The sequence below is a fragment of the Crassostrea angulata genome, chromosome 10, assembly GCF_025612915.1.
Source record: "Crassostrea angulata isolate pt1a10 chromosome 10, ASM2561291v2, whole genome shotgun sequence".
NCBI lineage: Eukaryota > Metazoa > Mollusca > Bivalvia > Ostreida > Ostreidae > Magallana > Magallana angulata.
Window position 1 is genome coordinate 48,539,956 of NC_069120.1, and position 56,483 is coordinate 48,596,438.

The window sequence follows — 56,483 nt, forward strand, 5'->3', positions numbered from 1 at the left end:
CGGAATCGTTATTCTTAAACATTTTTAATACATGTAACGTTTACAATTTAACGTGCAAAAAATCATATATTATCTGTTGATCTGATTAAAATATCAATAAAGTGAAAAAGCTGCAAAAGAATTTGTATGTCTTTAGCCAGACAATGATTTAATGTAACTGATAAAAAATGTAAATAGATAACCTGGAAATTTACAGCTGATTCAAGTAACACGTTCGTCTTTAGATAGTATTTCAGAAATGTTTATTGCATTTAACCTCCGAAAGTGAAAACAAAAGAATATCATGTTTCCCTTTCATCATTGAAAGTAAAATACGCATTTTTATCATTCATTAATTAACATAGCATGCGCATTGTAACTAAAACTAATGGACCATCTTTTTTTACCAAAGCAATGTAGTTATGAGATTTTATTTATGGATAATCTTTTTCGACACATTTACATTAAGATGTCATCTACAGCTTATATCATTTTCATGACCATTTTCTTACCCTGCAAGGGAGTTATTTTGATAGGAAAGGTCCCCCTTTTCAGGTGCTATGAATTCAATTTTGCTCTTAAAATCAATGAATATCATCAGCCAAAACAGTTTATCAAATAAAATAATTATTGCAGCAAATTGAAATTGTCAACAAAAATCATTTTTGAAGAACAGGGGGGTAATTATTATTCAGATATCTCTCTTGCAAGGTAATAAAGTACGCACGAAAATAATATATGTTGTAAATGACATCCTAATGTTGGTGTCTTAAAAAAAGAAAAAATATTTAATGAAAGATACGCCATGTTCCCCCTGAAGTAATTGATAGTAATTGTAATGTGAATTTAGAATAGATAATCCAAACTTTGTACTCTGCGATTGCGATTGATTGTATATAAGAGGAGGTTGTAGCAGGTAATATGTGCAATTGGTATGATATTAAACCTTTGTATAAAGTAAAACGAAGGTAATTGATAAGATTGCGGTCCCTTTTTGATTACAGACATAACTCTTTTTGATTACAGACATCACTTTTTTTTCAATCAACACCATGTGCCTGTATCTCCTACTTTGTATTTTAAAAGCACATTATTCAAATGCTTATAGTTTTGAACATAATTTTGATTAGTAGTCGTATGTTATATGGGGTTGTAATTGATTATTCTGTGGTTTCATTAATATTCAAGGGTATAAATTTTCGTGGATAAAGTGAAAATCACAGTTTCAAGGATACGTAAATCCACGAAAATTGGTATTCAACGAATATTGATGAAACCACAGTATATAGATAGTATACTTTTTAAATACAAGCATAGCTGTATATACATTTTCATTGACAGTGTTAACAACCGAGACTGTAGAACAAATACCCCGATAACAGAAAGAGTGATGACCTTTACATTATCATCATAGCTCTTTTAACACAATTAAAAAAAAAGCACCCGTTTTTTGCAATTTACTAAACGAAATTAGCCTCTAAATTCTACGACGATAAAATCAAATCTGTGTAAACATAACTTAACAGCGGTCTACAAAATTAGCAGATAGACAAAGAGACATTTATTTGATTTTCAGAAATTAGGTTTCTCTACAAAATATTATATCGTATAATCAATGATATAGAATATATTGTTACTGCTTGCTAATATATACATTAAAGTAGTTTTGAGAGATTGGTCGTTCAGTTTCCGCGTTTGAGAGGTCTTCTTGCTTCTGCTTTAATTCTCAGAACAACGTGTAGCATACTATAATATAGTTTTGTTATCCCATTTTACGATTTCTTTCTGTTTATCTTTTTAACATTAAGAAAAGCATCATGCATATGATTCTTTTAGAAAAATTAAAAAAAAAAAACTTTAACTTAAATTTTCAATTAATTTGAATGAGACTTGTTTTTAAATAATCCTGTATGTAGAGCAGGTATTTTTGATAAAATAAAAAAGAATTACGTATTTGGTTTTCTTACTACTAAAGATTGTAAAGTGTTAATAAATCAAATATAAGTGTATCATACTCGCCAAAAGACAAAGAAAAGTTAACAGATACCCATGCTTGTGAAAATATGATACGATATATTAAATTTGCGAGTGTTTATTTATCGAGTTTTGTTAGATCAAGGTAAAAGTAAACAGTGATCGGAATATCAAAATGTCAGAAAAAACGTCTGCTCTTCGTTTAAAATTTATTTTTAATTGATAAAAAGAAATAATAAATACCATGAGAGAAATCAACTTAAGGGTGAGCGTGCTGAAAACAACAACCGCCAGTTTGACCTTTACTGGGAAAACAAAACGGCCTTCCAAAGTTACAGCCAGTTCCAATACAGAAGCATTAATGCGCGTTATCATTATTTGATTTATTGAAACTGACAACCATCGACTTGTTGCAAAACATTCTACAATGATTTTTTCAAATATGTAACATTTAGTTGTATTGCAACGCGAATTATACCAGTGGAAGTCTTCAATAAGTCGAACTCTTGTCTTGGTGATTCTTTTTCTTAATTATGCCCAACTACTTCTTTTTAGTTCTACTTTTTCACACCTCCGACTATTGCCTGCAAAACAAACAAGACACATATCAGGAGACTTATGGCTGTTTTTCGGCTGAATACAATACATGTACTCAATTATTTAATCATAATATAATAATGAAAGTTATCATGATTTTACTCCCTTGCCCCCCTTAAATAATAGTTTATCCGTCATCGTGTCTAACATCACTTGCTCACATCACATTTTTAACCTATTCTAGATCATTCTTAACACACAGATATTTTGTGATGTGTGGTGATCTTGTAGCTTTTTTTTTAGATCAAAGGATGTTAGATCGGATCTAGGTGTAAAATTTTTGTTTGGACTCCATATTTCTTAACATGCCAGGCAAAATGAAATAATGCCACCGAATTAATCAAACAAAGTCTTTGTCTAAATTTATAGGGTGCGCGGTAGTCTTCATCAAAGCTTCTAGGTAATGGCAAAAGTGTTATTAGAACTCTAAAAATAATATGCCAGACCATATATTATCTCCCCTTGCCTTTGTCTTGATTGTAGAGATTTCACCAGAAGACGTTTTGTAAAAAAAAAAATACTAACGTATGCGTACAGTAAAACCAAGCTCGAAGTTCAAAGATTTTCTCACCTCTTTCTCATTGTTCAATACTTTCCAAACTTTACCTAAAGACTCCATGTTTGCAAGATATTGCAATTGCTTTAATAAAGGTCAAGTTCTTCCTCTTACGATGTCAATAAAAGCTTGTTATTAAGATTACTATTAAGAAATGTTCACAAACCATACATATGATATGTGACGTGTTCGTTTTTGAATTTTAATCAAATTCAGTTTTTTATATTTATTCTGTACCTTAAATGCATTATGAAATAGTTGTGTTTTCTCTTGGTCCTATTTCTTATTATCGATTTGTTCACTAGAAAATTAAGCCATACTTAACTTGCTGTGATTTTTTGAATACCCTCTATCCAACCCGTTCTATCCTAATGGTACTATATATAGAGACAAAATTAAAGATCTTTTTGACCTCAAACATAACTCTTTCAAATATGGTATAATGCACACTTTTGTACTTTACTTACAGCTAGGAAAACCACTCCAATGCCTAGATTATTTAACACCGTCAACAAACCATAAAAGTGAATAATTAAGTTCTTTATCCAGGACCACCATGTGACGGTCTTGTCTTCGACCTCTGATTAATAGAATTAAAAATGATGTTAAACTTAAGAAACAAATTTATTCAAATATATCAATATATTATCTAAGAAATAAAATTTCAAAAAGTTTCACAATTGTATATGCAATTGTCATTCATCCTTAATAAATACAAAATGAATGATGTTGGGTTTTTTTTCATTATATTTGCGCCATTACTCACCAGTTGATGAAGCAAAGTACAAGTCAAGAAAGGTTGACTTTATGCAGTTCTTTATATCTGTGCAGCTTTGTATAATATTCTTTCACTTTGTGTTTTCATTAATATGGCATTGTGTTATGTGTAATGTTTTGGAAAAAATTATGATCTTGAGACATTATTGATTTTAATCCAAAATAGTGCTGATTTCCTCATTGTTTTTTAGCATTGTAAGCAATTCAAATATATATATATATATATATATATATATATATATATATATATATATATATATATATATATATATATATATATATATATATATATATATAACTCCTTTTACTGATTTAAAGACGGCTGTCAACAATGATATTGACAGAGCAGACACCTATAAAAAGTTTTTATGTTTTTATCTTTGAAAAATAAATTATTTAGACCAATTTATATCACAGATGGTTTGTTACCAAACATACCATTAAGGGTGTTATTTATGAGTGAAGTTGTGAAGTTCTATGTAATGAGGTCAAGCTCAAGAAGATAAATGTTTTTCCGAACTCAACTAGGCATACATAAGCATTCAAGATAAATCAATTCAAGTCATTTAACAATTTAGTGATCATGTGACAACTCAAAACTCCTAACAGAGCCAAATGCGATATGTAAAGGAATGCAAATTTAAAAGAGATGATGAATTTAAAGACTTAGCTTCGATACAATCCCTCAGCTTTGCCAAAAGGTCGACTGTTTGGTTTTAATTTTACCACCTAACGACTTTTTACAATAGTTTCCTTGTGTTTGTTGGAAAAACTGCTAACGGCAGAAATGTAAGAGAAATATAACATCGCTTAAAATTGATGCGCGTTTCCAACAAATTCCTATAGAATCTAAAAGTGAATTTAAATAACTTTTGAGATAACACTTCCCGATCTAGGGAAAGAAAAGGGAAGACCATGCAAGACATCGATCTAAAAATCTAGAGTAGATATAATTAGACTCAACCTCTTTAAAATAAATAATTAGATCAGTGTAATATGATAAAGATAATTTTGACTCATTTGTTTGCATACTTACTAGCTTCTCTTTCCTTGTCTAAACAGTGACATTGTTCGGTATTTTTACTGGGTTTATTGAACTCCATGTCGACCTTTTTTTCTTCATCTTTTACGCCACACCGAGAAACGTGTGTCTCTAAAAATGTAATAATTTCCAGAAGAAGATTTAATTATAAGCTTCAATTTAATTTAATTATTTATTCTCTCCAAATAAATGATTAAGTCGGTATATTATTACATACATATTTCCTTACTTTGCTCATCATTTCCTCCCTCCTGGTCTAAGTTGTAACTTTGTTTTTTATTGGTTTTGTAGTCATCGATTTTAATTTCCGTGCGTTTATCGTGATCTTGATCTTTTACGCCAGGTAGAGTAGAAGGTCTTTCTAAAATTGGTCATATTCTCTTATTTTGTTTGAATCATGAACTCCATTTTTTTCAACTATCAATTTCTTTTTAATTTCATTTATTCACTCTAGATCGATCTTTGATCGGTAAAAAATAATATATTGTTATGAGATGTCAAACCAACTGCGTAAATAAATGTGTGCTTTTATGTTCAATAAAAATTATAAATATTTTAAATTATAATTCGTGCCATTTGAAATAAGGTTTAAATTATTTATCGCTATAAGATATCATTCAATATATTTACAACATTTTCTGCTGGTCAGCTTATGCCTACCTTGCTGTTCGTTTCCTCCAACTTTGTTCATTTGGTGAAATAATTGATTATATTTGATGTCAGTCTTTTCAATTTTTTCTTGTACCTCAGAAAGCAAAGAACGTATTTCTAAAAAAAAAAATGTATATCACAATACTTGTATTCATTAGGATGTTGTTAAAAAAGCAAGCTAGCCTAACACGCGGTATTCGATTTGTCTGCATATCATGTTGTGCAAAAGGAGCGACTATATCCGAACTTTAGCATTTGATGCTCCTATTAATATTAGTTTTATAATCTTTTGCATAAAATAACTATGCATACTGATTTAACGAGGCAGGGTCAAATTTACCATACTGTTTGTTTAAGGGGTCTTATATAAGTTTTCACTTTCAATGTCCTTTTGAGATATTTTCGTACAAAAATGTTAAGCCTTTTGAAGTTTTTGTCTGTCTTCGGTTCATATTAACAGCAAGATGTATTGCACAATAACACGACCTTCTTTTAAAACGGCATATTTACAAACAGTCGTATTTTCAAAAGTTCTCTGATTATTTAAAGCATAATGGTATTTGTCAATAGGAAGATATAACCTTTTAGTCTAATAATGATGTTATACTTACAGTTTAACTAGTTATATATTGAATGACGAAACCAATAGAAAATGATGATGTTTGTCCTTCAAAATATCAAGTAAAAAGTATATATCAATACTTGCACGGTACAAAATTGTCAGAAACTGATAAGCGTATATCCACATACCACTAATCTGGTTCGCCGACTGTGAATTCAACAAATAAAGACACAACAGAACGGGCACTACCATTACCATGCAAACACAAAAATAAAGCGACTCTGGCATGTTAACATAAGGATATCACTTTAGGTGAACAGTAGTGGATCGTCAAACTGTCATACTAACTAAACGTTTACTCAGAAACATTCCCTACTTTCTGTTTACATTTAAAATACTTGGTTGACAAGGCCTACACATCAATTTTTTAAATATCTACTAAATATTTTTACTATCAATCGCTTTTCATATAATAATTGATATCATGCGATAAAATTTGACTTTGGGAGAAAAAAATATAGACGTTCTATATAATTATCATTATTTTTTTTTATTTTTATTATTTTTCATTAACACGTTGATATCATTGTTTAGTCTATTTTCAATCGTTTGTATGAAGGGGATATCTGACTTTTCAGACAGAGGTGTCACGGGACAGGTTTTTTTTAAATTTTATTGTAGCCAGGGGATGTGTGTCTTCGGAACTCTGTAACAAGAACTTCCTCAGTTCCTATTCAGCATAAATACCTTCAATTCACTCTTTATAAGGTCAATCACTAATTACTGAAGAAAATTACTAGTCAAAACCTCTAAAAACTTCTTGATGCTGGTTTTTATGAGATGTTCACCCTTTCATATTTAATTTTTCATGATTTTTCTGCTTTTTAGACCTCCCCCATCCAGTTTCCTGCAAAGATTTGACCTTCCGTACCGTGTGCATGTTGCACCATCACATGTCAGAAACTTACCGTTTACAATTGCCCATTCACCTACTTATTAATGTTATTTACCCTCCCGTCGGTAACTTGCCATTTCAGTTTGTAAAGTCAACACAACAGTCCTAGCCGCAGGTTTCGCATTTTACTTCTAATTCCCATGTACCTAACATATGGGGCCTACATAGAGACATCCCTCTAACTAATGATAATTATTAAAAATCATTTCATGTTTTTTAGTAACACTCATAAGTCTTTAAGTACAGAAATTCTCAGTTTTACAAAAATATTGAGGGTACTTTATCCGAAACGGTCACTTGCTACCAGAGTCAGAGTTGTGGTAGAGTTTGCACGTCCTACTGATGGCTGATATAGTTAAAGAACATTACATCAAGTTGCTGTATCAAACGTTTTGTATGGTTGTGTTAAGAACACAGACATGTTGTTTAACTTTTCTTCCTTTATAAAAAAAAGTTTAATAATGTGTAACAAATCAGTCTATTAACTACTATTACTCCGATACAAAATTTCTAAAAATAACTATTTTTGATAGAAGCAACATTACTTTATAGGAATAAATTCATGAATAACTAGAACAAAGCTCGTTGCACAACAAGGAGTAGTTCTTCCGTTAATGTCAAAAGAAAAGCTAGAAGTTCCTGTAAGAAGCAGAGTTCTTAAACCAAAAAACATAACTAACTAAGAAAAAAAATCGGTTTATTCTCGGTCCGAGTTAACAAACTCAAAATGATTCTAAGTACGAATTAACAAAAACCTTATCGATTTCAAGAACGACTTAGCGAATACAAATCCGAATGTATTCAAGTATTATTTAACAATTTTCGAATTATTTTAGGTAAGAGTAAAATTTCACTATTTTCTTAACCAAGAATGGGGAATCAAAATATCCGGAAAAGTACATTTTTTTACCCCTATATATCTGTTATGCATTGTCCGATTTTAAAACCGATTTCAGTTTTAAATTAAGCATAATAAGCTCTTAGTTTTGCTGCTATGATTTATAACAAATTATCGCTCAAGAAAATTATTATTAAAAAGATTTGTAGCCCCACTGGCCCCTAATTTGAGGGGTCAGCCCCTTTTTCTTAATATCAAATCAAAGGTCATGCAAATATATACATATTGTGTTCAACAAGTGTTCACGAATTGTTAGCCGTTCTAGAGATGTCCGAACAACTATGTTTTGGAGGCCGACTTCAACTCCTTACCGGGGCCACCAACAAAAAATTTTAAGGTATCATATTGTTAAAAACATTATTCTGTACAACTTTTGTTCTACAATGCTTTTCAAAATATTTCTCCTTTCCTAGATATTAATGATTAAAGTTTTGGATTTCTGGCCCCTTGAAACCACTTATTACGTAACATATGACTTAGATATGGTACTGTATAGATTAACAGCTGTACAATGAATATTTTTGCTTCTAAAATTATCAACAACTTATTTTTCGATAAAGAGTTATTATAAAAGGACTTTCAGGTTCAGGCGAGCTCCGAAGCCTTGCGCAATTTTCATAATTGAAGGCAATGAAGTTACATCTACGGACATTCATCTACAATCCCTGTAAATTTCAAGCTTCTATTGTGATTAGTTTCGGAGGAGATGCGTAGACAAAATGACCCATAAAAATTAACAAAATCGTCAATATCAAAGACTGGAAGTGACGTCAAGCTCAAAGTTTAATAACCTCGAGTATTTACAATACTTAACAAGTTCTGAAAATTTCGTGGAAATTGGTTGGATAGTTTATGAGATATAAGCCACCAAAACAGTCAGAGGAAGAATGAAAACTAGACACGATCTCGTTGCAAGCAACGAGGAGGTCTTCCGTCCATTTTAGAAGTTGAAATACATGTATGTTGTATGTATATTTGGTACATGTTGATATTGTATACATCTTTGTTTAATAGGGGGAGGTCATTTGCTCACCTTTTATAACTTAAAATGTCTGGTAATTGATATTATGACTGTTTGAAGACCCCCCTTATTGCCTAATGTTTCTTATTAGCAAAAATAAATGGCAGTATATACACACAACCATGTTTTATGTTTTTCTATCAATCCTAGCGAGCAGAGATCAACAATATTACATAAAGATAATTTTGATTCATTTGTTTGCTTACTTTCATTATCAGTTTCTTCTTTCTTGTCTAGACAGTTACATTGTTGGGTATTTGTATTGCATTTGTTAAACTCCATGCCCACCTTTTCTTCTTCATCTTTTACGCCATCTCGAGAAACGTTCGACTCTGAAAATATAAATATTTTCAGATGAGGATTTCATAATGAGCTTCATTTTAATTTAACTACATGTACTCATTCTCTCCAAATAAAGGATAAAATCGGTATAATATAACAAATATATTTCCTTACTTAGCTCATCATTTCCTCCTTCCTTGTCTAAGTTGTAACTGTTTTTATTTGTTTTGTTGTCATCAAATTTTATTTCCGTGCGTTCATCATGATCTTTATCTTTTACGCCAGATAAAGTAGAGGATCTTTCTAAAAATGGTCATATTCTCTTATTATGTTTGATCATGAGCTCCATTTGTTACACTATAAATTGTTTTAGTTCATTTATTCACTCTAGATCGATCTTTGATTGGTAAAAATAATATATTATTATGAGTTGTCAAATCAACTGCGTGAATTGATCTGTGGTGTTATTTTCACAAAAAATTATAAATATTTTGAATAAAAATCCGCGAAACTTGAAATGAGGTTTTATTTATCGATCGCAATTTAAAATATTATTCAATCTACAACATTTTCTGTTGGTCCGCTTATGCCTACCTTGCTGTTCGTTTTCTTCACCTTTGATCATTTGGTGAAATAATTCATTGTATTTGATGTTAGTCTTTTTAACTTTATCTTGTAACTCAGAAAGTAAAGCAAGTATTTCTAAAAGATATACACATATATATCATAATACTTGTATTCATTAGAATGTTGTTGAATAAGCAAGCTAGCCTAACACGCAGTATTCGATTTGCATATCTTGTTGTGCAAAAGGACCGACTATATCCGAACTTTAGCATTTGATGCTCATATTAATATTAGTTTTATAATCTTTTGCATAAAATAACTATGCATACTGATTTTAACGAGGCCGGGTCAAATTTACCATACTGTTTGTTGAAGGGGTCTTTATATAAGTTGTCATTTTCAATTTATATTCAGAACATTGTTAAAAATGTTAAGCCTTTTGAAGTTTTTGTCTGTCTTTGGTTTATATTAACAGAAAGATGTATTGCACAATAACACGACCTTCTTTTAAAACAGCATATTTACAAACAGTCGTATTTTCAAAAGTTCTCTGATTATTTAAAGCATAATTAACATAAGGATATCACTTTAGGTGAACCGTAGTGGATCGTCAAACTGTCATCAACATACTAACTAAACGTTTACTCGGAAACATTCCCTACTTTCTGTTTACATTTAAAATACTTGGTCGACAAGGCCTACACATCAATTTAAATATCTACTTAATATTTTACTATCAATCGCTTTACATATAATAATTGATATCATGCGATAAAATTTGACTTTGGGAGAAAAAAATATCGACGTTCTATATAATTATCATTATTTTTTTTTTTATTGTTGATTAACACGTTGATATCATTGTTTAGTCTATTTTCAATCGTTTGTATGAAGGGGATATCTGACACACTTTTCAGACAGAGGTGTCACGGGACAGGTTTTTTTTAGACATGTTATTGTAGCCAGGGGATGCATGTCTTCCGAACTCTGTAACTAGAATTTCCTCAGTTCCTATTCAGCATAAATACCTTCAATTCACTCTTTATAAGGTCAATCACTAATTTCTGAAGAAAATTACTGGTCAAAACCTCTAAAAGTTTCTCCATGCTGGTTTTTATGAGATTTTCACCCTTTCATATTTTGCTAATTTTTCATGATTTTTCTGCTTTTTAGACCTCCCCCATCCAATTTCCTGCAAAGATTTGACCTTCCGTACCGTGTGCATGTTGCACCATCACATGTCAGAAACTTACCGTTTACATCTGCCCATTCACCTACTTATTTATGTTATTTACCCTCCCGTCGGTAACTTGCAATTTCAGTGTGTAAAGTCAACGCAACAGTCCTAGCCGTAGGTTTCGCATTATACTTCTGATTCCCATGTACCTAGCGTATGGGGCCTACATATTGCATATTAATTTCAACAAGAGACATCCCTCTAACTAATGATAATCAATTAAAATCATTTCATGTTTTTTAGCAACACTCATAGGCCTTCAAGGAATGAAATTCTCAGTTTTACAAAAATATTGAGGGGTACTCTATCCGAACCGGTCACTTGCTACAAGAGCCAGAGTTGTGGTAGAGTTTGCACGTCCTACTGATGGCTGATATAGTTAAGGAACATTACATCAAGTTGCTGTATGAAACGTTTTGTATGGTTGTGTTAAGAACACAGACATGTTGTTTAACTTTTCTTCCTTTATAAAAAAAGTTTAATAATGTGTAACAAATCAGTCTATTAACTACTATTACTCCGATACAAAATTTCTAAAAATAACTCTTTATTTTTGATAGAAGCAACATTACTTTGTAGGAATAAATTCATGAATAACTAGAGCAAAGCTTGTTGCACAGCAAGGAGTAGATCTTCCGTTAATGTCAAAAGAAAAGCTAGAAGTTCCTGTAAGAAGCAGAGTTCTTAAACCAAAAAACATAACTAACTAAAACAAAAAGAAAAAATCGGTATATTCTCGGTCCGAGTTAACAAACTCAAAATGATTCTAAGTACGAATTAACAAAAACCTTATCGATTTCAAGAACGACTTAGCGAATACAAATCCGAATGTATTCAAGTATTATTTAACAATTTTCGAATTATTTTAGGTACGAGTAAAATTTCACTATTTTCTTAACCAAGAATGGGGAATCAAAATTTCCGGAAAATCAAATTTTTAACCCCTATATATCTGTTATGCATCGTCCGATTTTAAAACCGATTTCAGTTTTAAATCAAGCTTAATAAGCTCTTAGTTTTGCTGCTATGATTTATAACAAATTATCGCTCAAAACAATTATTATTGAAAAGACCTTGTAGCCCCACTGGCCCCTAATTTGAGGGGTCAGCCCCTTTTTCTTAATATCAAATCAAAGGTCATGCAAATATATACATATTTTGTTCAACAAGTGTTCACGAATTGTTAGCCGTTCTAGAGATGTCCGAACAACTATGTTTTGGAGGCCGACCCTTCAACTCCTTACCGGGGCCACCAACAAAAAAAATTAAGGTATCATATTGTTAAAAACATTATTCTGAGCAACTTTTGTTCTACATTGCTTTTCGAAATATTTCTCCTTTCCTAGATATTAATGATTAAAATTTTGGATTTCTGGCCCCTTGAAACCCCTTATTACGTAACATATGACTTAGATATGGTACTGTATAGATAAACAGCTGTACAATGAATATTTTTGCTTCTTAAATTATCAACAACTTATTTTTCGATAAAGAGTTATTATAAAAGGACTTTCAGGTTCAGGCGAGCTCCGAAGCCTTGCGCAATTTTCATAATTGAAGGCAATGAAGTTACATCTACGGACATTCATCTACAATCCCTGTAAATTTCAAGCTTCTATTGTGATTAGTTTCGGAGGAGATGCGTAGACAAAATGACCCATAAAAATTAACAAAATCGTCAATATCAAAGACCGGAAGTGACGTCATAATGTCAAAGTTTAATAACCTCGAGTATTTACGATACTTAACAAGTTCTGAAAAATTTCGTGGAAATTGGTTGGATAGTTTATGAGATATAAGCCACCAAAACAGTCAGAGGAAGAATAATAACTAGACACGATCTCGTTACGAGCAACGAGGAGGTCTTCCGTCCAATTTTAGAAGTTGAAATACATGTATGTTGTATGTATATTTGGTACATGTTGATATTGTATACATCTGTTTAATATGGGGGAGGTTATTTGCTCACCTGTTATAACTTACATTCAATGTCTGGTAATTGATATTATGACTGTTTGAAGACCTCCCCTTATTGCCTAATTTTTCTTATTAGCAAAAATAAATGGCAGTATATACACACAACCATGTTTTATGTTTTTCTATTAATCCTAGCCAGATCAACAATATTACATAAAGATAATTTTGATTCATTTGTTTGCTTACTTTCATTATCAGTTTCTTCTTTCTTGTCTAGACAGTTACATTGTTGGGTATTTGTATTGCATTTATTAAACTCCATGTCCACCTTTTCTTCTTCATCTTTTACGCCATCTTGAGAAACGTTCGTCTCTGAAAATATAAATATTTTCAGATGAGGATTTCATAAAGAGTTTCATTTTAATTTAACTACATGTACTCATTCTCTCCAAATAAATGATAGAATCGGAATAATATAACATATATATTTCCTTACTTTGCTCATCATTTCCTCCTTCCTTGTCTGAGTTGTAACTGTTTTTATTTGTTTTGTTGTCATCAAATTTTATTTCCGTGCGTTCATCATGATCTTTATCTTTTACGCCAGATAAAGTAGAGGGTCTTTCTAAAAGTGGTCATATTCTCTTATGTTTGATCATGAGCTCCATTTTTTCAACTATAAATTTGTTTAGTTCATTTATTCACTCTAGATCGATCTTTGATTGGTAAAAATAATATATTATTATGAGTTGTCAAATCAACTGCATGAATTGATCTGTGGTGTTATTTTCACAAAAAATTATAAATATTTTGAATAAAAATCCGCGAAACTTGAAATGAGGTTTTATTTATTGATCGCAATTTATGATATCATTCAATCTACAATGTTTTCTGTTGGTCCCTTTATGCCTACCTTGCAGTTGGTTTTCTCTAACTTTGTTCATGTGGTGAAATAATTCATTGTATTTGATGTCAGTCTTTTCAATTTTATCTTGTAACTCAGAAAGTAAAGCACGTATTTCTAAAAAATATACATATATATATCATAAAACTTGTATTCATTAGAATGTTGTTGAATAAGCAAGCTAGCCTAACACGCAGTATTCGATTTGCATATCATGTTGTGCAAAAGGACCGACTATATCCAAACTTTCGCATTTGATGCTCATATTAATATAAGTTTTATAATCTTTTGCATAAAATAACTATGCGTACTGATTTTAACGAGGCCGGGTCAAATTTACCATACTGTTTGTTTAAGGGGTCTTTATATAAGTTTTCACTTTCAATTTATATTCAGAACATTAATTCAATGTCCTTTTGAGATATTTTCGTAAAAAAATGTTAAGCCTTTTGACGTTTTTGTCTGTCTTCGGTTCATATTAACAGCAAGATGTATTGCACAATAACACGACCTTCTTTTAAAACGGCATATTTACAAACAGTCGACGTATTTTCAAAAGTTTTCCTCCTTCCTTGTCTAAGTTGTAACTGTTTTTATTTGTTTTGTTCTCATCAAATTTTATTTCCGTGCGTTCATCATGATCTTTATCTTTTACGCCAGATAAAGTAGAGGGTCTTTCTAAAAGTGGTCATATTCTCTTATGTTTGATCATGAGCTCCATTTTTTCAACTATAAATTTGTTTAGTTCATTTATTCACTCTAGATCGATCTTTGATTGGTAAAAATAATATATTATTATGAGTTGTCAAATCAACTGCATGAATTGATCTGTGGTGTTATTTTCACAAAAAATGATAAATATTTTGAATATTTTGAATCCGCGAAACTTCAAATGAGGTTTTATTTATCGATCGCAATTTATATCATTCAATGTACAATATTTTCTGTTGGTCCCTTTATCCTTACCTTGCTGTTGGTTATTTCCAACTTTGGTCATGTGGTGAAATAATTCATTGTATTTGATGTCAGTCTTTTCAATTTTATCTTGTAATTCAGAAAGTAAAGCACGTATTTCTAAAAAATATACATATATATCATAATACTTGTATTCATTAGAATGTTGTTGAATAAGCAAGCTAGCCTAACACGCAGTATTCGATTTGCATATCATGTTGTGCAAAAGGACCGACTATATCCAAACTTTCGGATTTGATGCTCATATTAATATTAGTTTTATTATCTTTTGCATAAAATAACTATGCATACTGATTTTAACGAGGCCGGGTCAAATTTACCATACTGTTTGTTTAAGGGGTCTTTATATAAGTTTTCACTTTCAATTTATATTCAGAACATTAATTCAATGTCCTTTTGAGATATTTTCGTAAAAAAATGTTAAGCCTTTTGACGTTTTTGTCTGTCTTCGGTTCATATTAACAGCCAGATGTATTGCAGAATAACACGACCTTCTTTTAAACAGGCGTATTTACAAACAGTCATATTTTCAAAAGTTCTCTGATTATTTAAAGCATAATGGTATTTGTCAATAGGAAGATATAGCCTTTTAGTCTAATAATGATGTTATACTTACAGTTTAACTAGTTATATATTGAATGACGAAACCAATAAAAAATGATCATGTTTGTCCTTCAAAATATCAAGTAAAAAGTATATATCAATAATTGCACGGTACAAAAGTGTCAGAAAATGATAAGCGTATATCCACATACCACTAATCTGGTTCGCCGGCTGTGAATTCAACCAATAAAAACACAACAGAACGGGCACTACCATTACCACGCAAACACAAAAATTAAGCGATTCTGGCATATTAACATAAGGATATCACAGTAGTGGATCGTCAAACTGTCATTAACACACACTAACTAAACGTTTACTTTAAAACATTCCCTACTTTCTGTTTACATTTAAAATACTTGGTCGACAAGGCCTACACATCAATTTTTAAAATATCTACTAAATATTTTTACTATCAATCGCTTTACATATAATAATTGATATCATGCGATAAAATTTGACTTTGGGAGAAAAAAATATCGACGTTCTATACAATTATCATTATTTTTTTTTATTTTTATTATTTTTCATTAACACGTTGATATCATTGTTTAGTCTTTTTTCAATCGTTTGTATGAAGGGGATATCTGACACACTTTTCAGACAGAGGTGTCACGGGACAGGTTTTTTAAAGAATTTTATTGTAGCCAGGGGATGTGTGTCTTCGGAACTCTTTAACTAGAATTTCCTCAGTTCCTATTCAGCATAAAATCCTTCAATTCACTCTTTATAAGATCAATCACTAATTTCTGAAGAAAATTACTAGTCACCCTTTCATATTTTGCTAATTTTTCATGATTTTTCTGCTTTTTAGACCTCCCCCATCCAATTTCCTGTAAATATTTGACCTTCCGTACCGTGTGCATGTTGCACCATTACATGTCAGAAACTTACCGTTTACAACTGCCCATTCACCTACTTATTTATGTTATTTACCCTCCCGTCGGTAACTTGCAATTTCAGTGTGTAAAGTCAACACAACAGTCCTAGCCGTAGGTTTCGCATTTTACTTCTGATTCCCATGTACCTAGCATATGGGGCCTACATATTGCATATTGATTTCAACAAGAGATATCCCTCTAACTAATGATAATGATGAAAAATAATTTCATGCTTTTTAGCAACACTCATAAGCCTTCAAGTACAGAAATTCTCAGTTTTACAAAAATATTGAGGGGTAGTATGGTTGTGTTAAGAACACAGACATGTTGTTTAACTTTTCTTCCTTTATAAAAAAAAAGTTTAATAATGTGTAACAAATCAGTCTATTAACTACTATTACTCCAATACAAAATTTCTAAAAATAACTCTTTATTTTTGATAAAAGCAACATAACTTTGTAGGAATAAATTCATAAATAACTAGACCAAAGCTCGTTGCACAGCAAGGAGTAGATATTCCGTTAATGTCAAAAGAAAAGCTAGTAGTTCCTGTATGAAGCAGAGTTCTTAAACCAAAAAACATAAGTAAATAAAACAAAAAGAAAAAAATCGGTTTATTCTCGGTCCGAGTTAACAAACTCAAAATGATTCTAAGTACGAAATAACAAAAACCTTATCGATTTCAAGAACGACTTAGCGAATACAAATCCGAATGTATTCAAGTATTATTTAACAATTTTCGAATTATTTTAGGTACGAGTAAAATTTGTCTTTGAACATAACCCTATTTTCTTCACCAAGAATGCGGAATCAAAATTTCCGGAAATTTTTTTTAACCCCTATATATCTGTTTATAAGGGCAATTAAACGAAACTTTGATGGTTAAACATTATTACTAATGTTATTTTGCGTATTCTCTCTTCTATAATGCTTTTCAAAATATTTCTCCTCTTAAGATATTAATGATCCAAAAATTGGACTTCAAGCCCCTAAAACCCCTTATTATGTAACATATCAGGTAACTTTAAACATTAACAGATAAATGACTGAAAGATAAACATTTTTGCTTCTATAATGCATTTCAAAATATTTCTTATTACAGAGATATAGATAAAAGACCTCAGACCCCTCTTGGCCCCTAATATGAGGGATCAGTCCCTTTTGTTTGGTGTCAGTTGAAAGCTCTTGTATAGATAAGCTTTTGATACTCTACATGTGTTAACAAAATATTCATGAGAATAAAGATATTCTTGATCAAATCTCAAATTTCCCAAAAATTGTCAAAAAAAATTAACTTCAACATTTTCAGGTCCAGGCGAGCTTCACGGATAATGACTTCTGGTCAAATCTTAAACAAGCTAGCAAATCTACTAAAACCACTCTATCTTGCATATAAATTTCAAGTCTCTAACTATAATATTTTATGAGGAGAAGCGTGGACAATATCATGTTCCAAAATACATGAAAAAGGGAGAAAATTCAGAAGCGGAAGTGAATTTTCAGACAGGAACTGGGATGCAAAGAGAAATTTACCAATTACATCATCCCTGTAAAAATCATAAAAATCGATTGAGAAATTAAGGGTGTCTACCAAGAAGAAAAGTAACTAGAGACGATCTCGTTGCGAGAAACGAGGAGGTCTTCCGTGCGATTTTTGACCTTGACTTTGATATTTGACCCTTTATCTCCTTATCGGGGCGACAACAAAAAAAATGATGGGTAAATATTGTTAGGAACATCATTCTCAGCATTTTTATTCTATATTGATTTTCAAAATGATGCTTTTTAAAATATCTGTTCTGTTTGAGATATGTTGTCAAAGCTTTGGACTTCTGGCCCCTTAAAACCCCTAAAAAACCCTAATTATGGAACACTTGGTAAAATAATTATAATGTATTGTTAAATAAATGTGAGATGAACATTCTTGCTTCGTAAACATATATCAAAATATTTTTCGGTAAAGTGCTATAAAAGAAAGATTTCAGAGCCTTTAAAATAAATAGATAGGTCTTTTGATATTAAACATACTTGTTCAACAAGTGTTTAGAAATTCTTTGCCGTTTTTGAGCTATTTTGTAAAGAACGTTTTAGGGGCTGACCCCTTATCTCCTTATTGGGGCCATATGACAAAATTTTGATGCTTGAATATTGACAAGCGCATCATTTTAATCATTTATTATTCAATATTGCTTTTCAAAATATTTCTCAGTAAAGTGCTATGGAAGAAAGACTTAAGAGCCCTTTTGGTCCCTAAATTGTAGAACTAGCCCCTTTTTCTTGCCATCATATGAAAGGTCTTTTGATATTAAACATATTTTATTCAACAAGTGTTTAGAAATTCGTTGCCGTTTTTGTGTTATCTGGGATAGGACGTATTAGGGGCCGACCCCGATTCCTTATTGGGGCCAGATAACGAAACTTTTATGATTGAATGTTGTTTAAAACATCATTCTAAGCAACTTTTATTCTATATTGCTTTTCAAAATATTTGTCCTTTTTGAGATATAATTGATCGAAGTTTTGGACTTTTGGCCCCTTAAAATCCCTAATTACGTAACGCATGATAAAATTTTTATGATGAATAGTTTTATAATTGAAAGATGAACAATCTTGCTTCTTAAACATATTACAAAATATTTCTCAGTGAAGTGTTATGGAAGAAAGACTTTAGAGCACTTTTGGCCCCTAAATTGAAGGGCCAGTCCCTTTTTCTTCATATCAAACGAAAGCTCTTGTAAATATACATTTCATTTGTTCTATGTGTTAGGTTAAAATATTTTCAGGAAAGGAGATAAAGAACGAAAACCATTCAAAATCACGTCGTTTTTTCAAACTCGATTTTCGGGTCCAGGCGAGCTTCGATGCCTTTGAAGCCAGACAACCTTAAATGCCTTTAAACAAATCTACAATCTTTCGTCTACAATCCCTAAAAGTTTAAATTCAATATCTTTTTTCGTTTTGGAGGAGACAGCAGGACAAACCGACCCTCTAAAAATCGCTAAAACGTCAATATCTCCCGAACGGAAGTGACATTATGAAAATAAAAAATTATATATGTGGTTTTAATCAATATCTACAACATCTGAAATTTTCACAAAAATCGGTTGAGTCATTTTCAAGAAATCGCTTGTACAAAAAAAAGTAAGTAAAAAATGTAATAAAAGGGAAAAAGAAACCAAGCAATAACAATAAGGTCTTCCGTTAGAAACGGAAGACCTTAATAATAATATATAAGTATGAGAACCCGTTGAAAAACAATAAAGTCTTCCGCTGAAGACGGAAGACCTTAATAATGGAAAAGAATCCGCAGAAAACAAAAGGGTCTTCCGTTTCCAACGGAAGACCCTAATAATGTATCGTAAAAATGTATTAGCATTATATGTATTAAAGTAAAATTTATAACAAAATGCACATGTTAAGCAACAAATTGTTTAACAATTTATCTATCCAACTTATACTTTAAATATGGTGAAAATTAAGATCTTAATGAATATTCAGTTAAAATCATTAAAAATTGTTAATCATTTTAATGTATAAGCTCTGAATTAATACTGATATATTTTGGATCATTTTGAATACAAACTATTTAAGGATCAATACAAAAGTAGAGCTAAAATCAATAAATTTAGTTCTTGAATTATTTTCATCAAAAATATGATATATTTAAGAATAAAGTATAAATAAAATAAGTAAGATAGAAGATAAAGATTATTTTTGATTTATGGAGTGAACAAAACACATAATATGAGGGAAAAAATAGAAAAAATGCTATTTTATGATAATTTGCGATGGTCATTTTATAAGAAACGATACATTATCCCATGCATAAAATTGCCATTACGATAAATGGATGCTAATGTTATTCTTGAATTTCATAAAAATAAATTACAGGTAATAAAATAACAAGAGTCATAAAAAAAGATCCTCGCACTAGATGCATTTCTTTTTAGAATAGAGGTTCCAAAAAAAAGTAAGAATGCATGTGCATAACCTCTGCTTCACCCCATCGCTATATTAACAATATAATTCGTTACTGAATAAGATAAAGTATAGCTTGCCAAAGGGAGAGTATGCTTATGTTATTTTGAATAAAATCGACGAAAGAGATTATGGTGGAATCTGTTCTGTTCAGAGTATAATAGACAAGATTTATGTTATGAAACAAATCTTCTATTGTGATGACTGTATGCTCTTTTTTTTCATATGAATGCCATCGGAAGGATCGAAATCTATTCGTCTCCTCCCTAATGTTAAAGACTTGCACAAAGAGGGAGGGACAAACTAGGTTATCAGTTATATGTTTGACCTAGCTGTAATAAACTATGATATTTGATGTATATTACGATAAAAGTAAACTTTTTTCAAAGTATAAAGGTTGAACAACTAATTCAACATCCAGAAATATTAAACTGTCTTATCAAGTGAATAATGGCTTTTCAAGCTGTGCAACTTATTATGTAACCAAAATATCAGTTCATTTTATTTCGTTCTACTTTTCAAACCGCACTGGATCATTAGATTTTTACACCAACTTATAAACTCTACATCTATGTTTTAATTAGTTAATTGAGGATAAAATCATAAAAAATGCATTCAAGGTTGGTTTAGGATTTGATAGCATTTCAACTTAATTTAAATTATTGTCGTTTTAGCTGATTTCTGTATACATGGAACATTAAACATTAAACTCGTTAATAATGATACGTACTTTATTCCTAACGGAAAACGTTTTATTAAATGTACAATTAATAAAGATCTGTACTTAACTTTTGGAGTTAAAAAAAGGTACTCATTTGCGTGAATAGCAAGACAGATAAATTGTGAACATCTGTGTCAGTTATGAATTGAATCATTAGTACAGTTGTATCAATAATGATGTCCATGACGACGCTAATATTACAGTGATGACGTCCTCAACAATTCCTTTTATTTAAATTAAAATTAATAAAATCAAACATTGACATCAAAATGTAAGCTTATCTTTAATGAGAATGGCAAAACAGACAATACCCTAATAGTTAGACTCTGACTCCAGTTATTCTTTATACACCATTGTAGACTGATAACCCAACAAAAAATCTTTTTTTCGAGTTATAGTACCATGTTTCTCATACATGTCAGAAAAATAAAATATCTTCCATGCACGTTATGTAATCACAATTATCAGGACAATAGATTAAGGTTTTAGCAAGTTTTTCGGAGTCTAGTACTTCTGTATTACATTATTTGAGGACACTTTGATTGTTAGATGTTTATGATTGAAATTCACTAAAACTACGGTTCAAATATCTTCTTTAATTTCAATAAACTAAACCCATTAAATTGATTCTGAAACTAAAGAAATTTGCAGAGAAGATTCGAAGATTCGAATAGGGAAACATAATTATTTTGATTCTGTCAAGCGATATATCATGCAACATGATAACTTACCAGAGACACAAACAATGAACTAGATGTATTTTTAACTATGGTTAAAGATTACAAAAAAAGAACATGTCAGTAGTACAATATATATCAACACTATTTTTAAAAAGTAGTGGAAAAAGGTTGATTTATCATGCTTCTACTAAGATACAATTAACCTATAAAAACCATTCAAAAGCTTTATTTTACCCACAGTTAAAATCTCTTTTCAGTGCTGTTCATATAACCAATTTAGCTTTATAGCAGTGTTTGTTTGCTGTACGGTTTTTTATAAATGTATGTATAAGAGAACAAATATGCTATGTATTGTGATCTCTACAGATCGTAGTGAATATATGAGAGTGCGTTACTATTCATCGCATGCAAAGCTTTCTCGTCAGTAAACAGTTCTTGTCTAACTTGTGTAAACTCTGAACGACAAAGGTATGATTTTCAACACTCCGTGTAAAAAGTTTGGCGTGGCATGAATTCTTTTTCGCCGTCAATAAGTGTGTGTTACTGCTCGGCCAGACGTACATGAAGTGCCTTGTTGTGTTGATTGATGGTAGCTGAAGCTAACATCATAGACGTTGTTACAATATGTTACTGTGCTAAGTACCATGAAGAGGTTATACTTAAACATGTTGCCAATGGATTGTCGTACTTGCATCATTGTGAATCTGTATTTTTTTAACACACACAATTTTTTATCTCTCTTAAAGCTGAACACCGCTCGTAAATAGGCGCCGTCACACAGGTACCTTGTATATAAACCCCCTGTTACACACAATTGCACACCTGAAACTCGCAGCTGAGCATAATATTCCTTTCGTGGTATTTGGATTGTATGCATTTATTTCTTGTTCTTGTGCATATTCTGTTTTTTTAATAATGAATTAACCAATTTATTTGAAGTTAGTATTTTCAAGGCTTGAAAAAAGTGCGTAAAATTTGACAATTTCATCGCGATCATGCAACACGGCAAGCAAGAGGTACGTCAACACAGGTGAGACCACTTTGAACTGTTTAGACGTCTGTGGCTTATATAGGGGTTGTAGGGATAGCGGTTATGAAAGAGAAGTATGGCAGACATTGCTTAAGAGCGGTGTTCAGCTCAATTCTGTCTTTAACACACTGTACAACCGCTTTGAATCATTTCATTCAAGTGCCGTGTGAAACATTCAAAATTGTTTGTCTACCTGGACAGAAGACGTTCACTGAGGAAGGAAATGTTCTTTATAATGAATCTTAAACAAATATTACTCTCATAATAGTTGTTTAAAAGTAGAGTTATATAGTTGTTCTTTTATGACCAGTCTTGCTTTTAAAAAGTCATTGCAACATGAAGAATTTGTTTACATAATGTTTCATCAACCTTTTTTATTAGATGGAAAGTATTTGTCATTATTATACATGTATAAAGTTTTTTTTCTGTTAAGTAATTGTTTTGTGCAATGAAAAAATACATTGTCGTTAAATAATAACCTGTCTCGTATATATTTACTGACAGTGTGCCAGCTTGCAAATTAATCTCAATTCTAGAGAGAAAAAACATAATGCCGTATTCCAATATGTTTTTTCTACCAACTTTTGATTACAAATTACCACAAATTAAGTAAATGGTTTAACATTGGTTGAATTCAGAATATAATTAATAAAGAAAACAAAGAAAATTTTAAGAGTAGGTTTACCGCCAGGATTCGTATGACATTAGTATCTAGTGTCAAAACTGAGAAAATTCACTCTGACTTTTCCGAAAAAGGTAATAAAGTAATAAATTTGTTTATATATCCAGGTTTCACAAATCGCACGGACTTTGTTATGTTAATAATTAGGAAATAAACAGCAAGTAAAAAATTTTGACCCTGATATAAACTTGGTTGGTCACTTGATCAAACCCTTTGAGGTCCGAAGGGTTTCTCAGAAGATTAACTTAACCTGTAAAAGTTAAGTTGTTAGATTTGTAAATTACTCTAATAACTTGCAATTTTCAGTTCTTTTTTAGGTTTCTATTGGATGTAAAGTGCTAAAAACGCATATACAGTGTTTAAATATGTTTACTTTATGTGTACAAACAATAATATGGAACAGCAAAATCAAAAAATGCAATAGAAAATCAATGCCCATGTCGCTTTTATTTCATAAACTTACATGTGTGACTGTGAGTCTATATATTTTTTACCCCTATCCAAAGTTAGCTGCTTTGTTCTTAAATGTTATTGCTCTATTCCCGAAATTCCGGGAAAAGCGTTTTTATGCATGTGATAAACAAACGTGTGTTTTTGTGGAAATCAAAGGATTCTAGCAATAATACACTTACAGATAATGTAAGCAGCAGACTGGCAATAGTCTTTGCCTAAACAAATTATTGGCAATTATTTTTCAAAACAAAATATTACCCGAATGCATACGTCAAAAAATCAACAAATACAGTGTATCTTCTTGTTGTTGAGTGATATTTTGTTAAAAAGAAAATTTAGATCTCGTTAAAACGTTAAGTATTGCTAAGGTAGCAAGAGAAAGTTTCGGATAAAGTACCCGTCAATATTTTGTAAAATTGAGAGTTGCTGTACTTGAAGGCTTATGAGTGTTGCTGAAATGTGTACAAACAAAAATATGGAACAGCAAAATCAAAAAATGCAATAGAAAATCAATGCCCATATCGCTTTTATTTCATAAACTTACATGTGTGACTGTGAGTCTATATATTTTTTACCCCTATCCAAAGTTAGCTGCTTTGTTCTTAAATGTTATTGCTCTATTCCCGAAATTCCGGGAAAAGCGTTTTTATGCATGTGATAAACAAACGTGTGTTTTTGTGGAAATCAAAGGATTCTAGCAATAATACACTTACAGATAATGTAAGCAGCAGACTGGCAATAGTCTTTGCCTAAACAAATTATTGGCAATTATTTTTCAAAACAAAATATTACCCGAATGAAACAGTAATGCATACGTCAAAAAATCAACAAATACAGTGTATCTTCTTGTTGTTGAGTGATATTTTGTTAAAAAGAAAATTTAGATCTCGTTAAAACGTTAAGTATTGCTAAGGTAGCAAGGGGAAGTTTCGGATAAAGTACCCGTCAATATTTTGTAAAATTGAGAGTTGCTGTACTTGAAGGCTTATGAGTGTTGCTGAAATTCATGAAATGATTTTTAATGATTATCATTAGTTAGAGGGGTGTCTCTTGTTGAAATTCATATGCAATATGTAAGCCCCATATGTTAAGTACATGAGAATCAAAGGTAAAATGCAAAACCTGCGGCTATGACTGTTGTGTTAACTTTACACAGTGAAATTGCAAGTTACAGACGGGAGGTAAAATGACACGAAAAGTAGGTTGATGGGACATTGTAAACTATACACCGGTAAGTTTCTGACATGTGATAGTGCAACATGAAAAATCATGAAAAATTAGCAAAATATGAAAGGGTCAAAATCTCATAAAAACCAGTATGTAGAGAATTTTACAGGTTTTGACTTTTAATTTTCTTCGGAAATTGGTGATTGGCCTTAAAAAAGAGTGAATTAAAGATATTTGTGCTGAATGGGAACTGAGGAAATTCTAGTTACAGAGTTCCGAAGACATGCATCCCTTGGCTAAGGATTGTATTTAAAAAAACTGTCCCGTGCCACCTAATATATCTATCATACATATTGAAACGTTTTTGTCGGTTTGAAATTATATCATTTATGATTATTTAGAGACAAATAACACATGGCTTTAACATATTTTCAAATAACCATTTCCAAAAAAAAAAATTTATTCATTTCAAAACCCAATTGAATCATTCAATTGTCAGCCAATTGCTTTTCATACATACTGCAGATCGTTCAAATTATATTAAACATTTGTTTCACTTTTCATCAAATATTCCAGAGAGCCGTTATATAATGTTGAGAGATAACTTCTGGTTTTCTGCTATCCATTACTTACGTTGCTCCTGACATTTTGGTGTAGCAAAGTAAGAAAAGTAATGTCTCATCTTTATATATATCTAGGTCATATTTTTCATTACATGTTTGCCTTCAAATGATATTGGCATTACCCACGCAATGCTTGATTAAAATCAATGCAAACATACACTTTCTTTGTCGATGTATCTATAACGGTATATTTATCATCTCAAGGGTCTAGTTTATAAATTTGAAAAGATTTAAAAGCAAGCCATTACTGTTTCTTCGAGTGTTGAACATGTTATACGGATTCAAGACTAGGAATCATCGTTGGTTGGGAGGGAAAAGTTTTCACGTAATTATCACATAATGTCTCCATATTGGTAGACTATTATTCCATAAAGTGCAGATATACGCTTAAATTAATCAAGGATCAGGATCAATTGATGAATTAAAAAAGATTTTGAAATAATACAATTGATTTAAATTCGTTTCTTCATCATCCTCAAATACAAACTTTGTCAGTTGCAAGACGATATGACAAACAATTATTTATGAACAATAGGATTTTGTACGCACAAAAAGTATGTAGTTTAATGTGGTAAACCCTTTCCATAATAAAAATCTTGCGTCTGGAGCATCTGCTTTTTAATTTTGCACATTTAGATAAATGATATATCCATGACTTGGATTAAATGTTGTTGTAATCCGCACGTTAGTTATAGATACACATTTGTAATACAGAGGTAGCCGTATATACCTTTTATAAGCAGTGTTGGTATAACATCTGATACAGTAGAAAAAAAAATTAAAAATCATATCAGAAAGAGTGACGATATAAACCTGTTTTGCAATTTACAAAAACAAACTTAGCCTCTTAAATCTGAGTTGAAGAAGTCGAATCGGTGTATACATAAAATACGAAAATAGCAGATGGCCAAAGAATAACATTTTGACGAGACATGTGCTCGATTTTCAAAATAATTAAATCTAACTTAAAAGCTTTAAAGAACAGCCTACCTTGGTGTTGGATCCCGGTTTGTAAATACAAACAGAGATAGTAAGAGTGGATTTCATTGTTTTAACGCTGTTAGGTATCTGTACACGATGCAATGTTCTGCAATAAATAAATCATGATATAGGATATGCATGTGTTGTTACTACCTGATACTTTATTCTTTGAAATAGCTTTGTTAGATTGGTAATGAAACAAATATTTTTTATATTCTCTATAGTCAAAAAGCACGGTGTCTGTGGTCTGCAATCTCATAAAACAATTAGCAAAAAACTTCACACTTCACACCCTCGCATTGCGTCGTTTAACTTCCGCTTTGTGTGAGGCCTTCTTTTTCCTTTTAGTTCATTTCGAAGAACAAGGTGTAGCATGAATAATATCATTATCCAATAAGTGAGATTTGTTCAGTTTTTTAAAATATATTTATTATCATTATCTATAATCTTTAAAATGATTCAGACTTCATAGATGTCAGTATAACTGTGCAAATTGTGAAACTTCACCGATTATTACGACTAATAGTAATCAAATAAACTAAAAACATAAACGATGATATTATTTTCAACAGAATAGGAGGGTAAATATAATTATTCCATACTGACATCACAATGTCCTGCGTGATTAGGTTGGATTCTTTTTTCTCTGTACTTAGAAAATGCTTTGTACTTTAGCAGAGATTGTTTACGTTACAGCATGTTTCTTGTATATGATAAAAAAGAGAATGCTCCTTTATCAAGTTAATTCTGTAGCAATGTTTGTCATACTGCTTCCATCCTTTATTAAATCAAGCATTGCATGCAATTGTGTTAAGTTTGCTCGAGGTTAACTATTTTCAGAGCAATTGAAGAGATAATTCGTGCTTGTTCTAGTTTTAGCTTTCAAATTTTAGCTTTTTTAATTTAGGTGAAAAATTTTAAAAAGTAGCTATTGATATTTATATTATAACGGAATAGATGTAGATTTATTTGGACTCTTAGATTAGTACGACCGTAGAATCATAGCTTTGTTAAACTATAGAGTAAGATTAAAACTGTACATATTCTTAGCATAATTATGTTTGTTCTCGTATAGTGGAATGTAATCTAAGTCAGTGCTGTTCACAAATGTAATAAATAAAATCTGGACATCTTGTTATCAAACACAAACACATACCTGTAGTCCATCCAATTGATGCAACAAAACGATGTTGTTTTTCATTGAGTAAAAAACTAACCGTAATAACCATGTAACAGCTCTGAAATGGGCGAAAAACGAATTTTATGCCTCCTGTGTGTTTCCATCCATATGCAAGCAGCCGAGGAATCGTCGATTTCATTAAGAGGACATCGTAAACGTATGTTCTTATTTTTTCTCAACTTTATCAAATTGACGGAAGTAACATATTTTACTCCCACATGTTACGTAATGTTGTCTTATGTCTGAGATAAGTCGGCTAAGCTCGTGACATGTCTCTCAAATAGTGTCATTTATCTTAAATTAATCAAACAAGGTTTTACTGATAGCACAGTTCTAAATGACACTTTAGTTTCATTACTTTGTTTTTGATTTAAAGTTAAACTATCACGAATTGTCTTGCTATTCATGCACAATTAGGAAAAATATTGTTATCAGCTTTGTGATTTCAAGTGATTACCTACAGCTTTTTATTTTAAGCATGATCTTCTATATCTTTTGGTGCTCTTTCCCCGAAAGCCTTTGAGCAACCCTTTCTTTTATGCTGCAGTTAACAAATGATGGGTTGTTTACGAATTAAAGGGGTGGGGATTTAGACGTGCTCTTCAGATCTGCAAGCAGTGATGCATAGATATATCGTATGATTGAGAAACAAAACACATCTTAAGTTTTCTTTAAATCAAACCCTTTTATTGTTATTGATGGTAATAATTATGGCTTTCACGCTATCTGGAAGATATTCATGGATATTCAAGATAACATAATCTACGGCAAATTATAACTTCATAAATAAATTATTCATCTTAATTATCCTTCCAAGCTGGAAAAGAACACATCTTAAAAAAATATCACAAGTGGAACAAAATTAAACGAGCTATTCTTAGATCGGGGGGGGGGGGCTGCTTTATCTGCTTAATATTTTTTTAATAACGTTTTGTTGATGTTTCGCTGTTATTGTCATTTTCATATCTGCATCTCAAGGTTCCTTGTGTCTCTACTTCCTAATGTATGAGCTACGAGCTTTCTACGGTGATTACATCGTCAGATAGCTCTGTTGTTTCCGGAAATGTTGCCACTGTTTTGAAAATACGTAATCACAATAACTTTTACGGTGAAGCATAATTTAACTAATTTTAACACTAATTACACGTACATTGAACCAGACACACCAGGATATGGTCTTTTAAAAAAAATTCAGGTGTCTTTTCAGCTTTGGAATCTATAAAAGCAAAGCAACATGAACAGGATAAAATGTACAATAACAACGCTTAGGATGGATTTCGCCTAAAAGAAACCATATAGTGAAATAAGATTTGATCGTTTTCTTGAGTTTTCAGTTAATTTTAATGATGTTTGTTTTTATGTACATGTAGGTAGTATATTGCAGGACGCCTATGTTAATGAAATAAAAAAATATTTTGATTATTTTTTTAGTTGTCTTTCTACCCAAGATAAAACAAATGGTTAAAATATTATACTCGCACAAAAAGGTAATCACGAGTGCACAGATAACGCATGCCTTTGAAAACAATACAGGACAGATTCACTTTTTCAGTGTTTAATTATAAAGTTCAGTTTAGATCACAACATGTGTGTTATCTCTGTTATATAACTGATTCTGCTGCAAGACAAAGGTGATCTACCTAATCATATGACGTAACACGTTTCTTTCCATCTAATTTGTAATTTTTTTTTATCAAACTCAAAAGTTTATGTGAACCACATTTTAAGCGTTGAGGAGATCAGTGTTTGGATTGTGTTCATTATCACGGCGTCCAAAATCAAGAGCAGCTATTTTGTAATTTGATTAACCAGGTTTTTACATACAAAATGATTGATTTTTGATTACGAAATAAAGACAAATATGTGTCTGCAGTCTCTAACAATAATCAGGGTTGTTGAAAGATTTATTCGAACACCTTCTTTCCTGCCAAAATAAAAAGGAGCGTAGCATGTTGTCGTGTGTATTCTCGTTAGAAATAGCAGGTGTAGAAGAGAGTTCGCGTCTCGCATCTGTGTAAATCCTAACGCAACGTAGCATTTGAATTTTATTCACCCCCAAAGTTTGATTTTTATTATTTAATTCTATTTTGATTAAGTGATGTGTAAATCTCTGGTCATTTTATGTTGTTTTGAATTTTTCAATTTTTTTTCTTCGTTTTTAGGTTGGGGTAGATTTTTTAAGTGGATATTTGTTTACTGATTTTTTAAATATGTGGTAGTTTTAAAACTATATTTTTTTCAAAGTTATTTAACATTTTTAATAAATGATAACTTTTATTCATCTAAAGGTATTTAATTTTCAACATTCAATTTGATTGTTCGGTCAGCGAGCTCTGGTAGATTGTTGGTCATATCTATGTTTTTTTAATATTTTAGATGTAACACTGAACTTTTGACGTGTCTATTCGCAAAATCATTTTACAACGGTGTGCAGATATCTAACAAAAAATATGGTTCTAAGTTATTAATTGCGAGCGTAAAATTAAATTTAGACAAGCACATGTTACTACAATAAAAGTATTACAAGAGTGTGGTAAAAATCTAGACGGGGAACCCATTTCCTTTTCTAAGATGTATAGTATAATTTATTTCCAAAATAGTGTTTTATACAAGGCATTCCAAAATATTACTCTGACTAAATGGTAAAACACTGCAGTAAACTCTATATATTCTTTCAATCAAAACAAATAATTGGTATTTTAAGGTAAGGTGGATCACAAATCATTTAGTAGAAAAATATTTGGTTAATGGACAGTATTTACCGTAAAGCTTTTCTTGAAATAGTTAAATGCATTTTTTTATCATAGTCAATGCCTTAATCATTAAACTAATTAACCTAACTTTACGTGGACATGTTTTCTGCTACACCCTGTACATAGAATCGGTTCATGTATCGAGCATTATAGGGTTGATCTAAACTTGCACTGATTAACTCGTCTGATGAGATTTCAAGACTTTGTTGTGCTTTGTTCGCAAAATCCCACAAGTGTAATCAAAACTATAGTAAGTTTACAGAAAATCTAGATACGGTGAAATATTATCAAGGAGAAGATTGAAAACATCATTCATTTGGGGATGTAGGATAAACATTCAATCTAAAAAAAAAATCATCATATCAATGATAAAGTAATTGATGTATTTTTAAATAACAGATTGATGATTAATTACCTACATTTATTTCCTAATACAAACATGCATCGTTTCAGTGCCAAATGGATGAAAGGTTGTTAGTATGAGCACGGGTAAAGACAATCGTAATATTTCCACCAGCGAGTGAAGAAAATTAATTTTATCTCTTACCGCGGCAGGCCTCTTAATTTTATGTTTTTAAAATGGAGCGGAAATCATACTTGGCTATCACATTTTTACTTCATCTTGCTGAGTTCGTAGAAAGAAATTGCTCTAAAACACGCCATTTTGATATTTTGCAGATTGAACATTCTTATTTGGTTTCATATTAAAACCTTTTTGTTGAGAATTCCAGAAAAAAAATGAAGTATTTTTGGCTTGTAAATGCGGGGCCCTTTTCTGAGATTACAGAAGGGCACGCAAATGTGTGATCTTGTAATTATAAAAGCACGTAATAATTTGGCGGCTACGGTCTGTACTTTTTTTTAAAAAGTACAGGCATATCATAGAATATATATGGATAAATGTTTTTATATAGTTAACATGTATACTTATTATTTGTTTACTACATTTAAATTAATGGGTAACAAGAGTTTGTTTGGTATGATAAATGCTGTAATCTTTTTGGAAAATATAATAGTATATAGTATAATATATAATTTTTCAATAATGTTGGCATAGTGAAAATGTAGTTATTTTTTTAATAATTATTTTATCGTTTGCATTTTGGGGTTTTTGGTTTAGTTTTCGTTGTTGTTTTGGTTTTTAAATATATTTTTTTGGACGTACGTCCCTTTTTTTTTTAATAAAATTAACATCTTCAGCATGACGAGTAAACAAACAATACTGAATTTCTTTCATGTAACATTCCAAAAACAACAGAATTCTAATATAAATTTTGTTACGGGCGTTTCTGACACATATAGGACATAAAAAGAATTAAAAATCTGACATTTACATAGTTATGCATTGTGCCATGATGTCAGATCAAAAATCAAGATCAACCGATTTAACTCTGATTTGATACTTTCAGAATAGCGAAATTATCTACATTGCTGAGCAAGTGTTTGGCAAAGAATACGCTTTAAGTTTGCCAACCTCTATAAAGATGGACATTTGGTGTCTGTTGTGATTCCTGATTTGTAATAAGTGATGCAGTGAATAACCTCTTGAAAATTACCCATGCGCCTAATACACCAGCTGTTGAATTTATCTACTCAATATTGATTAATCATCTTTAACATCTCCTGTTTCTTTTGCCATGAAGTAAATAAACAGATAACTATATGATATACATGCATTTGATAGAAAGTGGAACTCCGTCCCTGGTGTCCATCAGTTAAAATAGAATATAAATAAAGATAGTATCATGCATATGCTTTTGGTGAAAACAACCTGGCGTTATATTTTTGGCAACAAGTTTCAATTCTTATATATTATCATAACTACTTTGCCTTAAAATTGGTGATTCGTCATCAATTGTAAATCATTTAAATTTGTTGCAAAATTAGCGTATTAGGGGAACAAATTATTATGCGTTTTAATTCAATCAGATCACGCATAAACAGCCTCTTTTGAGCAAGTGTAAAACTGTTAATATTGCTTTTATACACTATTTTCATTTCTTAGAAATTCATTTAGTTTATTTTGTCAGCATAAATGACCAAGCTGCACTTAGTATTAATGTTTTCCCTTTTGACCGCTAACACGGCTAAATATCTACGATAAAGACAGACAACAAATACCGGACGGCACTGAAGCTGATGTACAACTTGGCCTCAACAGAGATCTGTATTTTTTAATTAACTTTGATACTGACAACACACAGTGATGGTGAGACAGACACATCACTACGTCAGAACCTGCCGTGACCTTGGGAGAAAATTACCGACCATAGGATTTAAAACCTTTTTATTCGAAAATGGGGACTAATATGCATTATAATATTGTGGGATTATAAAAAATAGGTAATTGAAATCAAATTGAACTAGATATATTTTTTGGCAACTGAACATAAATATTGTGTAGTGTTTAATCATATTCAGCATTACAGTTGATAAAAATGCACAAGTTCGGACAAACTAAATAACTTTGTGATAATCTTGATTTTAAAGAAGCAATGTTAACTGCTTGTTCATTTGTTGTCAATATACCACTTTAAGGGGGACATTAATCGGAAGTACATTGAATTGTTTTCAGATTTTGCTTTTTCTACTATTTTTTAAAAATCTTTTCTCTGCAAGTTTTGCAACAGGATTTAAAACATTTTAAACATATTTTACTTTCCGTTGGTATCCTTATTATAGGACTGGTGCATTTTACATATCAGGATATATTATTAATCTTGATTGAAACTCTCTGGGGCTCACATGAAACATTCTTTGCAGAACATTACAAGCACAATCACGTTTTGGACAACATTTCACTTTGATTACCTATATATTCCTATCCTTGACACACATTTGACGATACTTATACGCATTTACACGCTATATGAATCAATTTAACAACTTTTTGCAACGTCTTATAAAAAAAATGTAATAAACCAACAATTAAAATCACGACTATAGAAAATTTAATAAGATATTTGAAGACGTTTTGATATCCGAATAACACTAGTTCAGCGCCCATGGTGTTTAAGATGATACCAATCAAAATTTCTACAAGATGAAATTAGCTGCCTAGGGAGTCTGTGTTTTCATATCCCTCGGCCGCTAAACAATGATATAAATCTAATAAAGACAATAAATAACCTGGCGATCCACAAGTGTTTTAAGTAGCGCACGAATATATCATCAGGGGGTAAAACTAATCTATCGTCATTGCATTAGGACCTCCTAAATTTCACAAAACATCAGACAGTTATAAATGTAAAACATGATATTCCCAATTATTGCAGAAAGTTTGATGAAATCCGATGCATTTGAAAACGCTATTTTGAGACGTTAATCTAATAAAAGGAATATCAGTTTCTTTCTTCATAACATTTGATATGGAATTCAGGTTTTTTTTAAAATGAAGCATCAACTGACGGAACATGTACGTTACAACTTAACAAAGTAAGAATAGTGTAGACTGAACTGTTCTTAGTGTAAACTGTGTTGGTAAAATGGAATAATGTATTGCCGTTAAGATGAATGATTTCAACCTAACTTTCGAGTAGTTAAGAATGATTTAGCCATATTGACCTCTTGTTGCGACCTATCCATCTGTTTTACGAGGTCTGTGTTATTGACTGTTAACATATAAATTCCGGCAAACCAAAGAACATATCATCAATAAAATATTGATTGAGCATGTTACACAAAAAAGATTTTCATATGTAACATGATTGATTTGTACGTCATTGTTACATATTACCAAGTATTAGTAACAATGTTTTCAACATTGGTTTAACGTAGACTGACTCTCAGCAGTCTCAGAATGTTCTGATCATATAAAAAAGACATACTCAGTAAGTTTCCGGACATCATTCAAGGCTACTGCGAGTTTAGGTAAAACTTTACCTTAAAATCCAAGATATGCATTTACGTTGACTAAACTTCAGGTATCACCGTTTGATTATCCGATTACTGCACACTACGTTGTTGTCTTAGACTTTACAATGCTCCATGGTTCGTATCAAGGTCAGGTAAACAATATACTTCTTAATCTACTTTTAGTTGAAAACTTTCCATATAGTTTGTATGTGAAAAAACTGTTTCATTATGTGAGTCAAAGATTGCTCTATCCATTGTATTAACTTGTTCTTTCGATTTTAATATAAAAGTAAGTGTAAAGACCATTTTGATTCAATGTTTCGACTTTATCTCTCATAAAAATGATGAATTTAATATTAGATGAGAGGCATTTCTCTTTACATGATTGGATAATTGTCATGAAAGAAAAGTTTAAAGACATTTTATCTACTAGACGTGCAGATGTAATGATATAATATCTCGCATTTGGTAAACACTGGTTACTTAAATATCATCTCAAAAAGATATCACATCGAGTAGTTGAACTTTCAACCAGAGTATCATTACACAGACAACAAGAAAATTGCAATAATTAATGATAAAGCAACTAAAACTACAATACTAATGCAATTATTATTATTTTTTAACCCTAATTGTTACTTTTATTCCAGAGAACTCGACGAGATAACTAATAAATATTGATGATGTCTTTGTTTGTCCTATCAAAAAGATTGAGCATGAAATATTGCAATCTGTATTCTATAACAAAATTTGCAGCTGTAATAGAAAGGTAATAATGAGGTTATTTTGAACTGTGCGTTTATTTCCCTTTTTTTAATTTTTTTTATTTTCTTTATTTTTTTTATTTATTTTTTTTTGGGTAAAGTCTTTACCTTTCGTTTGGTTCAGGGTTCTGCATTGTAGTGTACAAAGTTTATTTCCCGTAAAAATCTTATTTTATTAGAATATGCGTTATCACTTACATTATAGAATGACTCTATTCACCTCGGTCTAACTGTAAAAATTGAATTTTTACAATTTAAATGTCATAATTTTGTTTGAAAATCATTTCAAACATACGGTGATAGTGTTATTTTGAAAAGAATAATATTGAGTATTTATTAGTAATTCATGATGACTGTGCCGTTAAATAATGTTAAATACTTTTTTCTTCTGTTAGAAAATACCATGCACTTAAGCAGAGTTTGTTTGCGTTGCAGAAAGCATGTACTTGATTACAATCTAGGAGAATGCTTCCTGTATCAAATTAATTCTCCAACAGTGTTTGCACTGTAATAGGCCGCTCTCACTCTTAATTAAATCAACTATTGCATTCAACTGTGTTAAGTTTGTTTGAGTTTTATTATCTTCAGAGCAATTGAAGATTTATCTCGGACTTGTTCTCTTATTTGGTTTGCCAGTTTAAGAATTTATATAATGAGTGATAAATGATGGCATGAATTGTTTGACTGATAAAGGAATAAATGAAGGATTACTTTGTTTTTAGATGACTTTGGTTTATAGATGTGAAATTCTGTTAAATGATAGCATTAACTCAACGTTGCACATATTTTCCTATCACTTTTGTTTCGTATTATGGAAGGTATTCAAAGCTCATGTGGTTACAAATCAAATTAAAAAGAAACACTAGGCGCTTTAATTATAAGGATAATTAACTATTATAAAACATGCATGCATGCAGCTGTACATTTTTTATCAAGACCACTCAACCAATCTAAACTAAAGATAACTGGAATCTAGATACTAGAGTTCAAGTCAGTAAAAATATGCAGGAACAATAATTGCAATCAAAAAGGTTAAACTGTTAAACATCTTGGATGTGTTTTCTTATTATTTGTATGAACAATATTTTAAGGTAGATGAAACCAATAATGTGTTTGACAATTATTTTTTTTTTTGTAAAATTTAAACATGTGACTCACAGACGAATGATTTGAATGAACAAATCTCATTAACATGACTTCTTTTTAAATAAAGCTTGATATTTACTTGTTCGAGTTATTGAATTTGTCTGCCAAAATGTTTAATTAAAATACATTATTGATATTTCACAGGTTTTAGTTAGAAATATTTTCTTTCTAGATTTCAATTTCTTGTGTGTTAATCTGTTTACAACATTGTATAATGATATGTTCACAATAATTATTGTTGTATTTTACTATCATAGTTAAAAGCATTTAACCATAACTATATCATTGAGTGAAGCTGACAGTCACTGGGTGAAGTCCCGATTGCTATGTTCCAAAATTGTTGTCTTGGACATTACAAGGTTAGCACGTGCATGGTTCATATGGAGGTCAGAAAAGTAAGTGCAGATCAAAATCTACATAGATCCTAATGATAATTTGGATAGCGTTTGAATCATATGAAACCTACCATCCATATTCAAAGACAATATTTACGTCACATTGGTATTATCATAGTAAGTACTAGATTGTCATTTCATTTAGATGAAAATCCTAAAGCAATAAGGTTGTAATATACTTGTTCTAGAAACTAATTAATGATGAAACATGTAGCTCCATTTGCATAAGTTCATTATTTCTAATCTTCGATAGAATAATCAAGGATCTACTTTGGAAGTAAATTCTTATGGCACCAATGTGAATGAAGCGTAGAAATGTAATAATAATCGAGTTGGAACGACCAATTGCTTAAATATGAATTTGGAACTATTTCACTTGATGCAACCTCAACTCACAGTCATTCCTAAAAAGTAAACGAAATTGTTTTTAACACTGTCAACGAAAAAAGAGAAACAGGTATGTGCTCTTTCATTGAGTACAATACTTACCATATATCTACGTGTAATCAACAACTTAAATAATCAAATTATTTTGATTTTACTCCCTGAATGTTTGTGTTAAAACAGCCGAGAAAATCGTAAACATTAGAGAAGAGACATCGTATGACGTCCTTTCTTGTTTCTCAACTGTATTAAGTTAAGGTGGCAGGGGACGTTTTTTTTATACAATTCATTGTAGCCAAGGGATGCATGTCTTCCAAACTCTGTAACAAGAATTTCCTCAGGTCCGATTCAGCACAAATAATTTTAATCCACTCTTCATAAGGTCAATCACCAATTTCTGAAGAAAATTACTGGTCAAAACCTGTAAAATTCTCTACATACTGGTTTTTATGAGATTTTGACCCTTTCATATTTTGCTAATTTTTCATCATTTTCCTGCTTTTTAGACCTCCCCAGCTAATTCCCTGCAGAGGGTTGATCTTCCGTACCACGTGCATGTTGCACTATCACATGTCAGAAACTTACCGGTGTATAGTTTACAATGTCCCATCCACCTACCTTTTGTGTTATTTTACCCCCCGTCTGTAACTTGCAATTTCACTGTGTAAAGTCAACACAACAGTCATAGCCGCAGGTTTCGCATTTTACTTCTGATTCTCATGTACCTAGCATATGGGGCCTACATATTGCAAATCAATTTCAACAAGAGACACCCCTCTAACTAATGATAATCATTAAAAATCATTTCATGAATTTTAGCAGCACACATAAGCCTTCAAGTACAGCAACTCTCAATTTTACAAAAATTGACGGGTACTTTATCCGAAACTGTCCCTTGCTACCTTTAACGTAATAACGTTCTTTACTCCCACATGTTACTTAATGCTGTCTTATAGCTTAGATAATTTGGTCAATATCTTTATGTTTCTCACATTGTCACATTTGTATCAAGCAAGGTTTCATAGACAACATAGTCTTAAATTACGCTTAAGAAGTATTCAGCGTCTAATTTAGAATAATGAGGTAAATTTTTGGACCATTTTTAGATAAATGCAGAAATATGTCGATAAAGCAATTAAAATAAATATAATTGAAAGAAGATATTTTCAGATTTTTTTATAAGAATGAATAATCGTAAAGAAAGAAAACAATTTTTATGCCAGAATTGATAATAGAGCAGTGAAAATGTAGAACCATTTGAACTTTTTCAGCTCACTTTTTCAACAATTTTCAGCGTTATCCCCTGCCATTGGTTATAAATACGGATTTGTCTGTATGGCCAGAGTAAAGGAAAAACCAGCCAGGACAAGCTTTTTTTTTCTAACCATAGCGGATTTTAAAATTTATGAGAAAAGTTTGCAGACAAGTCATTTTACCATTATCAGCTTTGTACGTAGGTACATGCATATACTATAAATAGCCATTACACGAGCCAAAACAAGACTTTAATATTTAATTTTGCAAACTTTTCTGAACATATGTTTTATCTAACAAATGTCAGATGTCTTCTTTTGTGCTCTCAATGATATCTTTTTCTTCTTCTTTTTTTCATTGGCAGGGAAACGATACACTCTTGAAAAAATCAAAGTAAATAACATACTTCGTTCTAGATAACACAAAAGTAAATACCAGATGGAGTGTTCATCCATGCTTCCATGCAATATGAACTGGAATGTGGATATACTGTTTTGATAACTATTCTTTGAAGATAATCTACCGTTTGTCATTTCCGTAAGACTTCATTCTGGTTTTTTTCTGGATTATCCTAAGATGTTTTTCATTAAATATCGACATATTTTCCAACATTTCAATAATAAATTCTATAATGATATTTCTTTTGCTTACAATTCATTTTTCAAACATATGCTTTCCCCAATATGCAGTATTGATAACCCATGTCCTCTCTTTTAGAGGGACATGGTCACGATTTTGGTCAAAAGTGTTTTTTTTTCGATTTTGATGTTTATAATGCTTCAGTAAGGCATTTTTAATAGGCAACCAAAATTTGAGTGTCATTTGTTGAATTACAAGTGAGTTACAGAGCTTACAATTCCTCGCTATGTAAACAAAGCTTTTGTTTACATTTTGAATGTTGAAGTTAAAAATCCAGTTTTAGACCGAAAATGAATGTTTTAATCGTTAAGAACTGTTTATTTATGCTCAAAATGAATAAGAATATAGACAAATCATCTTGAAAAAGACTTTTTACTGGTATATTGAACCTATGTAAACAAAAACAAAGCACGAGCCTTGTTTACATGACGAAGAATGGTGAACCCTGTATCTTGCTTAAAACTCATCGACGGGCACCAAAATTCGATCATTAGAAATGCATTCATAAAGCGTTGTAAATAATAAAAACAGAAAAATAAAATTTGACCAAAATCGTGACCATGCCCCTTTAAAGTAGATGTAAATGTTTAAAAAAAATTTTGACAATTCTCGTCAAACTTTATTGCTTTAAAAAAAACAGATTTTTTTTATTATATGCAGAAATATCCATATACTTATATAAGTGACATTGCTTTATTTTCTCTGGTCAATGTCCTTCGAGTATATTATTTTACCAAAGATATTAAACAAAAGACTCCAGTCTCAAAAGAGATACATACTTATACCAAAGCAAACAGGTGACCTAAATCGCACTACAAACTGTTGCTGTCCATACTTATTTTTCAAAAAGTACACACGCACCATGTTCAGTTTTAGTCAGTACACACGCACGTTCGGTTTTAGACAATACACAAGCACCAAGTTCAGTTTCAGATATTAGACAAGCACCAAACTTAAGAAAAACTGAACGTTAACTATTGACAAAGTTAAAAAAAACCGCTGACTTATGTTTTCATTGGGAATGTTTTTGCAGATTATCATAGAATACTAAGTATTTATATCTTTTATATGATGATATATACCAATTGAATTAAAAATAATACAAAAAAAACAGGTAAAACAATATTTTGATTTTTTTGGAACATTTTTATTTTTTAACAATCCCTTACTAGGTAACCATTGTCATTGCGCTACAATGACATTATAATAAAATGAAACTTTGTAGGAGTTCGTTATCCAAAAAATTAAAAGAAAAAGTTGAATTGTCCGCCTTTGAAATGTTATGCAATAACGCTATCATTAGCATGATCTTCCATATCTTTTGTTGCGCTTTTCCTGAAAGCCTTTATTGAATGAGTAACACTTTCTTAAATACTACAGTCAACAAATGATGCGTTGTTTACGAATTAAACGGGTGGTGCTATGGACATGCTATTAAGATCTGCAAGCAGTGATGCATAGAGACATCGTATGATGAAGAAACAAAACACAGCTAGCTTTCTCTTTAAATAAACCCATTAGGTTAATTGTGGTGATGATTAGCGCTCTCACGCCATCTGGTGGCTTTCCACAAGAGATATCCCTTTTGGCAGAATGTAGCTTTATGGCGCAAATCAATAACTAATCTTAATCATACTTTAAAAATGTAATTATACAAGGTGGCAAAAGAAAACACATTCTGATATTTTATCACCTCTTGTACAAAATCAAACGAAATGCTAGTAATTCTGAGATTAGGAAGTCTCTCCTACTTTATTTATTCTATCATTTATCTTTGATGTTTTGTTGATGTTCTGCTGCTGTTGTTGCCATATTCATCTCGGAGCGTCAAGGTTCTTTCAGTCGCAACCTTCCTAATGCATGAACTTCAAGCCTTCCACGATGATTGCATCGTCAGATAGCTCTGTTGTTTTCTGCAACTGTTGTCGCTGTTTTGAACATAGGTAATCGCAATAACTCTTACAGTAATATGTAATTTTAACCTTAAAATGTAATTTAAAAGTAAAATGAACCAGATATACCATGATATGGTCTGATAAAAAAGAATCAAGTGTTTGATCATTTAGCCTCGAAATCTTCAAATCGGATGAAATTTAATATGACAACAATCAGGGTGCGTTTTACAAATAAAAATCCATAATTATCTATACTTAGTATTTTACTTGATTTTTTCAGTTTATTTGAATGAGATTGATCTGCTTTGTAGAGTGAAAAATTGATTATTTGCTTTGCTTTTACTACGCAATTCTTTTCCTCAGATAATTCTCCAAACATTCTGTTTACGAAAAACACAGTTTTATTAGCTTCTGCAGTGTTTGATAATCAAGTTTTGTTTAGGTCACAGCATGTGCGTTATCTGTGTTATATTACTGATTCTGCTCCAAGACAAAGGTGATCTACCCAATCAAATGACGTAACACTTTCCTTTTTATCTTGTTGCATAATTACTATGGTTTTATATCAAACTAAAAGTTTATCTGAACCATATTTCATATGGTGGGGAGATCAATGTCAGAATGTGTTCCTTACATGACGTCCAAAACCAAGAACTTTTTTGTAATTTGGTTAACCAGGTTATTAACTATAAAACAATTGATTTTTGATTATGAAAAATCAAGAGTAGATAGTGGTCTGCAGCCTCTAACAACTATCAATGATGTTGAAAGAGTTCTCTCAAAAGATTTCCTACCAAATCAAAAGTAAGCGTGTCATGTTGTCGTGTGTGTTGTTGTTAGAAATAGCGGTGAAGAGGAATGTTTGCACCTGGGACGTTCATTCCATGAACTTCAGAAATCTCAATATATGTAGCATGTGGATTTTATCAACCCGGAACTTATGGCACAGTTTGCGTGTTTCTATGATGTTGTAGACAGCTAGTTCCGGTAGATAATCGCACGGAGTAAGAATACTCCCTAATCCAAATTAATTCTCTTACGATGTCTGCTTAATAAATAAAGGGGTTTCCTTCTTCAATAAAAATCAAATACATTTAGAATTTGGGATTCGTCTGTGCATGTGTTCCCGTTTCCGTAGTTTTCGATGAGATAATTGAAATAATCTCGCTAATTTTGGCAGTGAGGGATTTATTGTAAAATCTGAATTACAGTTGTATTCTTTGAATATAGTTACCTATTAAAAGATTATTTTTAGGACGAAAAATGATATCCGATTTATTTATTTTTTCAGATATAACACAGAATGTTTGATATTTGTAGTTTTTGAAATTCAACTCTTTTTTACAACTGTGTAAAACATTTATACAATATAGTTTGGTTCTAGATTAAATAATGGCATACGTGAAATAAAAACTTATAGGACTAGAACTTGTCAGTATGAATATGAAGTGTTCAATCTGGAAGGGGAACACATTTTTATTTGTTTATATTTTATCTTTATCAAAAATTCAAATATATTTCCAACATGGTCATTAAAACAAGGAATTATTTCCTAATATATTACTTTGATCAAATGAGGAAATCCTACAACAAATTATATATAATCTTCTGATCTAAACAAATATATTTATTGAAATACTTATTATATATATTTTTTATTGTAGCTAATGTCTTTACATTAAACTAATAACCTAGCATCTCGTGGACATATTTTCTGAAACGCCCTGTTCAAGGATTAAGTCCAGCATCTAACATATTAGGGTTCTCAATATGTACTTACTAACTCATCTAATGAGATTTCAAAACTTCGTTGTTGAAATTCTTTCACCAGACCTTGCATACCAAATCAAAACAATGGTTTATGGAAAATCCAGATACATGTAGCGAGAACATTATCAAGAAGATGTATGAAGCATTACAGCGGAAGTATATGGTATTTCTATTCCAATTATCTTAATATCCCTTAATATCCCTTTTAAATTTATTGATGCATTTATAATATGAATGAAGATACGCTTAAAGCATAAATTCTCTAATCATACAGTCATGCATTGTTTCAGCGCCATATGAATAAAACAATGATAGTATTTAGCTGTAGACAGCCGGACTATTTTGACGAGTGAGTGTTCATCAAAGGGACTTGGACACGATTTGAGATCAAAATTTTTTTTTATTTTTATGTATAAAATGGTTTACTGGTGCATTTTAAATGATTGACCAAAATATTGAAAGTTAAAGTCAAGTTACAAGCGAGATACAGAGGTAAGAATTGTTATGTAAACAAAGCTCGAGTCTTATAGTTGTTTACAAAAAATGTAATGTAGAGAATACCATTTCTTAGACAAAATGAATTGTAAAAAACAAGTTAAATTAACTCAATATCTTCATAAATACTAGTATCAACAAAAGAAAGATACATTTGTTAAAACTTACACCAATACAACACATATATAAAAAATGACAGCATTTGATCTTTGTTTACAAAACAATGAATTATGAACTCTGTATCTTGCTTATAACTTGATATTTGACTTTCAAATTTTGACATAGCATTATTAACTTCCATATTTATCAGTATAAAACTTTAAAAATAGAAACTTTTAAAAATTTGAAAATTTTAAGTCAAATCGTGTCCAAGTCCCTTTAGCATAAGATAAAATATAAATGTTTTTAAATAGAGCATAATCATACATCTCTATCGAATTTTTTCTTATCTCGCTAAATTCATTAAAAAGAATATTTCTGAAACACGCGATTTTGATATTCTGCAGATTTTACTTTTTAATTTGGTTTCATATTTAAACCCTTTTGCTGACAATTCCTGAAAATGTTAGAGGTATTTTTAACTTGGCAATGCGGGGAATCAATGAGATAAGAGAAGAGCACACAAATGTGTGATCTTGTAATTATCAAATCATGTCTCAATTTGGCAGACACGATCTGCACATTTTAAAAGAAAAGTGCAGGCATACAATCGAATATTTTAACCCTGTGAAGATATGTTTCTAGTATCGTAATGCATTTTTATCATGTGTTACTTATCTATGAATCAGAAATGTAGCAACAGTGGGCTTGCCTTTTCCTTTGAACTTTATATTTTAAGTCACTTGAGAGAGAGTCTGATTACTATAAGGTTTCCATCTGTCAACAGGAAACTTAATGACTTTCTAAAACTCAATCAAGCTTTATATTAATTTTGATTAAAATCCTTTCAAGTGGTTTTAAATAAAAAGCAATTGCAGCTTTGATTTATGTGTGGGAGTTTCTAAGAAATAACAAATCGATAAAGGAATATTTAAAATATTAATATCAATCCTATCTGTTGTGACACTGTAAAATAATTTGACAAGATAATATATAAACAACACAGTTAAAAAACAACACAGAATTGCGTTACTTTTTTTTATTTTGATGTGTGCTATTTGTTAGTAGGTTAAAGCTAATAAGGTAATTTGTTGTAATTTCACCTCTTGTTTTAGAAGATATTCTTGTGTTTGTGTTTTGTGTATCTATCGAAATTGATGTTGTTTACAAAGAACAATTACTATGTTCTGTGGTTTAAATATCTTTTCCAGATAGCGTACTACAAATATCAGAACCCCAGGTATAATTGATCTCAATCAACAACCTACAACTTGCAAGACAAATTTCTATTCAGGTCTGACGTTACTGAAAGAACATTTCAGCAGAGAGTACTGAGATGTTTACTTCTTATATTGAAGGAAAACAGATGATTTCATTGACGCTACAAAATGATGTTTTGTTTCTACTGAAGACTTTTACGCATTTTCTGAACACACTTCAAATGGTTTCAAAAGATACTAGTGCGCTTTGAAAAGTTCTTGCAACATCGGTGTATTAAAACAGGCGGAAGAACCCAAATATTTTCATTTGAAATGCTCCAACCATGCAATGAAAACCAATTTAATCTGCATTTGCCAATGGTAATATTGAAAGCTGGATGTAGCAATTGTAATCCAAGGCAGATTATCGGTGATAGTTATAAAACACTTTTTATAATGGCTGTAGGAAATTCCAGTCTTAAAGTTTTATGTATTCTTTCCTAAGATTTTTTTAAACATGTCCTGTGAGTTGATGACTGTTAGGTAGAACTTGTTTTTTTTACTGCAGTTAAAGCCAATTGCATGCTGATGTAGATTGGGGCAAATCAGTGACATTTATTTTTTGCGTATTTGAATTAATCGAATGTTACCTAAAAAAAATATATTTGCCGGAAAAAGTTCTTAAATTTTACGTTCACAGGTACAAAAAACAACTTTAAATAATGGTGTTGCAAAAATGCAAAAAAAAAATCATTAAAAACATCTTCAATTAAAATTATTTTACGAAATCATTTTTTTTAATAATAAAGATAATAGGAGGTACGCTATTTTTTAAGTCGATGGTGAATATTGAACGTTTTACCCGTTGTTATACTGAAGTTATTTTCTTTAATGAACTAAGAAGAATGAACTTATTCTATTAGCTGTGATAAAAGCTATAATCTGTTTTTAATCAATATAGTTCTTATTTATACAATAATTGTGTTATTGTTAAGACGAAGACATTTTTTTCAACTAACATTTTCTCGTTTTTTTTTTATTTTGTTAACTACAATGAAAATCTGCTACATAACGAGTGTAAGAACAAAATTGATTTTTTTTTCATGTAACACAACATTTCACAAACAACAGAATTTTAATATAGATTTTGTTACGAGCGTTGCTGACATAAAAATGTCATAACATGAATTTTAAATCCGGTGTAATGAAGAATAATGACCCCCGTAGAATAATGACCGGGGGTCATTTTTCTACGTAGAATAATGACCCCCCTAGCTGAAGAATATTTGGATTTTTCTGAAGAAAAAAGACCCAGGGGTCATTTTTCTTCATGTTGAACATGAAGAAAAATGACCCCCATAAAAAAATGACCCCCCCCCCCGTAAACATGAATAGAAATTGGTTACCCCGTATCCAAGATATGACTTTGAAATTACTTAATTTTTCACTCTGTTCAACTGACTTTGAAGTTATAAACACCGACCTTGTAAATTAATCGATGTATATAGTTTTTCATATCCGTAGCAAGTACGCGCAAAACACTCTGACATTGCCACAAATTGATTGTTAACAGTTACGTTACTTCTCTCGTCGACATACGGCGGGAAATGACGCAAATAAAGAAAAATTCATACACAATGAGGATATTGTGTGATAATTAACGAACAATAATCATGAAAGAATAATTGTTGTAATGATATAAGCAATATTTATTGGTGAATGAATTGTCAATCGAAGAATGATACGTGTACATATCTTTATGGAAAACGACTAAGGGGGCAGGTAACGTAGGAATATGAATATATACTTCTTATTTACATTTCTTGGGGAAAGTGATTTTCCAAAAAATCATTCAGCGTTAGTTTTGTTTTCTTCTACGTAATACATGAACATCAATATTCTAAACATTTGTTGTAATGTTGTTTTGTGATCATGAATAGACTTTATTCTTTTAGAGCAAATTTGTGAGGAGTACCTGACTATAGTAAATCTTAATAGATAATAAACACTGATCGATTATAATAAGAAAAGGTTGTTTCTAAGGGCGTTGAGAAGAAGAGGTTATGGCCCATGTAAGGGGTTTATATCCCGCTAGATTTTGATCACACGATCTTTATTGTATCCAAAGTTACCAATGCTCATACAAACTATTGAAGCATTAATCATCTTGATATTAACTAAACTTACTAAAGTATGCCGAGGATAAAGTAAAATATATTTTCTGTACGAGTACTCTCAGTACTTTGACGATTTTCCTTATTGGCCATTAACCTCTACTGGCGTAATGGCTGCTGTCAGTGCCTACTAACTTCAGCTTAGTTATAATGCCTAATAGTGGAGTAAACTTTTCATAGTTTTGGTTTCATCATTAATTCTGGGTGTTGAACTAGTATATCCAGCATTTTGTATTGTGGAAATCCTCAATGCAAGTATAATTCATGAACAATATGAAGCATATAGAAGATGCGACGGCGAAGTGCGAAGATGCGAAGACGAAAGTGCTAAGTTGCGAAGGCGAAGAAGTGATACTACTATCGCTTCTTCGCCTTTGCAACTTCGCACTCTTGCCTTCGAATCTTCGCGCTTTCGCCTTTTTAGCTCACCGAGACGAAGTCAATGGGAGCATATGCTATATCCCCGGTGTCGGCGTCCGGAGCTGGTTAAAGTTTGAGTTGCAGCTCCTGTATCTAAGCTATTATTTGTCCTCTCTTCACCAAAATTACATGGATGATGCATCTGGACCTACTGAATCTGGTTCCTAACTTTCAGATGCTGGAGGAGGTTAAGGTTTTTGGAGCAGGTTAAAATTTTGTTGCAGGTGCCCTTTAATAGCGATATCTAAGTTACTGCTTGGCCGTACTTCACCAAACTTGCATGTATGGTGTGTCTTATGATACTGATGCACCAGACAGGCTTGAGTGCTGAATCTGAGCTATAGGTTTCGGATCCTGGAGTAGGTTAAGGTTTTTGGAGCTGGTTAAAGTTTTTGAAACAGGTGCCCTCTAATGATTATATCTTAGTTATTACTTGTCCTAACTTCACCAGACTTCCATGGATGGTGCGTCTTATGATACTGATGCACCTGACAGGCTTGAATGCTGAGTCTGAGCCATAGGTTTCGGATGCTGGATAATGTTAAGTGTTTTTGGAACAGGTAACATGTTTATTAGATATCAGTACTATTTCAAACTTGCATAGCTGATTAAACTGTAATATGAATGAATCGCAGATGTAACTTCAGATGCAGAGCTTGATCTCCATTATTAAGGATGCTCAAAATATATATCTTAGTTATTTTAGGTCCTAACTTCACCTAACCTGAATGGATGGTGTGTCTTATGATACAGATGCACCTGACAGGCATGGGTGCTGAATCAGAGCCATAGGTTGGAGATTCTGGAGGAGGTAAATGTTTTAATTGCTGGTGCCCTCTGATGATGATATCTTAGTTATTACTGGTCCTACCATCACCAATCATGCATGGATGGTGCGTCTTATGATATTGATGCACCTGACAAGCTTGAATGCTGAATCAGAGCCATAGGTTTATGATTCTTGATTAGGTTTAGTTTTTTGGAACAGGTCACATGTTTTATAGATGATAGCTTGCATAGTTGATTTAACTATATTATAAATGAAACGCCGAGGTTGCTTTCGATGCAGAGTCTGATCTCCATTATCAAGGATGCTAGAGAAATCTTCTACCTCACTCAAACCTGCTTGATAGATAGATGTGGTTGTTGTTAAATAACGTAACATGTTTCCTATGATATAGTATTGTATGATTTGAAACACTTTTGTTTAATAAGATACAATATAATACCATATGTTATATTGTAAAACGTTATATGATACGATAAAATATTGTAACATTTTTTTTTTATATTCTATGATATGATGTTGTTTAATGATATTGTTAGGTATAGTATTGATTATTATGATACAATATTGTATATTATTATGCCTTCTGTCAGTTTGGCACTATATATTCATTACTCATCTATTTTCGCATAGTATTAAAGGATTTATACAGCGTAAGCATACTATGCCGAAATAGAGCACGGCAAATGTTTTCAACGAAAATCTTTCAAGCGCCGACAGCGGGATTCGAACTCACGACGCTAAAATCATTCTTGACTGAAGCCCAACGTGTTTCCGCTACACTAAATTAGCCGTTACTAAACGCAACGGTATTTATATATAAATGTATAAAACGTAGATATATACGACTGACATCAAGCAATTAAAATTATTCATTTTTCCAAAAACGTTTCATTATTGACGGTAATTTTAAAGTAAAAGTTTCTTATAAACTTTTGAACAAATTGATTGAACATTTTTCAAAGAAATTCTCAAGAGAATCACAAAAACGCTTTTTTAAATGACGCTTGATAAGGAATGTACAAGAGAAAAATTCAATGAGATTTCGTCTGCTAAACATTTCAAGTTTTCTCGGTAGGGCCAAACGTCTCTCATTTCTTGAAAAGAACATAATCCTTGTTGACTTTTAAGTGTACAACAACTTGTTGATTAAATAAACAATCAAATCAATTGATTAATTTGAAAAAAAACAAAACAAAACCAAAAGCTTGCTTTTTCAGTGATAATTTATAATGACTTGTCAACAGCTACTTAAATATAGTAAAGCACGTCAGTATATTCAACAGTCGGCATAATAATAACAATAGTGTTGTGTTGTGCAAGTACTATGCCTAAATAGTAGTCAGGGTTTGATACATAGTGCACTCGCCTCCGGCTCGTGCACTATGTTTCAAACCCTGACTACTATTTAGGCATAGTACATGCACAACACAACACTATTATATAAATATTATATTGTATTATTTATTAATTATTTAATCACATGATACTATTACATATGATATTGCAATATATAATATTGCATCCTATGATATTATATTGTATATTCTATGATATTGTATCATCCAGTTTTGTGTAATATGATATTGGTTTCTGTAATATAGAATTATATAACATGAAATTATATATATGATATTGAAATATTATAAAATATCGTATCATACGATATTGTATAATATGATATTGGTTTATATGATATATTATCATATCACATGAAATTGTATTTTATGATATTCAAATATATATTATTGTATCATATGATACAATATGTATAATATGATTGTATTATATAATATTTTACTTTATCCCATGATATTGTATCATATGATACAATAATATATATTTGAATATCATAATTCATTTATATGATACAATGTTGTATCAAATTATATTGTATTATATAATACAATATCATATTATGTATCAAATATGAAACAGTATCATACAATACTATATCATACTATAATATTTACATTCCCTCTATTAAATTGCATTGGTTGATTTGAGTGATATTTACGCACAACACAGAAGACCCAATCACCAAATCTGTAGCGTATGAATACATTTAGTCTTCCTTCAGTATTCCTCGAAGAACAAGAACTGACTCTTCTCGCGACTTCAAACCGGATAACGACCTATTATTATAAGCTGATAAATATTCATTGATGTAAATATATTTTGACAATTCAATTGATTAATTTCTTAGTTTACCAAGAGTAAATTCATTAAATTACAGAAAGAAAAATAAAATTGTGTTATTAGAATTTAAAACGCTGTCCACTATTTTTGTCAGCATATTTCGGCTGTTCCAGTGGCCATTCCGTTAATTTCGCATTACTCGTTGAATAAGACGCTTTAAAAAAAAATCACATTTGCGGGAAGGAAATACATGTTTAAAAAACGTAAATATAAGCATTGATTCATTATTTTTTGAAAGATGAGGTCTTATAACTGCAACGATGAGTGCAAACAAATTTTCATAACGCGCTACAATTTGTATGCACACACCGTTGCAGTTATGAGACCACATCTTTAAAAAAATAATGATTCAACGCTTAATTATACAATAAAATATCATATGTTTCAATGTTATGATGTATTATTGCAATATGATATTGTTTCATATAATACTATATTGTATTATGTTTTATGATATTCTATTATTTGATCAAATACAATTATAATGTATAACACATTACAATGCCATATCATACGTTACAATATCATATCAAAATTTTTACGGTATTTTATGGTAATATATGATATATATTGTAAATTTGATAGGATGCAATTTTAATTTTTTATTATTGTATTGATTAACATATGAACATATGATTATCATACAATTTTTTAACAAATAACATACGATATTGTTTCAAAACAGAATCCATGAATATCCAAGATCATAATGGATGGTTTTCATATAATATGATAAAGGTGGTCTCATAAAGGTGATGCCTCATAAAGGTGATGCCTCGTCTCGGTGAGCTTTGTAATCTGTGATTTCATATGTTTTATAATTGCGGAGCTCTCCATCGTTTAAAGGGTTCCAAGGCATATTTTGGATTTTTTAAAAAAAAATAAAATCAATAGAATAAATTATCCAGGGGGATAGGGTCCGGACTCCCTCTCCCATTTTACTGCGTAAAATTCATCATATTGAATTTTCCGGGGGCGGACCCCCTCTCCCCCTCTAGATCTATGCATGAGCAAGGGGTGTCGCATAATGAAATTAGAATGTTACTGTGTCGGTCCACGGTAAACAGACGGCTGGTAAGTGACAGGAGTCTAGAAGTGCATATGTACACATTGTGGCGGACATTAAATTTTGTGTGGAGTAGATAATGATTAGGCATAGCCAGCACTGGTAAACATATATGTTACATGTACATATTAAAATATTTATAAACATTCATAGTAAGCGCGATTGCCTAGCGCATGGGTACAAATAATAGCATGGATTAATCGGAAACCTTGGCGAGTACGGTGCCTGTATTAAAATCTATGTAATCGACCGAGACTTGCTGAATGCAATCAAAAAAGGCGAAGGCGAAGATGCTAAGGTCAGAGTGCAAGTTGGGAAGGAGCAATAGTAGTATCGCTCCTACGCCTTCGCACATTCGCACTTTAGGCATCACATCTTCGCGCTTCATCGTCACATCTTCCCACTTTTGCTCCTTCGCCTTCGCACTATCGCCTTTGCAACTTAGGTCGAAGTGGCCCTATCGGAACACCATAGATATATGTAAATGTAATTGTTAAGATGACAACCATACCCCGATGCAATACGTCAATATCTTGTTATAACGGGAGGATTTTTATTTCTAAGATAAACCCCTTCTTTCACTTTAAGTTTATTTGAATATGAATTATAATTTCTGTTACTTTCTGTAAACTGCAGCAGTAAAAATTACAATAGTGTAAAGACTATTTCACAAATAATAAAAAAAATATACTGAAAAACTTTAATCTACAAGGGGGTCATTATTCTACAGGGGTCACTTTTCTTCATGTGGAGTGAGCTCATTTTTATGAAAATGACACTTATTCTTCAAGCAAAGGGGTCATTTTTCTACGTAGAATAATGACCGGGGGGTCATTTTTCGGCGTAGAATAATGACCGGGGGGTAATTATTCTACGTAGAAAAATGACCCCCGGTCATTATTCTACGGGGGTCATTATTCTTCATTACACCGGCATTTACATCTTAATGCACTGTGCCATAATGTAAGATCACAAATCAAGATCGACTCTGATTTGGTATTCAGAATCGCGAAATAATCTACATTACTGAGCAAGTGTTTGGCAAATCATAGTTTTATGTTTGCCAACGTCTATATAGATGGACACTTGTGTCTGTTTCGGTTCCAGATTAGTAAAAATGTTGCAATATTAACCTCTTAAAAATCACGCATGTGTCTAACACACCAGCTGTTGAATTTATCTACTCATTGACAATAACCATGAAATACATGTATATGCATAGGAAAGAAAGTGTAACTCCAACCATGCGCATAACCCCTTGTCGTCTGTTTATAAAATAGGATATATTATTATATATTATGCGAGAATGTAAAGTTTACGAACAAAAGATGAACATCCCTCTAAGCTTTTTGAAATGAACCCATAGTAAACATTACATCCGCCAAAGTTAACCAAGACGAACAAAGCAACAATGTCGCAGTGAAAAATCAAATTAAGGGCTTTTTATTCGGTTAAAACAACCAGACTTTGGATTTTTTTTGCGGGGATGTGGACGGCAATTTCGTATTTCATTTTTCTTTTACTAGCATATTATCTCAATTACTTCACCTTACCACCGGTATGTTATCTTTATTGATTCACCTTACAATTGGTGATTTGACATCAATTGTAAATCAACTTTTACTTGGTAGCAAAAAGACATATTTAGCAAACAAAACATGCGTTTGTTATACGATCAGATTGCATTAACAGCCACTTTTTACATGTTTCAAACTGTAATTATTACTGACTAATGTTTTTCATACATATTTTAGACCATAGTTATTCACCTAATTGTGTACAGGCTTTTCCGTTTTTCCAGACTACGACGAAGAGCACACGCCATTGATCCTACCTGTAATTTTTAGAGGTCTGTGTTTCTTTTTTTTATATTTTCCTTTGGACTTTTGATTTTGAACACTATTCGCTATCACCACAGGTCACGTCATTTTTGTATACTAGTACTTGGGGGGGGGGGGGGGGGGGGTCCTAAAGTTTTGACATTGGCGATGAAATTTTTTGGCAGTTATACTCAATCTAATGCAACGAGCGCTGAATGTAATAGGAATGTAATAGCAGTCAACAATTAAAGCTATCTACACTATATTTTTTAATGTTATTTTGGGACACCCAATTCAAAAAAATTATATACATAAATATTCCTGCCTTAACTCTGTTTGTCTGTCTCTGTCTCTTTCTTACTCTCATCCTATTACTCTTATCCTCTCTCCAACTAACTCTTTCATTCTTTGTGACTGCGTCCGTATGCTCTCTCTCTCTCTCTCTCTCTCTCTCTCTCTCTCTCTCTCTCTCTCTCCAAATTATACGTTTGTATATCCTACTGACCTAGATGAAATTAGAAATGCTGTTTAGTGTAAACGTTTGACCACTAACTCGGCAAAATATATCTTCATTGAAGAATGGCAACAGACATCAATCGCCGGAAGAAACAGGGCCTCATGTATAACTCAGCCCCAATATATACTGATATTTGTAAAGCGACAGCAGCATTAACAACAAATAGTGGTGGCGAGATAGAAACATCGTGAGAACCCGCCGTAAACCTGTAAGGAAATTACTGCTGACCATAGAATTTCATACTTAATAATGTTTATGATATTATGAGATTATTAAAATAGGTTATTGAAATCAAACCGAACTAGACATGATTTGTGTTGCATATGTACATAAATATTGTTTACTGTTATATTGAATTAAGAATTCCAGAAGGTAAAACTACACTAGTCCAGAAAAACTAGATACCTATGGGAAAATCTTTATTTTAAAAAGGAGCAGTGTCTTCTGTTTGTTCTCTTTTTGACCAAATACCGCTTAAAAAAGGAAAAATAAACCTTAGGTATTGCTTAAAAATCGTATTGTTTTATTGATTTCTCTTATAAATCTTCTTTTCTGCAAGTTTTGCAACAAGTTTTACAACAGGATTTAAAATATTTTAAGCAAATGTGATACATTTTTTTACTTTCCACTTTTTTCTGATGATAAGTAAAATTTATATTTCAAGAGATATTTATGATTTTGCATGAGGCTTTGGGATCTTCTATGAAACGTGTACAGCATTTTGTTTATCACGTTTGGAACTATGTTTAATTTTGATTACATTAATATTTTTATTTATAAAACACATTTGATGTATTTATAATGCTATGAAACGAATAAAGTTAATATATCGCTTTAGAATTGGTGACGCAAGTTCATTTCATATGAATTGATTGAAGAATTTTGTACAACGCGTTATAAAACGTAAGCTACCGATAGATACTTTCATAAGATATTCTAAGACGTTGGATATAAAAATACTCTTGCTAAGCGCCTGTGGTGTTTTAGAAATACGAATCAAAAATCTTCACGATGAGAAATTAACTGCCTAAGGTGCCTGTGTCTTCATTCTCTACGGCTGAATGGTGATATGAATGCATCTGATAAAGACATTAAATAACCTGGCAATTCACAAGTGATTTAAGTAGCACATATATCGTTAGGGGGTAAACCCCATATATTTTCATTGCATATGGACCTCCCAACTTGTACAAGAAATAACAGGAAGTTTTAAACGTAAAAAATATATTCCCTGATTATTGCAGAATGTTTGACGGAATCCGATACATTTAAAAACATCATTATGAGATGTTAATCTAATGAAAGGAATATTAATTTCTTCATCCGATGTGAAATTCATGTTTTTTCAAACAATGCATTAATTGACGGAACAAGTACATGAACATTACAACTATAAAATGTAAGCGTTGTATAGACTGAATCAAAGTTCTATGTGTTTACCCAATTATGTGTTGGTAATATGAAAATAGTTGTATAGCCGTTAAGGTTAATGATCGCTACCTAATTTTTAAGTAGTTAAGAATGATGCGGCGATCTTGACCTTTGATGGCGACCAAAGACATGTGTCTAAGCGGATATCATGGACACTTTAGGTTTGATTGAGTTTTTCCCAGAGCTTTCAGATTGGTATTTGTTGTATATAAAAATGATGATACACTTAGAGCATTGAAAAATATGTTAGGTAACATTTTGCATGGAAGGCGAAGGACAAAATTCAAATAGATTTAAACTAAATAAAACATGTGGTAAGAAAAATTCAGACCCCAACATTAACACGGCTCTGGTCATTTTCCTCAATGCTCCTTCTGACCATTTTAAGAGTATTTATTTGAGACTATTATAATCGCTTAAGGTTGCCAATGATATGAAACACGTTTTAAAAAATACAACTTTTCGTCGTGGGTAATTGATTTCAATCAGTATTTTCATATTGTATCTTTCCTATTGTTGAAAAGACATGTAGACAGTTAATTCCTTTTTTATAATTTCAAATGATTTCATTAGAGTGAACACCTAGAAGTGTTGTAAAGTGTTTATTTTTATTTTATTAACGACACATATGTAATTGTGACTGTTTAGAGAATTATTCGGGCAAACCAAAGTATACATTATGAATTGAATGTGGACTGAGCATGAAACTCGAAGGTTTAATTTACCAGGTATAAGTCAGTGTTGCCACCATTTGATTAATAAAGAGTGACTATCGGCAGCCACAGTAATGTTCTTATACTTAATCATATGAAAAGACACACTCAATAAGTATCAGAACATCACTGAGGCTGCTAAGAGTCTAAGTGAAACGTTATCTAATCAAAGTACTGAAGAACTGGCGGGAGTTGATTTTGTCGATGTTTATTTATTTTAAAATCAATGATATGTTATTTTGCATGACAAGTACATGTATACGTAGTTTCTAATTTGAATTACGCATATTTTTATAATATGAATTTTTGAACTTTTTCGATTAGAATGTCGAGAAACCTCCATATGAATCATGTTAAATAATATTTAAAGATAAAATTAATTCAATCAAACTATGTATCAGTGGTAGAAATATTTCTCGAAAATTGTATGGATCCAAGCAATATTGAACTCTAGTCTATTTCAACCAAACGCTCGGCTGACACCGTAAATCTCCGACAAGGGTTTACGGAGACAGCCGAGCGTCGAGTTGAACGAGACTATATTGAACTCTGGTTTAGGAATACATACGACTACAAAAAATATCTAAATTGTTCGTACCATTTAAAATCTGACTATTTTAAAGGTATTTGTAAATAAGTTTCCTTAAAAAACAATGCTTTAGCATACATTACATCGAATTCATCAATTATTTTCAAGAACTAAGTCTTGTCAGGAGCAATGATTTGTGCTGAGGTCCAAACACTGTTTCACTTTCGGTTTGTCCGAGTGACTGCATATGAGAGTTGATTAAAAATCAACTCCCAAAAATCCTAGGTTTGCATTAACGGGGACTAA

At 31.4% G+C, this 56,483-nt stretch overlaps 1 protein-coding gene across 5 annotated transcripts; it reads right to left on the bottom strand.

Annotated features, from left to right (window-relative positions):
• Positions 1-1,556: 1,556 nt before the first annotated feature.
• On the bottom strand, positions 1,557-15,806 carry LOC128164463 (probable E3 ubiquitin-protein ligase bre1). 5 transcript variants are annotated; one of them, XM_052828291.1, is made up of 13 exons: positions 15,650-15,804; positions 14,886-14,993; positions 13,929-14,036; positions 13,512-13,640; positions 13,262-13,387; positions 9,889-9,996; positions 9,469-9,597; positions 9,219-9,344; positions 5,586-5,693; positions 5,155-5,286; positions 4,920-5,036; positions 3,574-3,686; positions 1,557-2,537 (listed from the first exon to the last, which is right to left on the bottom strand). In XM_052828291.1, exons 1-13 carry the CDS (start codon positions 15,747-15,749, stop codon positions 2,511-2,513), a joined length of 1,431 nt encoding a protein of 476 aa, XP_052684251.1. In that variant the 5' UTR covers positions 15,750-15,804; the 3' UTR covers positions 1,557-2,510. The 5 variants fall into 5 exon arrangements, with proteins under 5 accessions (XP_052684251.1, XP_052684253.1, XP_052684252.1 ...); XM_052828293.1 differs by lacking the exon at positions 3,574-3,686 and having other exon boundaries at positions 15,650-15,805; XM_052828292.1 differs by lacking the exon at positions 1,557-2,537 and having other exon boundaries at positions 2,546-3,686; positions 9,889-9,909; positions 15,650-15,806.
• Between the last annotated feature and the right edge of the window lie 40,677 nt (positions 15,807-56,483).

What these genes read in the sequence shown, in the direction of transcription:
- LOC128164463 (XM_052828290.1), bottom strand. Translation starts at nt 15,749, where the DNA reads ATGCCAGAATCGCTTAATTTTTGTGTTTGCGTGGTAATGGTAGTGCCC. An exon ending in TGGAAATAACCAACAGCAAG is followed by an intron (nt 14,037 to 14,885) that starts GTAAGGATAAAG and finishes TATATTTTTTAG; the next exon opens with AAATACGTGCTTTACTTTCT. An exon ending in AGGAGGAAATGATGAGCAAA is followed by an intron (nt 13,388 to 13,511) that starts GTAAGGAAATAT and finishes TTATATTTTCAG; the next exon opens with AGACGAACGTTTCTCAAGAT.